This window comes from Choloepus didactylus, chromosome X, assembly GCF_015220235.1.
Source record: "Choloepus didactylus isolate mChoDid1 chromosome X, mChoDid1.pri, whole genome shotgun sequence".
Taxonomy (NCBI): domain Eukaryota; kingdom Metazoa; phylum Chordata; class Mammalia; order Pilosa; family Megalonychidae; genus Choloepus; species Choloepus didactylus.
In genome coordinates, this window is record NC_051334.1 from 73,348,902 (window position 1) to 73,420,990 (window position 72,089).

Below are 72,089 nucleotides of genomic sequence, written 5' to 3' on the forward strand. Positions count from 1 at the left end.
GGCAGTGGCACGATATATTTAAAATTCTGAGTGAGAAAAATTTCCAGCCAAGAATACTTTATCCAGCAAAGCTCTCCTTCAAATTTGAGGGAGAGCTTAAATTTTTCACAGACAAACAAATGCTGAGAGAATTTGCTAACAAGAGACCTGCCCTACTGGAGATACTCAAGGGAGCCCTACAGACAGAGAAACAAAGAAAGGACAGAGAGACTTTGAGAAAGGTTCAGTACTAAAGAGATTCGGTATGGGTACAATAAAGGATATTAATAGACAGAGGGGAAAAATATGACAAACATAAACCAAAGGATAAGATGGCTGATTCAAGAAATGCCTTCACGGTTATAACGTTGAATGTAAATGGATTAAACTCCCCAATTAAAAGATATAGATTCGCAGAATGGATCAAAAAAAAATGAACCATCAATATGTTGCATACAAGAGACTCATCTTAGACACAGGGACACAAAGAAACTGAAAGTGAAAGGATGGAAAAAAATATTTCATGCAAGCTACAGCCAAAAGAAAGCAGGTGTAGCAATATTAATCTCAGATAAAATAGACTTCAAATGCAGGGATGTTTTGAGAGACAAAGAAGGCCACTACGTACTAATAAAAGGGGCAATTCAGCAAGAAGAAATAACAATCGTAAATGTCTATGCACCCAACCAAGGTGCCACAAAATACATGAGAGAAACACTGGCAAAACTAAAGGAAGCAATTGATGTTTCCACAATAATTGTGGGAGACTTCAACACATCACTCTCTCCTATAGATAGATCAACCAGACAGAAGACCAATAAGGAAATTGAAAACCTAAACAATCTGATAAATGAATTAGATTTAACAGACATATACAGGACATTACATCCCAAATCACCAGGATACACATACTTTTCTAGTGCTCATGGAACTTTCTCCAGAATAGATCATATGCTGGGACATAAAACAAGCCTCAATAAATTTAAAAAGATTGAAATTATTCAAAGCACATTCTCTGACCACAATGGAATACAATTAGAAGTCAATAACCATCAGAGACTTAGAAAATTCACAAATACCTGGAGGTTAAACAACACACTCCTAAACAATCAGTGGGATAAAGAAGAAATAGCAAGAGAAATTGCTAAATATATAGAGACGAATGAAAATGAGAACACAACATACCAAAACCTATGGGATGCAGCAAAAGCAATGCTAAGGAGGAAATGTATAGCACTAAACGCATATATTAAAAAGGAAGAAAGAGCCAAAATCAAAGAACTAATGGATCAACTGAAGAAGCTAGAAAATGAACAGCAAACCAATCCTAAACCAAGTAGAAGAAAAGAAATAACAAGGATTAAAGCAGAAATAAATGACATAGAGAACAAAAAAACAATAGAGAGGATAAATATCACCAAAAGTTGGTTCTTTGAGAAGATCAACAAGATTGACAAGCCCCTAGCTAGACTGACAAAATCAAAAAGAGAGAAGACCCATATAAACAAAATAATGAATGAAAAAGGTGACATAACTGCAGATCCTGAAGAAATTTAAAAAATTATAAGAGGATACTATGAACAACTGTATGGCAACAAACTGGATAATGTAGAGGAAATGGACAATTTCCTGGAAACATATGAACAACCTAGACTGACCAGAGAAGAAATAGAAGACCTCAACCAACCCATCACAAGCAAAGAGATCCAATCAGTCATCAAAAATCTTCCCACAAATAAATGCCCAGGGCCAGATGGCTTCACAGGGGAATTCTACCAAACTTTCCAGAAAGAACTGACACCAATCTTACTCAAACTCTTTCAAAACATTGAAGAAAATGGAACACTACCTAACTCATTTTATGAAGCTAACATCAATCTAATACCAAAACCAGGCAAAGATGTTACAAAAAAGGAAAACTACCGGCCAATCTCCCTAATGAATATAGATGCAAAAATCCTCAACAAAATACTTGCAAATCGAATCCAAAGACACATTAAAAAAATCATACACCATGACCAAGTGGGGTTTATTCCAGGCATGCAAGGATGGTTCAACATAAGAAAATCAATCAATGTATTACAACACATTAACAAGTCAAAAGGGAAAAATCAATTGATCATCTCAATAGATGCTGAAAAAGCATTTGACAAAATCCAACATCCCTTTTTGATAAAAACACTTCAAAAGGTAAGAATTGAAGGAAACTTCCTCAACATGATAAAGAGCATATATGAAAAACCCACAGCCAGCATAGTACTCAATGGTGAGAGACTAAAAGCCTTCCCTCTAAGATCAGGAACAAGACAAGGATGCCCGCTATCACCACTGTTATTCAACATTGTGCTGGAAGTGCTAGCCAGGGCAATCCGGCAAGACAAAGAAATAAAAGGCATCCAAATTGGAAAAGAAGAAGTAAAACTGTCATTGTTTGCAGATGATATGATCTTATATCTAGAAAACCCTGAGAAATCGACGATACAGCTACTAGAGCTAATAAACAAATTTAGCAAAGTAGCGGGATACAAGGTTAATGCACATAAGTCAGTAATGTTTCTATATGCTAGAAATGAACAAACTGAAGAGACACTCAAGAAAAAGATACCATTTTCAATAGCAACTAAAAAAATCAAGTACCTAGGAATAAACTTAACCAAAGATGTAAAAGACCTATACAAAGAAAACTACATAACTCTACTAAAAGAAATAGAAGGGGACCTTAAAAGATGGAAAAATATTCCATGTTCATGGATAGGAAGGCTAAATGTCATTAAGATGTCAATTCTACCCAAACTCATCTACAGATTCAATGCAATCCCAATCAAAATTCCAACAACCTACTTGCAGACTTGGAAAAGCTAGTTATCAAATTTATTTGGAAAGGGAAGATGCCTCGAATTGCTAAAGACACTTTAAAAAAGAAAAACGAAGTGGGAGGACTTACACTCCCTGACTTTGAAGCTTATTATAAAGCCACAGTTGCCAAAACAGCATGGTACTGGCACAAAGATAGACATATAGATCAATGGAATCGAATTGAGAATTCGGAGATAGACCCTCAGATCTATGGCCGACTGATCTTTGATAAGGCCCCCAAAGTCACTGAACTGAGTCATAATGGTCTTTTCAACAAATGGGGCTGGGAGAGTTGGATATCCATATCCAAAAGAATGAAAGAGGACCCCTACCTCACCCCCTACACAAAAATTAACTCAAAATGGACCAAAGATCTCAATATAAAAGAAAGTACCATAAAACTCCTAGAAGATAATGTAGGAAAACATCTTCAAGACCTTGTATTAGGCGGCCACTTCCTAGACTTTACACCCAAAGCACAAGCAACAAAAGAGAAAATAGATAAATGGGAACTCCTCAAGCTTAGAAGTTTCTGCACCTCAAAGGAATTTCTCAAAAAGGTAAAGAGGCAGCCAACTCAATGGGAAAAAATTTTTGGAAACCATGTATCTGACAAAAGACTGATATCTTGCATATATAAAGAAATCCTACAACTCAATGACAATAGTACAGTCGGCCCAATTATAAAATGGGCAAAAGATATGAAAAGACAGTTCTCTGAAGAGGAAATACAAATGGCCAAGAAACACATGTAAAAATGTTCAGCTTCACTAGCTATTAGAGAGATGCAAATTAAGACCACAATGAGATACCATCTAACACCGATTAGAATGGCTGCCATTAAACAAACAGGAAACTACAAATGCTGGAGGGGATGTGGAGAAATTGGAACTCTTATTCACTGTTGGTGGGACTGTATAATGGTTCAGCCACTCTGGAAGTCAGTCTGGCAGTTCCTTAGAAAACTAGATATAGAGTTACCATTCGATCCAGCGATTGCACTTCTCGGTATATACCCGGAAGATCTGAAAGCAGTGACACGAACAGATATCTGCACGCCAATGTTCATAGCAGCATTATTCACAATTGCCAAGAGATGGAAACAACCCAAATGTCCTTCAACAGATGAGTGGATAAATAAAATGTGGTATATACACACGATGGAATACTACACGGCAGTAAGAAGGAACGATCTCGTGAAACATATGACAACATGGATGAACCTTGAAGACATAATGCTGAGCGAAATAAGCCAGGCACAAAAAGAGAAATATTATATGCTACCACTAATGTGAACTTTGAAAAATGTAAAACAAATGGTTTATAATGTAGAATGTAGGGGAACTAGCAATAGAGAGCAATTAAGGAAGGGGGAACAATAATCCAAGAAGAACAGATAAGCTATTTAACGTTCTGGGGATGCCCAGGAATGACTATGGTCTGTTAATTTCTGATGGATATAGTAGGAGCAAGTTCACAGAAATGTTGCTATATTAGGTAACTTTCTTGGGGTAAAGTAGGAACATGTTGGAAGTTAAGCAGTTATCTTAGGTTAGTTGTCTTTTTCTTACTCCCTTGTTATGGTCTCTTTGAAATGTTCTTTTATTGTATGTTTGTTTTCTTTTTAACTTTTTTTTCATACAGTGATTTAAAAAAGAAGGGAAAGTTAAAAAAAAAAAAAGAAAAAGAAAAACAAGGAAAAAAAAAAGATGTAGTGCTCCCTTGAGGAGCCTGTGGAGAATGCAGGGGTATTCGCCTACCCCACCTCCATGGTTGCTAACATGACCACAGACATAGGGGACTGGTGGTTTGATGGGTTGAGCCCTCTACCACAGGTTTTACCCTTGGGAAGACGGTTGCTGCAAAGGAGAGGCTAGGCCTCCCTATGGTTGTGCCTAAGAGCCTCCTCCCGAATGCCTCTTTGTTGCTCAGATGTGGCCCTCTCTCGCTAGCTAAGCCAACTTGAAAGGTGAAATCACTGCCCTCCCCCCTACGTGGGATCAGACACCCAGGGGAGTGAATCTCCCTGGCAACGTGGAATATGACTCCCGGGGAGGAATGTAGACCTGGCATCGTGGGACGGAGAACATCTTCTTGACCAAAAGGGGGATGTGAAAGGAAATGAAATAAGCTTCAGTGGCAGAGAGAATCCAAAAGGAGCCGAGAGGTCACTCTGGTGGGCACTCTTACGCACACTTTAGACAACCCTTTTTAGGTTCTAAAGAATTGGGGTAGCTGGTGGTGGATACCTGAAACTATCAAACTACAACCCAGAACCCATGAATCTCGAAGACAGTTGTATAAAAATGTAGCTTATGAGGGGTGACAAGGGGATTGGGAAAGCCATAAGGACCACACTCCACTTTGTCTAGTTTATGGATGGATGAGTAGAAAAATAGGGGAAGGAAACAAACAGACAAAGGTACCCAGTGTTCTTTTTTACTTCAATTGCTCTTTTTCACTCTAATTATTATTCTTGTTATTCTTGTGTGTGTGCTAATGAAGGTGTCAGGGATTGATTTGGGTGATGAATGTACAACTATGTAATGGTACTGTGAACAATCGAAAGTACGATTTGTTTTGTATGACTGCGTGGTATATGAATATATCTCAATAAAATGAAGATTAAAAAAAAAAAAAAAAAAAAGAGACATAATGCTGAGCAAAATAAGCCAGGCACAAAAAGAGAGATATTGTATGTTACCACTAATGTGAATTCTGTGAAAAATGTACAATGTTTTATACTGTAGAATGTAGGGGACCTAGAGATACCAATTAGTGGAGGGGGAATGATAATCTAATAAGAACAGATAAACTATGGAGGGTAATCTCAATGTTATGGGAATGCTCAGGAATGATTATGGTTTGTAAACTTTCTTGGATATAGTAAGATCATGTTGGAAGCAATAGAGTTATTTTAGGTTTTTTTTTTCTCTTATTCCTTTGTTTTCTTAGGGGTTGTTAATTTTCTTGGGGTATGGTAGGAACATGTTGGAAGCAATGTAGTTATTTTAGATTATTTGTTTTTCTTACTCCTCTGTTTGGACATGGTTTATTAATTTTCTTGGGGTATGGTAGGAACATATTGGAAGCAAAGTAGTTATTTTAGGTTATTTGTTTTCCTTAATCCATTGCTTTGTTTGAAATGTTGTGGGGTTTTTTTGGTTGTTGTTTGCCTGTTTGTTTTTAATTTTTTGATAAACAAAGTTAAAAAATTGAAAAAATCAGTAGAAAAATGGGAGTAAAAACTAAATGACAAATAGGGTGGGATGGGGGGATGGTTTGGGTATTCTCTTTTCACTTTTATTTTTTATTCTTATTCTGATTCTTTCTGATGTAAGGAAAATGTTCAGAAATAGATTGTGGTGATGAACGCATAACTATATGATCATACTGTGAACAGTTGATTGTATACCATGGATGACTGTATGGTTTGTGAATATATTTCAATAAAACTGAATTAAAAAAAAAAATAATTTGAATTGGAAAAAAAAATAAAAATAAAAAAAATAAAAAATAAATAAATAATGAGGCAGTAAACAAAACACTCACACCTGTAATAGCTGCCAAAAGTGATTTAGAAACCATTCAACACAAAGTTCCTTAGACACAGTGAATAGGCACATGGCTGAAGAGGTAAATTGAGTTGTTTGCTTAATTTTCACCTTCTAACAGAGTTTTCCCCCTCGCATAGCACACATGCACACAACACACACTGTCTCTCTCCCTGTCTTCCTTCCTCCACATCCCTCCCCCTAAACACACACTCTTTCTCTCACTTTTAGTTTTTCTTTCAGTGATTTGGGATTAGCTGAAAAGCTGAGGAAATGCCCCTTTCATGAAGTTTAGCTTTGAAAGGAATGTGTGTTCTTTCATCTAAGACTATACAGGGTAACTTTCTAAGTACAAAAGTCTCTGGGCTTTAGTATGATGAAGCTTTATGTTAAAGTAAAGAAATCTGGAGAAATAATGCAGTCTTCTAAATTCATCCTCTTGGTTCAGGGGTCATTTTGTACATGTTCCTCTCAAGGTCCAACTTTCTGTAAGTATGTAAGTATGAGAAACACACTTTTCTCAACCTGGTTGCTGATAAGCACAGGGACCAGCTGCAGTACTGGATCACAGAAGGAGTTTTTTTCCCAAATGCCTTCTAACATTTTCATAAGTGAACATTCTCTGTTTGCACTGCAACCATTATTCTCTTTGACTGGAGGAGTTTCTGGCTATAATTCTCCCAAAATTACATTAGCAATCCCTGGAAACTCTCATTCTTGAAGCTGAAGTTCATGTTACCCACAGAGCACTGTCTAGCTTGGAAATCACTGATAGGCTTGGAAATGCTGGGACACCAGACGGCCTAATATGCCCCATCCTGTGTGTCTACCCCATCCAGAGACTAATGAGGGGAAAGTGGACCTGACTGCTGGGGGTAAATCAGTCCTCCTTATAGAACCTTAGCTTGGAAAGGAATTTAGATCATCGAAACCAAGCTCCTCATTTCACAGATGAAGAAACTAAGGCTCAGGAAGAAGGGATTTTCCCAAAGTGTGTTCATGGCAGAGCTGGGGCTTACATCCTTATCTCTTGACTACAGATTCCCTGTTCTTTCCACTACACTAGCTGAAATTGAAATGTGGGTGCTGAATAAGCCTGGTTTGGAAGCTTCCCAAAACTGAAGGGAGGTGGTTTTCCTGTTTAGCATCTTGAAATTGGCTAGATCTAGAAACTGGGCAGATTCAATATTTTGCTAAGTGCAGGGAGAACAACTAAAGTCATGCCTCTAGGTCTTTAAGGCTACAGGGACTCTTCCTGGGAAAGATGCTTTCTGGACCTTCCTTCCTTCTTCCCTGGGGAAGGGGTCCTGCAATGACCCTATTGTTTCATTCCAAAGGCAGATGTGCTTAGACATGGTCACATGTCTTCATGAGTGGCATTGCCATGAGGATTTGGTTTCTTGGACATGAGGCATTATTCCTAAAGGAGGACCTGATTAATCAGGACAGGATTCTCCTGCCAAAGAAAAGCAAGTCTGAAGAGCAGGGAAACTGAGTCAGAAAGAAGGTTTTTGAGTGAGACTTGAAAGGGCTGTATTTAAAACCAGTTATCACAGATGAAGTCACTGTAATGGAGTCTGGTAAAAGGCTTCCATTCCTGGGACTTCCACAAAATTGTGCGAAGGTGGTGAGGTGAAAGAAGACATCCACCCATGACCACCTGCAGTGTTTCAGTGGAGCTGCACAAAGCAGAGGAAGTAAACAGGAGGAGTTGGAGGTTTGGGTTCAAGACCACAGTTATGACTCATTTAACATAACCAAATCCTGATAGGAAGGTTGGATGACCTGGAATATAGGAATAGGAAGACAGACTCTTCTAGAAGGATCATGAGGAGGAAAGGGAGAGGACTTGGTGGGCTTGATTAATAATGCATTGGAGAATAGGACCTCTGAGGAAAGACTGGGAAACTGGATTATTTAGCCTATAAAAAAGGTTAATAGGTGACTTAGTATCTTCAGGTATATGAGGGTTATTGTGAGTATGATGCTAACTATTCTCTATCTCCACAAAGAATAGAATAAGAGCTTAAGCTCCATAGGAGGTGTTTCAGTTAAATATACAGAAGAACTTCCCAACAGTGAGGGGTGATACACATTGGAACATGTTATGCAGGGAGTTTGCAGAATTTCCATTCCCAGAGATCTTTAAAAATAGGGTTTAGAGGGTCACCTGAGAAAGCAAAACCTGATGCCTTCTCCTCAGCTCTTTCTTCTCTCCGTCTCCCCTTCTCCCCCCGCCCCTGCCCCCATGCCTGTCCTCTCCAAAAAGCCTTCTCATTCCTCATTCCCAAACAGCACAACCCCCATCCCAACCCCCACTTCCTGTATATTCTGAGGCGATAGGAAACCTTCCTGGAGCTGGCTGATGGGGAGAGCACAGCAGAGCTTGCAGGCATATTTTTCCTCAGGTCAGGCTGCCCTCCTAGCTTCCTGTTGTTATCCACATCAAGTCCACCAAACTGGGCAGTAAACATGAAAGCCACACTCTTCAGCAGTAGCTCAATTCCAAAAAGAACTGCAAAGTGACCCACAGGTCTAGCCCCTCAGTAGTTATCCTTTGGACTCAGCTGAAACGTAACCTCCTTTTTGAAGCCTTCCCTGACCTCTTAAGTGTTTTGAATGTACAACTAATGTAGCACTTCTAAATTGTGACTGTGTCTGTTTCTCCACTAGACTGTGGGCTCCTTGAGGGCTCTTTATTTCTATATCCTCAAAGCTAGCTCAGAAAATGTTTATTGAATGAAATGGGGTAGAGAGACTGTAAGTGTGGGTGTGTGTGTATCATATGTGATAAAAGTATGTAACTCTTTAACAGCAGGTATTCCCAGAGGGCAGACTTTGCATCACTAGGAATCTGTATACTCCTGACAGTAAATAACTATAAATGTAACATTGAATCTTGTTTTTCAGGAAAGAAGGCAGGGCCTCCTGGGCCCAATGGCCCTCCAGGACCTCCAGGACCTCCAGGGCCCCAGGGACCCCCAGGGATTCCAGGAATTCCTGGAATTCCAGGAACAACTGTTATGGGACCACCTGGCCCTCCAGGTCCTCCAGGTCCTCAAGGACCCCCTGGCCTCCAGGGACCTTCTGGTGAGTTCCTCTGTCTCCCTAACCCCCTAGGCTCCTTATAAGTACTTTAGTACAGCAGGAGTGTGTGATCCTGAGAGAGGTTTCAAATGGTAGTGATGGGATTGGTCTGCAATAAGAAATGCAGATTTACTAGCCCAGTGTAGAACTAGGAAGTGAACAAGCCAGTATGGCCTGGCCACTTCTAACTTTTTGTTTGCACCAACCTGTCAAGGACAAGTCACCTGTCCTTGCCCCATCTCAACTTTTGCATCACAAACCTTCCCTGACTCTAAGCCTCCCTGTAATGGGCCTGTACATGCCAGTAAATTCATATGAGCTAAATACAGAGGCACAGTGGGTTCACTAGAGTTCCTGTGGGGGAAGAATTTGGTCTGCTCTGATTCCCAGCATCTAGCTCCACGTGCTGATGTTTGCATGGAACTTGACTATAAGGAGGAACATTGAGGACTGGTTTCAGCCCATGAACTCTGAAGGGCCTTCCCATAAAGATAGACAAGTTGTCACTGATAGTCAAGGAGCTGGAAACTTATGAGTCCTTCAGGCTGTGGCACCAAGACCGTTCTGTCCAGCAACCAAGTGCTTCTTGCACTAGATCTTTATCCCCACCACACTGCCCATTCAAATGCCACCTACAATCACTTTGCATCTTTCCCCTTGGGCCCAGAAGGGCATCCAAAGGTATGAATGCAGATCCAAACCTGCCTAATTGACATTGATAAGAGTCAGGCTGCCTGGGCTTATGACAATTGTTATTTCTTTCCCCTGCTCCCGTCCTGTTTCTTGGGGCTTTACAGAAATGGACTGGTTATAGCTGATTTCTCCAAGTCCAAGAATTCTGCAGCAGGACTCAGCTTCTTTGACTTGTAGTTCAAACAGGGCTAATAATGTTTCATCATGGCTGTTGGCACAAGAGTTAGCTAAGGATTGTTTTCATCCAATCATAGGACAAATATTAATTGAGTGCTTTCTATATTCAGGAGATATATTGATGAGTGGTCCCTGTCCTCCTGGAGTTTATGTCCTAGAGAAAGAGAGACAATTAAAGAAACAAGATAATTACAAATGGTAATGAGCTCCATGAATAAAATAAATAGAAAGGGAGCAAAAGACTAGAGCAGGGTGGTAGAGAAGCACAAACCAATGTCTCAGGGGCTCAGGGTGACAGGAATGTCCTCTCATCTCTGCCACGGGTGTTCAGTGGGGCTTGCTTTGGGCCAGCCTTTGCAAGAGGGCAGTTGCCCATCTGGGTGCTCGGTCCACTAAAGATGCAGATCATGGACAGGAAAGACAAGGAAGGAGTGTACTCTCCCATCCCAGGGTCCTTCATTTGCTCTCTGATTCTCCCTCCAACTCTGAGCCATGAAGAATAAAGCACAGTTACAACTGACCACAGGGAGCAAGGCTTTCTGCTACTGGTTGCCTAGGTGAGGAGAAAGGGAAGTAGAAAGAGTATGCCCTCTGACTGTTCTGTCCTGTTTTGCAGGTGCTGCTGATAAAGCCGGAACTCGAGAAAATCAGGTTGGCTGAGGATTGCTCTCTTCCTGGGGAGGAGGGAAGTCCATAGGCTAGAGTTACCTTTGACTTTGCTCCCCATTAAATTTGCCAAGGCTTTATTTTATAAGGATACCCTAGACTTTCTGATGCTTTTTAACTCACAGAATCCTCCCATCTGTATGAATAGTAAAGCTTTGCCCCAGGGTTTGCCTTCAGCTAAGGGAACTGAGTCTTGCCAGACCACGGAGTGTCACCATATCCAAGCTCAGTAAGCAACTGAAATGAACTGCCAGTCATACGTTTTCACCGGGGCCTCCAACTCCCCAGCCACCTCTGACACTTTGTCAGCACTCAGACCACCTGGGATCAGGAGCTTAGAAGCTTAAGAGTATGTCCTTGAAAAATAGCCAACTAGGTCCAGGCCAAATCCAGCCTGAGCTGCTGGCCTAATGACTTGATGGGCTCCTCCCTAATCTCTGAGCTTCCTAATCTCTCTATTGGCAAGTTTCTGCTGCCTTGCCTGGTCTCATCTCAGCAGCCTTCACTACAGCTGTTTGGCCAGTGATAAATCTACACAGCTGCACAGCACTTGATAGATTTTTTGCAGGGCAATTTTATATCCATCACCTCATTTGATCTTCAAACATCCCTGTGAAGGAGGCCAGGCAGAGATTCTTATAATCCCCATTTTACAGGTAGGGAAATAAGGCTCGGAGGCATTACATTTGACTAAGGTCACATAGCAAGGAGGTGGCAGAGCTACAAAATCATACCACCCTCTAGTAGAAATGTGGTCACTAGCAACCCAAGACAGGGGGGAGGGAGCAGAATCGGGAATCAGGATTCGAGAGGAGACTGGAAATTTGAGGTAGAAACGTAGGAACCTGTAGCTGAGCAAGCAGCCATTACTCACAGTGACCACTCTATCCTTATCCTCCCAGCCAGCTGTGGTGCATCTACAGGGCCAAGGGTCAGCAATTCAAGTCAAGAATGGTAAGAGTCAAAGTAGGCTCTCTTCCTAAGAGGAGCTCCTCCCCTCCCTCCCCCGCACCCCCCACCCCTGTCCTCCCCACCCCCCATCCCCACCGCCTCCAAATTATCACCTAGGCCAGCAAAGTACCCTTGGCTGGTTTAGAGGGCCATTCTCTACTCCATCTCGCCCTCTGGTGGCTGTCCTGCATAATTGCTTGTGCCAAGACCAGTTGCTACATTCAAATTGCATTCAGAATCACTAATGATGAAACTGAAAAGGACTTAAGACATTTAACCTGGGGGTTCTTGGGGAATAGCAGTTAGATAAGAGTCACCCTAGGGATAGGTGTAGCTTGATAAGCATTTTCACAATATGGATTAGAGAAGGTAAAACTACACAAAACCAAATTCTCCTTGTGTGATGGATCCACACAGAAAATGGGTGCAGGGGTGTTTCTCTCTGGGGTGGGGAGCATGTTAGAATTTCCAGGGGGCATGAGATACTAGTGTCTATCAAAAGAGGGAACGGATTAATAAGGTTGAGAAACTGATTTAATGTAATCCCTGCCTTTAAAAGATGAGACAGCAGAGTCCCAGAGAGATTGGATCATACCAAAATAAATCATACTGCCTTATATTTGTACGGTACTTTAGGGTTTTCAACATACTTTCTTTGTCTTTTATTTCATTTGATCCTCACGACAACCCTGTGGGGGAGGTATTAGCTCCTTTTTACAGAGACAGAAACTGAAGGTCAGAGAGGTTAATTAACTTGTCCAAGACTTCATAGTTTAAGTGTAGGAACTGGGGTTCAACACTACATCTGTCAGCTCTTTCCACTACACAGTGCTGCTTCAGTGATGTGTATATACACTCCACTAAATGACTAGGTTCATTTTCTTCCCCCAAAGAGACATGAACATTCATTAAAGAACAAACCTTTGAAATAATGTCCAATCTCTGAGGTGAACAAAGCCTAAAATTCATGAACCCCTGGGAGCCTTGGGAAGCAGCAAGCCTGCCAAGATGCAAGATGCTTACAGAGCTTGGAAGTGAAAGGAGGGGCTGTAAGAGTGGAAAAAATAAATGAAGGTTGAGAAACCTGCCCCATGAGGACAGCCTCTAAGAGCCCATTAGGTTGAAAACTGACTGGTCTGAGCTTCCTTAATGATTGGGCTTAGCTACTCCCCTGACTGCCACCTGGATGCCTGACTAATAGCTTCAGAAATGTAACAAGAAACAGAATGGCACTAAAACCAAGCAGTCCTGCTGGGATCAGGTGCCATGGGCCCCAGGGCACTGGGTGGGCCATGATCATCTGTCCAGGGAGGACTGAGACGGTTCAGGAAATAGATTTGTTTGGGTATCTGGAAGGGTGGCCACAGGGTTTATTCTGTGCCAGCAGTTGCTGATTTTGCTACCATTCCCACTCCTCTGAGCCAATCCCTAGTACTAGTGTGTGCTGAACTTTGGTTCTACCAGAAGCACAAGTGAAGGAGACAGGGATGTGAGGACATCAAGCAGAGCATCCCATAGAAGAGCCCTAATTCTACCTATCACCTCTAGGAAAGAGGCCAACTTTTCCAGAAGGCCTGATTCCTCACACCTCAGAGAGGCAGGCCTCCTGAGACTGGCCCGGGATGGATGTTCAAAATGTAATTTCTTGAATAAAGAAACATAATTTCTTGGGTGATGGTTTAGAGGGGGAAAGACCCCAATGGGCTTGGTCTCTTTCCTCTCATAGTGGGAAAGCACATCCTTCTTTCTGCAGAGTGGAAAGGGAAGCTTTTCCCTCTCCCCTCACATGCTGGCTCCCCCTGTCCAGTCAAGGCAGATGATTGCCCTTCCACCCTTGACTGGTGTGGGGCTAACAGACAGATGCTTTGCCAAGGGTGCCACAGCTCCCAGACACCCTCTCCTATTCCTCTGGATGGTTCTAGTGCAGCTGTGCAGTCTATCCCATACTCTCATGAAGATCCTTCTCACCTATGGAGCTTTGTTACTGATGGTCCCTAGCTCTGGCTGCCATGGAACGTGAATCACTCCTGCTTCCGAAGGTTCTCCAGATAGACAGTTCATTGTACTGAGTGGTTTCCTGAGGATCCATGGAGGCTTTCCAGAAAGGAGTAGGGGTAGAGGAGCTTTGAAAAGAAATATCTTGAGAGGAAAGGAGAAACCCCATGAACTTATGAGACAGGAGAGGGATTCAGGAGCTACAATTGGGAAAGTAAAATTGAATAATAAGACCTAGCCTGCCACTCAGTGTCTGAGTTTTGCCTATACAGGCCCCAAAACAACAAAGATAGAGCAGTGTGCCCATTCTTCTCTCACCACTCCCCCCACCCCAAATTCCAGCTAGAAGGTGTTCAGTAAAGACTCTTCCCAATGAAGTGGTCGGGAAAGGAGAGAAGACAGGCATAGCGAAGGGGGCCTGAGGCAAGCCTGGTAGCCATCTTACAAAAGAAGACACCTTCACTGCTTCCAAATGCAGTTCTTAAATCTTAGCCTTCTGGGCTGTCCCGGTTGTGGTGGGATAGGGGTGGGGGTGTGTACTGTTTGCTATTTCTTGTTTCTATTGCTCATATCATTCTGACATGTACTGAGTGTCTACCCTTCTCTCATACTGAGATCTTTCAGGTGGAGTACTCAATGACTGGTCTCGCATCACTATGAACCCCAAAGTGTTTAAACTACATCCCCGCAGCGGGGAGCTGGAGGTACTGGTGGACGGCACCTACTTCATCTATAGTCAGGTAGAAGTGAGTACGGTCTTAGGCCTAACTCTTCTTATATCCAGACTGCAGATCCAGTGCAGGCCACAGAGGGGCACTGTGGGGCCAGTCAAAACCAACCAATGGCTAACTTCCTGCTTTAGCAGGTGGTGAGGCAGGGGACGACGCACTTGGAGGGAGTTGAAAGGAAGAAAGGGAGGAGGGGTGCTTTGGGGCTTTATTTCCTTGCCAGATATCATTGAAAAAACTGAAAAGAGGCCCTTCCCACTGCTATCTCATTCCCTCCTGCAGGGCCCCAGGCCCATGGTGGATGCTACGGTGTTTCCATTCTGAGCTGTTTGGTTCTATTGCCAAACTTGAACGGGGTCTCAGTATATTCTTTGAAAGTCAATTCCAGGACAGCTGGGAACCCCTCTCCCCTCTCCACACTGCTAGCTTGGGTGTTATAATGCATAGTGCTTCTGCAGACTTTCCACCTCAAAAAGATTTCTGACTATCTTTCATTCCTCTTTCTCCCATTTTTTCCTCCATTCCTCTGTTTCTCTAATGATCTTGCCTCTTTCCTGCCATCATTCTCCCAGCCCTTTGCTCCCTTTGCTTTAGTCCTTTTCCTACCCCAGGCCCACTCCCCAGGTCTGCCAGCACTCCTTCACTTCCACCCCCAGTTGTTTGTCCTCACTGGGGTGGTTCCTCAGAGCTAGAGATAAATGAGCCTTAACGTTGGGGCTCCTGTGGGGCAGGCAGCAAGCACGTGGATGGGCAGAAAGACCACGGAGCCAGCAGCTGGGTCTCACAGAGAAGGTGGGTTCACAAGCATTTGCTAAGCCCACTGAGCATCCTGGCATAGCTTGGGTCCTGGCCCAGGAGATTACATGGCACTTCAATACTCTGCTCCTTCATGAAGAGCCAGTGGAGGGAGCTTCCTTTCATAAAGTAATTTGAGGTGAGGAATAACGGTCCAAACCCCAGGGGGCAGGTGGGTGTATCCCCAATGTCTGTGGGCTAAGCTCTATTTGGGGTTGGATGGGGAATGAAAGCTTGGGGTGAGGTTTGATGGATAAGAGTAGTGAAGGATGGAAAAATTAATTTTCCAAGCAAGTGGGTGTGGCCTCAAGCCTTGGGCACCATGCAGGCTGGGAAAATCCCCATAGGTTAGCATAGGTTAGCACTTCCTTCCGGCAAAAAGTAATGAAGTTAGGGGCCTGGGTTTTACCCTTCCAGATCCTTTATCTCATTTGGGGTGATTGCACTCCATCTTTCTGGATCGGTTTCCTCAAATATCAAAAGAGGGCCAAGGGGCGTTGTGAGAATCTGTGAGAGAAGTTCAGTTGCTGGGAGGGTGGGGGTGGGGGCAAGGGTGTGTGACTCCAAGCTGAGTGAGCTTCTGGTTAAAGAGCCAAAGAAACAGCAAGTTGTTATTGGGTACTCTCTGAGGAATCAGTGACTTCTAAGTTTGGACACAGACTCCTTGGGGCTTGAACTGGGAAGTTAGTCTGGGTGCATTTATTTCTGTAGCACTGATTGAGCACCTAATAAGTGCAGAGAGCACTGTGCTTCATGCCAGGGCTGAGGGGCATGGAGGGTGTAAAATAGCAAATAAGGCATGGTTCTTGCTCAGCCACCTGTGCCCCATGGAATGGGGTGGGGGGATGGAGAAGGAGCAGTACATAAGCCTCTTATCCTGCCCTTCCTGTTGGCCAACTATCACACCTTCAGGTGGCACCCACCCTTCACACCTGGGATACTGGGCAGCTCCTCTGAGAAGCTCCTGTATGTTCTTATCACAGGGGAGGGCCTCCACCCTCTCTTTCCTCTCTCCCCCAATCCCTTCTTGTTGCCTCTCACCCAGGTGTACTACATCAACTTCACTGACTTTGCCAGCTACGAGGTGGTGGTGGACGAGAAGCCCTTCCTGCAGTGCACTCGTAGCATCGAGACAGGCAAGACGAACTACAACACTTGTTATACCGCTGGTGTCTGCCTTCTCAAAGCCCGGCAGAAGATTGCAGTGAAGATGGTGCACGCCGACATCTCTATCAATATGAGCAAGCACACCACTTTCTTTGGGGCCATCAGGCTGGGTGAGGCCCCGGCATCCTAGATTCCCCCTGTTCTGCCCCCATCAATGCCTCTGCCCCAGGTTTGGGAGCTGAGACTCCCAGAGCCTCTAAGTGCTGCTGTTGAGTGAGGTATAATGATGTTGCAGCCTCAGAGAGAAATGCCCCAGTGCTATTTATTCCCCAGTGACTTCAGGATAACAAGCTTGACTTTCCAGAATGACCTTGAGTTAGCAGGACAGTTGATGGAGCCCCAGGGTTTGCATGAAACAGAACCACTTTCTTTGGTTCCATGTGGACTGGCTTATCACATGACTCTTCAACCCCAAGGTCCCTGTTGTCCAATTTATAGCTTATTGCACTAAAATAGAGGGTTCAGGGCAGCAGGCAAGAGAAAACCAAGGTGCACTCCAGACTCTGGGGGTGACCATCTGACCTGAAGGGGGCTGCTGCGTCAGGGGCACACCTGTAGCAAGCAGAAGTATGAGCATCTCTGGCTCCTATCTTGGGGGGCAGGGGCCATGAGGGGAGTGTTGTGGCCTGAGGAGGACTGGGAGGAAAAATGCAAGTGCTTGTGGCAGATACCAGGGGAGAAACTGCCAAGCGGTGCATCCTCAGCAGTGGAAGCATTCCTGCTGCTCCGAGTTACAGCCTGCAAGAAAGTCAGATGGCCCTTCCCACTCAGGCTGAGAGCCACATTTACAGGCAGCTTTCTGGGCTTTGGAGACAGGGGGTTTGGTCTTCCTCTTAATGATTGCAGGGAACAGCCACAAACATGCCTGCATCAGAACCGGAATCCATACTTGGACCCACGTGCCTTTCACTTTGTTTACAGCTGTGCTCCATGCTCAGAAAAGTACCTAGGGCCCCTCCCATTTGTCTCACTTCCCAGCTTGTCTAGAAATTTTGTCTTCTTTCCCTCAGAGTCTACCTCTGTCTGAGACAGGTGCCCAACCTGGGACCTGTGCTTCTGTGAGTCTGGGATACTCTTTAGCTTACCTGGGCACAAAGAGAGTGTCCCATTTATTAAGCAACATGAATATTATTCATTTAGTTGGGTTGTATCTGGGGCAAAGGGTTAGGTTGGATGACCTCCAAAAGTCCCTTTAAGTTCTAGTATTTGAGACTCTTAATAGGCAGTTACCATAATAACCTAATAAAATTCCCAAACCCTACACTGTTCCTTGGTATCAGCAAGGCAGAGCTTTTCTACCTGTCCTAGAAAGGGCAAGAGATGTGAGATAGGTCCAGAGGTTCTCTTGTCAAGTTTGTTGCAACCCAAGTGGTCATTAGCTCAGGCCTTATCTGAAAGGACAGCAGCCGATACCCTTTCTTTCCCCTGGCTACAGAAAGTCACCACAGAGCATAGCCCCCATAGATTCCAGGGCTGCTCACCTGGAATCCATGCTCAGATGAAACCAGCATCTAGGCATTGGGCAGGGCTTTGCCCCCTCGTTCAGGTCCAAAGGCACCTTCCCCCCTACTCCAAGCTTTCCACCAGATGATAAGGTGGGACCACTCAAGGACCTTGTTTTTTAATTGGGTCCTTAAGGCTATTCTTCTGCCTGGGTCCAGCCTGGCTTCCAGGTTCTAGGTCCAGTCCAAAGCCGGGGGGACCAACCTTGGACCTTCTGCTGCTCTTGCCCTAAAGCATATTTCCTTTTGAGGAGATGGGGGATAAGTTCCTTCAGGCAGCTGAAATCCTCCAAGAACTACAGGTACTTTTTTCTCAGCTGTGCCTTCCCTTTCTAAGCAACTGCACTGCTTGGCCCTTCAAGGGTCAGGGCAAGAGGTGTTGAGATATGCCTCTGTTGACTGGTTGCTAATGACAGCCTTACAACCCAAGGTGAGGCAACCTTTAGGCATATATCTGGCCCCAACTCCTAGAAAGCACCTTGAGCAGTCCTCAGTTGTATCAGGAATTGATGAGAACTTCTCCTTAAAGTTTATAAAGTACTTTCTCTTTTATTATATCAGTTGAGGAAAGGAGGGCAGATAATATCCCAAATCCCATTGTTTTAGATGAGGCTCAGAGGGATTAAATGATTTGACCAAGATCTCACCCAGTTTAAGTCAAGACCTGGGTCTTCGACCAGGTCTGACTCCAAAATTAGTGCTACTCCACAACACCGCAGCATTGTATTGAATTTGGGGTCTAGATAGAACCAATGAAAGTAGTAATGCAGAGCCAAAATCTCTTAGGATCCTATGGAGAAACCCAGAGATGCCCATTTTTATTTTATCCTTGATGGTCATGCCTGTGCTCTTGGTTGCCAAGGACCTCTGTGGCAGAAAAGCCAGACACTTATTAGGGAAATGGCCATCAGCCTTTGAGCTTTATGTTAAGGAACTTCCTGGCCTCACTTCCAAGCAGAGGTTTCCAGTACCCACAAAAGAGATGACCCACATGTTCTTTCATCCATCAAGTGAACCAACCATCCCTTATGTATGGAGTCCCTACTGTGGCTAAGGTCCTCCTTTGGTTACCCTTCAGACAGGTTACAAGAGCTGGTCCACTTCACACAGCTACTAGTTGCCTCCTTATCTCTTTCTGCCATACCACAGAGACCTTGTCCTACTGGCAGCTCAGAGATGGAGGGAAGACCTGAGAGAAGGCCAGTTCTAAAGCCAAAAGAGTGAGAGAAGGGAGAAGGAAAGGCCTTCCAAATTGTGCCTGTAAAGGACATAGTGACACCCCATCCTATTCTCCAGAAGTGGAGGGGAATTGGGGGGAATAGGATCCCCACACCATCCTTTATTCATTATGAACTCACAAAAGGAACCCCAGAGGGAAGGGGGTGATGATAGAAGCAGTAGGTAGCCAGGGAGCCCTGTTGCTGCAGTTATTGGCAAAGTGGTGAAGCAATTTACTGATAAGAGAATGGGAAATAGCTTTACAGTTTGGAATAATGCCAATGTGAGTTTACCAGAGGGCCAAGGCTAGCACAGAGAATGGGATGATGACGTTTGTGAGCAAACAAATGATAGAAGTTTCAAGGAGAATTGCATGGCAGAGACCTTTGCCAGCTTCTGGACTTCAACTGCCAGATGTTGGGGGCTGCTCAGCTCCATGGTTCCCTGGAAAATGTAGTATTTGCCTCATTTCCCCCTTTTCATCCATCCTGAGCCAAATTTATTTTCCTGAACAGGAAAGGGCTAGAAACCCCGAAGGTGAACAAAGACTGATCCACCAGTGAGTATGTGTGTTTTATGTAACTTCTGGTGGATGCAAATAGATTCAGAGAAATTTAGAGCTAGAATGGCCCTTAGAGAGAATCTAGCCAAACCTACATTCTACCCTATGTTACTCATGTGGAAACTGAGGCCCAGGGAGGGAAAGTGACCTGCCCAAGGTGGTAAACATGCTGAGACTAGAGCCCCCACCTCCTGAATCAGCAGAGTGAAGGGTAAGACAGTCGCTGCCCCACACAGGCCCCCTTCTTTCTGCTACCCACAGACTCGAGCTGGAAGGGCTTGGCCCCCTTCAGGAGCCTGGTGGGGCAGACAAGAGAGTAGCCACAGCCTTCATCAGAATTCTTCCTGAAGGCTTTTGGTTGGCCCTGTACCAGGAAGTCCTCAGACCACCCTGGTGCTGCCTCAGGTGCCATTCCTGCCTAGAGGCTCGCCTAAGCCATGTAAGCACAAAGAAAGAAGCTTTGAATCCATTTCACAGCTCTCTCCAGGAAGGGTTGGGGTGTGCCATTTCTTGATTCAAGAAGCTTCCTGCTGGGATGGAGAAATGGCTTTGTTGTGAGAATTGCCTGGAGCAGGCCCAATGCTGCTTTGGGGGTCAGTATCCAGTGTGAGATACTGTGTATATAAACTATACATAATGTATATAAACTGGGATGTAAGTTTGTGTAAATTAATCATTTGTTCTTTGCAAATAAAGCTCTTTTTTTCCCTCTCTCGAAACCACTTTGAGCACTTCCTATATGTTAGGTGTTTCTTTGCAAGTGACTCCACACGTGAGCTAGGGGAAAGACCAAAAGTCACTCATTTCAGAGGGGAACAGAAGTAAGGTAGTCTGGATTTCCTGTCAGAACATCCCACATCTTCTCTGCCCCAGGCCACACACATGCACACACCCCCATCCCTGTCACCTTGTAACTGCATGGTAGAGAGGCTAGATATCCTGCCAAAAGGAACATTGTTCTAGGGCAAAGACACACAGCTTAGAGCAGTCTCAGCTTGAGGCTGTGGCATATATAACAGATATTTCAGGCCTGAGCCCAAAGTAGCTTGGGTAGATCCAGCCTCCAGCTCCTCCCTGAGGTATCATCCCGTTTTGCAGATGAGGAAACCAATGCTCCAAGAGTTTAAGTAGCTCACCCAAAGTTACACAACCAGTACATGTGTCAGCCTGGTCTGATTCCTAGTCCAATGCAATTTCCACTCTACCATGCTGCCTCTACCACTTGGTCCCAAGGTCTTTGCATGGAGAAACCGTGTCAAGATTGTAATAAGGAAGAGGCTCAAAGGAAGGAGAGAGGACCAGACAGCAGCTCAGGAACACCTAGCCGCAAGAGGGTTCTGGGCAACTTTCACAACCACAGCTGCCTTTGCCCCCACTGTATCGGTGGAGAATTTGGCCCTTATACAACGATAAGCACACAGTAGCCTGTGAAAAATCTGAAATGGCCAGGTGTGCATGGGCTGGGTGTTGGCGCACAGGCAACCAGCTGAATTAGGTTAGAAATAGATTGATTTTTAAAAGGCATCCTGGAGACTGTTTAAAAGCACCTTATGGGAGCTCAGGAAAAATGCAGTCTCTGGCACGAGGAGGTCACAGAGACAGCAGAAAAGTGGAAGAATTTCTTTGCCCCACTGTGTACAAATCATCACATGAGGCAGGCACCCGGGGCAGAGGCAGCCGATCATTAAGGTAAATGCAAAGGCTGTTCCAAATCAAAGGGACAAACACAATGCAGGCAAATCACAGGGATCAGATGGCATCCACCAAGAGGGAGACAACAAATGGGTTGTGAGCCAAATTGTGTAATCTGCCATTGCCAACAACCATTGGGCCATGAGGCTGTGGGACTTGCCATTCATAGATTCATAGGAAGAGCTCTTTATGGCTGCCTGAAGCTGGGGACCTCACTTCCATCCTGAATGAGCTGGCTCAATCTCTAATAAAGGACAGATTTATAGAGCCAGGCAAGTACAGACAAGTTGCAGAGGAAAAGACAGCCACTCTCCTGGAGGGGAAATTAGGCCTGAGCCCGATCCATTCTATTGGAGCTTTATAAGACGGAAACTAAATGTGGATGATGGGATAGTAGTGGGTATTGCTTATTTAAACTTTCAAAGGACTGTTGACAAGATCCTGCATTGTAAACCTTTTAAAAACTGGGTTGCCATGAAATGTAGGGCATTGTTTTCTCAGGGACAGGAAATGGGCAAAACGAATAGAGGAGGATAATTTTGCATAGCTCTCTAGTTTACAAAGTTCAGTCACATCCAGTGTCATTTGATCTACCCAACAGCCTTTGAAGTAAGCAAGGAAGGATTAATAGGCCTGTTTTACAGATGGGGAAACGGAGGCTCAGAAATGACTGACCACCCACAGTCATATGGCTTTGAAGGTGGTAGAACCTGAACTCGAAGCCCCTTGGATCCCAAGGAACACAGTCCTGCAGGAATCTCTATGCCAGGAGATGGGACTGTTAGAGCCAGAGAGGGAAAGATATGTGCAGGGATTCTAAAGCCCTCAACACAGACTAGTTGGGGCACGAGCAATATCAGAAAATGGACTTTTTATTCTGTCCATTGCATTCCTCAGTGCTGGTGCTGAGTGAGCCTGTGTAAGGGAGCCCTCAGGGCACATCTCTCTTAGGACCTTCCCTGCTTCTTGAGGCTATCTCCTTTGTAGACCCATGGAAAAGGCAGAGAAGAGCTAGAAGAGAGACAAAGGGGGAAGGAGCCGGAACAGGACAGAAAACAACCAAGTGGACATCCCCTCCTCACATTGAGGGCTGGCCAAATCAGGAGTGTGAGCACCATAGGTGAATTTTATCTTCTGGTTTCACCAGCTCCAGGCTGAAAGGCTGCTGGGGTTGAATATCAAACTAGCACTAGCTCCTGGGTCTCTGAGATGCCAAATTAGGTCTTATGCTGGTCAAACAGTTTACATAGGGCATCGATATGTATGCCCTATGTGCATGGTATTTAGCCACAATCTCTTGGCTTGGATTCTCAATCTTTGGCAGTTGTAGAGGTTTCCCGACTGCCAGGGGAGACAGAAGGAAAAGGGAAAAGCATCAGAATACCTCACTCCTCAGAAGGCACCTCAACCCTCAAGCCCAGGTTCTCTCCACTCTCACTCCCATGCTGCACCTCATCTTAGCCAGGCTCCCCACATCTGGGCACAGTCAGAGCGAGATTCAGCCTTAGAACTTGTTCCTGTATCCTAATCCAAGGTTGCCAGCAGAAGGGACCACTCACCAATGGTGGTTACAGGCCGAGCAGAAGACAAAGGCCCCAGGAGTTCACGGTGAAGCCACGCCCTTAGAAAGCACAAGAATAGATATGTACCACACTCTGGAACCACTTCTGGAAGCGGTTGGCCAAACTCCTAGGAGTGAAAATGTACTGATCATAGAGGTCCATTTTCCAAAAAACATAGGCAGGTATCAGAGCCACCCTGCAGAAGAAAGGCATGTTCTTTGATGTCCAAAAAGGGTAAGTGCTGAAAGCCAGACATGCTAATCCGCAGTGGTCCCTGGGTCTGCTTACCAGCTCCTCAGGCCTCAACCTAGCTTTGCCTAGGGCCAGGCTGAGTGTGAGGCCACACAGCCTACCCCAGGCTGTCTGTGGGGACAAAGTAGCAGCAGGTTAGAGGATGCATGCCCCAGATCCTCCTGTGAACTCACAGGCCTGGAACATTACAAGATAAGACCCGACAGCCATTTCATTCTGCTTTCTTGCCTTTAACGCATATGCTAAGTTGGACTTTCTCTAAAATGTGGTTGTAGCCAGTCTCCTTTTATGGAGGGACTGGCCTAGATGAGAGGCTAGTTTGAGGGAGAACAGGCTCAGGAGCCAGCCCTCTAGGCTTTCTTCATAAACAGAAATCCCTCTGGGCCCTGGCCCTGGCTCTACTCCAATCCGGAAGTAGCTTTCCTCCTCCCTCTTTAGATGCCATTTCCTTAAAACCCCTTCCTCCTTCCTTGCTGTGCTTTTGGAGCTCCTCCTCCCCTCCCTAAGTCTGGACTAGAGCTGTCCTCACCCATGCCAAAGGGCCATGCGCACAAAACCAGTCCAATTCTTCAAGACCAGGGTGGTAGAGCCTGGTTTGCTGATTGGCACTCAGCCAGGCCATCAACCACCACAATGAGCATATTACCCGTACCTTTATGGGTAGGCAGAAAATCCATCAAGGACTGGCTTACAGAGCAGGCCCCTGCTGAGCAGAAAAGGCCAAGGTCATTGGCCGCTTCCTAAGCCCCATAACTTACCTTCCTACCTTCCTACCTCTTCAAAGGAAGGAAAGAAAGCTTTCAAGACTAGAGGGGATCACAGAGTTGGCCTTGTTCTCACCCATCCCCCACACTTCTCTCCTAGAGAGCCATTTTTTCCTTTGGCTTTATGTCCTAGGAGCCGACTCACCTGTAGACATTATGTACTCTCTGAGGAAAGGTGCCCAGTGTGAGCATATAAGGAGTAATGCCCAGAAAGATCTTGGAGAAGCCAGAGATCTCTGTGGAAAAGTGGCCAAAGTAGGAATGGGACATAAGCCCAGGAGGTGGCATCATTCACACAGGCTTCGATGTGAATGGCACCCCCCACCCCTACCCTGGCACATCTACTAGCCCTGAGTGGGACCCGAATGGGGATCTGGGATGACTCACCTTGAGAGGGAAGTAATCGCAGTATTGTTTCCACAGGCACCAATTCCTCACACAGGCAAACCAGCAGTCACCTGAAAACAGAGCCAGCGTAGCCAAGTTTTGCCCTACTTCCATTGTCCTCTTCTTTTGGGCCTGCTACAGGGTACTTTCAACCCTTGCTGTGTCCCAACCTCTTAAGTGACAACCAGGGTGGGACTATAGCAAATCAGGGCCAATTTAGAACAGGCTTAACTTTCTGCTTCCCTAGCTTCCCTTCCCTTATCACCTTGAAAAGACCCCTTGCCTCAGCTTCTCTAGCCCAGGGAGGGACAGGCTAGGAATTGGCTTCAGGGTCTCAGGACTTTAAGGAAAGAAGACGAAAAAGGTTAGCACAAGTGGTCACACAGCTCCAGCAAAGCCCTTACTTCGTTCAGGGGTCTTCCAATCAAAAGCCAGCCAGGTACACATGAGCACAGTGATTGGCCAGTATGACATGAACACCACCAGGTAGAGGTTGAGACAGATCATGGTGGTTACTGGAGGAAGCCCAGCCCAGAGTTAATGAATTGTGAAGAATCCCTTACATTTACCATCCCTCCAGAGTTCTGCCCACCCAAAGGTGATGAACACTGTCACTCATGCTCACTCAACACTCACTTCCTCAGCCTAGCAACATGCTTCCCCAACCCCCCTTCTCCTCCCTGGCCTTAGAACTTGACTTAGGTGTAGAAAGCAGGGTGTTTTCCCTCCCACCTTTGGCTAATACAGTGAGCCTTCTACTCTCCAGGGCCTGTGGTGCTCTGGGCTACCTCTGGGGTGTGTTTAATGGCAGGGAGCCAACGGTGGGTCACATTGATCTGAGATCAGAAGTCCTGGAAAAACAACCAAGAACAGTTGTCCTCTTGGCAACTTCTCTGCAAACTACAGTCGAGAAAACCAGAGTAAGAGAAGACCCACCTTCGATCAGGTTGGGAACACACAGGACTGGCAAACAAGAAACAAAGGAAAATACAAAATAGAATAAAATAAGGTCTGCAGCACTGAATTCCAAAAATATAGGAACACTGTAGGTTAGAATAGTTAGGAAAGATTTAATGAAGGAGACGAGTCCTAGGGAGTCATGCTCTCTCAGAATTATCATTGGACTCCATTCCTAAAACAGCTGTGAGTGGCCATGTGAGAGAAAGTGGGTCAAAATAAAGGTTAGAAAATACAGAAAATGCTTCCAATGGAACATGGCAATTGAACAAAGTGCTTATCTTGCCTCCTTATTGGAGCCCCATGAAAATTACCATAAAATGTTTTAAACAATATAGAGAATTATAGAGAAAGAGATTAGAGAGGTACCAACAGTGGATGAGAGATTTTACAAAATTTTTGCTTTTTGAAATGTGGATGGAGGAGGAGGAGGTAACTGACTTAAGAACAAAGAAAGCTGAAGCCTATTTACCTGCAAGGGGACTGTCGACAAGTAGCCAGTCTGTTTGAACTGGAGAATCTAGCAAAGACTCACAATTCAGAAGGATTGATTGAAAGCCTGTCCAGGTCCTCTCTCCTCCCCAACACAACTGGTTGATGGAAGACTACTCTCTGAAAAACTTGAACTAAAGAGACTCTAGAATCAGCTAGTGTTCCGGTTTGCTACCGCTGCCATTATGCAAAATTCCAGAAATGGATTGGCTTTTATAAAGGGGCTTTATTAGGTTACAAATTTACAGTTCTATGGCCATAAAAGTGTCTAAACTAAGGCATCAACAAGAGGATACCTCCACTGAACAAAGGCCGATGGTGTCCGGAACACCTCTGTCAGCTGGGAAGGCACATGACTGGCGTCTGCTGGTCCTTTCCTCCCAGGTTGTGTTTCAAAATGGCTTTCTCCAAAATGTCTCTGGGCTTCTGTCTTCGCTCCTCTCTCTCAGATCCTGTGCGTCCTTGCTTCTTTCTCCCAGGGCATTTCTCCCTAAGCATCTGGGGGTCCTCTCTTAGCTTCTCTGGGGCAAACTCTAGGCTTCATCTCTTAGCTTAGCATCTCCAAACATCCTTATGTCTGCATCTCCAAGCATCTCCAAGCATCTCCAAGCACTGGCATCAGCACCTGTATTGGCTCCTGAGCTCTCTTAAGTACTTCAGTGAACCAAACAAGACCCACCCTGAATGGGTGGGGTCCACACCTCCATGACAATAACCCAATCAAAGGTTCCACCCTAATCAACAGACTAATAAGTCTGCCCCCACAAGATTGCATTAAAGAACATGGCTTTTGTTGGGGACACGATACATTCAAACTGGCACAGCTACCAAACTATTAATAAGTATCAGGGTAGAAAAAAGACATTTTCAGGTATACACAGTCTCAGATAATTTGTCTTCCATGTCTCTTTCTCAGGAAACTACTGGGGGGATGTGCTCCCAAAATGAGGGCGTAAACCAAAAAGAGGAAGGCATGGGATCCAGAAATAAAAGGATCCAACAAAGGCAGGTGACCAGGGCCAGTCTAGCGTGAAGCAAGCAAAGGTGCCAAAGCCACAAAATTTCCTGATCCTCCACTTCCACAACCATGAGAGTGACAACCTTCTTAGATTTTGCACCCTAAGTGCCTCAAAGTTCCTGGAAGTGACAACCATGCATGAGGCCAGATTGTAGCATGAAGATGCTGGGCTCCAGCAGTGAAGTCCTGGAAGGAAAAAGAGGGGGTAAGGGGGCAGACTTATAGAATTCCTGATATGTTTGCACATACTAAGAGATTAACACATCATGGAGAATTCGGGAATGAGTTAGTGATAGTTACACAGATAACTAAATAATAAGAGATGCAATTATTAACTCCAGGGAAAACAAGTTGCACAAGAAACAAAATGTAAGCCTAATATACTAAATAGCTCAATTGTGAACAATATTTTCCTAGTCACAGTCAAGCATTTAACCAAGAACTGCAATATAACAGTTTTGGGAAGATAGAGGGAAAGGAAGTTCTGATAACAGTGTATGTGAGAGCCAAATTCTCATCTTCCTACCTGACATCATCACTTACATTCCTATCCTCCTACAATCAGTTTGCTACACAGAGCTATAGCAGTCTCATAAAGAACACAAATTGAATGCTATCACCCTGCCCCAAATCCAGTCATGGCTCCTCATGGCCCTTGGGAAAAAGTCCAAACTCCTTTCCATGGTCTACAATGCCCTGCACAATCTGTCTCCTGCCTGCTTCTCCAGCCTCCTCTTTCTTCCCTCTCCCATTCATTCATTCATCCTTTCAATAGGTATTGAGCACCAATTCTGTGCCTCTCACCCCCTCATCCCACTTAATCACAGGCAGCTCTTTGAATGTACCATGCTCTCCCCCTCATCCTGGCCTTCTCACCTGTTGCCTATGCTTTGCCCTGAACACTTTTCTCTTCTTCACCCGTTTCCTACTTGTCCTTCAAGATTCAACTCAAATTCAGTAGAAAAATGGGCAATTAACAGAAAATGAAATACCTATTGCTGATAGACATACAAAATGGTGTTTCTCCTCACTCATAATAAAAGCAGTTCAAAATAAAGCTACAACTCATTGTTTTTCACCCATATCTTCTGGTTTGAGGTGGTAAGGAGTAGGTATGAATTCTTGTTCCCGTTTGCTAATGCCGCCATTATGCAAAATACCAGAAATGGATTGGCTTTTATAAAGGGGGTTTATTTGGTTACAAATTTACAGTCTGAAGGCCATGAAAACTTCCAAATTAAGGCATCAACATGAGTATACCTTCACCGAAGGAAGGTCAATGGGGTCCGGAAAACCTCTGTAAGCTGGGAAGGCATGTGGCTGGCATCTGCTGATCCCAGGTTGTGTTCCAGCTCCTCTCTCAGCTCCTGTGCATTCTTCAAAATGTTGCTCTTGGGGCATTTGTCCTCTCTTATCTTCTCCAGAACAAACTCTGGGCTAGCAAAAGTCTGCTTTCAACAGCCATCTCCAAAATGTCACTCTCAGCTGCTCTGAGGTCCTTCTGTTTGTGAGCTCTTTCTTTTATAGGACTCCAGTGATAAAATCAAGACCTATCCTGAATGGGCAGGGTCCATATCTCCATGGAAATTATCCAATCAAATGTTTCACTCACAGCTGATTGAGTCACATCTCCATCTCCATGGAAACAATCAAAGGATTCCAACCTAATCAACACTAATACATCTGCCCCCACAAGATTGCATCAAAGAACATGTCATTTTGGGGAACACAACATCCAAACTGGCACAATTCTCCATTCTCTTTCCTTCCTGTGCTGCAGGAATCTCTGAAGCCATATTTTGCAGCATCAAAATTTGGTGGCACCTCCATCAGCCTGAATATCAGTGTCCACAATGAGCAGAACCTCCCACCAACCTGTACATGATGTTTAGCATTAACAAGAAATATGCATTTGTTGGGTCAAGCCACTGAGATTTCAGTGACCTCAGCATACCTAGGCTATCCTGACTAATTAATAAACCCTGAAACATGCATTTCACAAATGAGGAAAACAAGACTCAGAGAGGTTAAATAACTTGCTAAAGGTTGCACAGATAGTAAGTAGTGGACCTGGGATTTGAATGCAGGCAGTCTGGCTCCAAAGACTGTATTTTTAGCACCCATATTATACTGCCTCTTGGCTATATGTGTGGGTGTATGTGTGTGTGGATGCATGCAGACACACACACACACACACATATATGTTTGCACAGCCATAGAAAAGTATTTCTGGATATATACACAAGAAACTGTTAACAGTGGTTTCCTTCTAGGAGGCAAAAGTAGGATTAAATTGAAGAAGGAGAAATACCAGCCTGGAGGGTCCAGTCACCTCCATTAGGCCTGGCCTAGGGTGGCCTTCAATAAGTGGTCATTCTTCTCCCCTAAGGCCGTGTCAGCTTCTAGGCCTTTGGGACTCTGCTCTCTTGTGGGAACACAGTGGCAGTTGGGAGGAATAGGACAAGAACTCAAGAAAGACAATAGAAAAGAATCCGAGGTCCTAAAGCTTTTGGTCAGAGCAGGAGTTGGTTGCTGGTGCCCCAAAGCTGGCAACTCTGGTTTCTGAAAACCCTGGAGTCAAGGCTGAAGAAGAACACTGGTCCTGTTGACCGAACAAAAGAAGCCCCAGCCCAGGCAGGGGAACCACTCTTCCTGAAGAATAGTTGCACCAAACACCAAAGACACAGTCCACTTGATAAGGCAGGTGGCTGAGAATTCCTCTGAACAGGTAAGTTCTGGCAGACTAACCTCAGATATTTTTGAGATCCAGCAGCTAGAGGGATGAGAGGGGTGGTGGCCTGTCCCTCAAGCCAGATGGCAGACTCAGCCCTTACTGAAGAAAGCACCTCTGGCCCCAGGCCACATGCTGGTGAAAGGTACAGAAGTCCAGCTGGCATGGCCTTTGCCCTCGGTAAGAGGCCATCCTGTGTTGGCCTTTAGGACCTTTCAGTTTGGAATTTTTATGTATGCACAAAGCTTGGCTTCTTCCTTACTTCCTGGCCTAGCACATATGCCATGCCCAAACTCCCCAACCAGTGGTGAGTGAGATGCAAGAGGCAGAGAGAGGATCTCTTTTGCTGGAATCAGGCCCTTGTGGGTTCCATTTCAGTGGTTCCCAGATGATGGATCTTGGACAGACTACCTGTACTACATGTACCTCAGTTTCCCCATCAGTACAAGGGAGATTAGTATCCACGTAAGGTGCTGAGAACAGTACCTGGCATGAAGAAAGTGCTCAGTAAATAGCTCTCGTTACATGTGCATTAGCTATTATTATGTGTGTGTAGCAATTAGTATGTATCATTATGCGTAATAATACTCTCTACCTCGCGAAGTTGGCATAAGGCTGAAATGAAATAATGGATGTGAAAATACCTGGTACAAAGTAACTGCCTAATGCATACAAATTCCCTTCTCCTTCAAGGTCCCTTCCAGCTCTGACTGCCCATCATTCCTGGGTTAACACTGCCCTTTCAGCATTGAGGGGGCCTGATACCCACCCAGGCAGGGCTCTGAGCTCCCTATTCCCTGTCCTTTAGGATGGGGATAAGTTGAGGCAAGGGATGCCCACCCTCCCTACTCACTGACATGTCTCCGTGCCAGCCCCAGGCCTCCAGGGCCTGCCTGCATTCCCCACTCATCATGCCTCTGACTCCATTCAGTTCTCAATGAAACTACCTGACAGACAAGAATTTTCTCCGAAGTGTTCCCTCCCACCACACCTAGAACACAGTGGCCAGCACATAAGTCACATTCACCAAGTGTTTGTGGCCTAGAAGTTGAAAACAATGCATGGACAGATGACTGAATTCCTCCTGACCAAAGGTTTTGAGAGCCTCCCTCTGTCACTGGGCCAACTCTCTCCCACTGATGGATTGCTTGAGTCCCTGTGGTTGCAGCTAAACTCTTTTCCTTGGCTAGCCTTAGTGGAACTGCTCCCCATCTGAGAACATGCCCTCCATGCCCCACCATAGATCCAGGAGGGCTCACCACACACATCTGCTCACAAAGCACATGCACACACACACATACCTGCATAGGCACATACCCATATACATACATACATGCCCACTTGTACATACACAGATCCCATGAAAACCAGGCTCATCCTGGTTTGCCTGGGAGTACCCAGGTTTAAGCACTGAAAGCCCCACAACCTGGAAAACCACCTCAGTCCCAGACAATACCAGAAGCTGAAGAATCAACAATCAGAAGAGCACTGAGGGCCCACTGGAAGAAGGCAAAGACCTCCAGAGTGGTCTGTCTTGAGGTCCTTCTTGGAGGGCAAAAGCATTATGCCCAGAGTCCCAGTGGCTCCAGATAAGTGTCCATTTGGTTGTTTGGCCTTGATTGCTCCAGGGCTGGTGATGTTTCCTCTCTTCATGCTTTCCTCACTATCTCTTCTGAGCCTCCACTCCATCTCCCCACACCCCCCATCTTCCCACCCCTCCACAGGATCACAGGACTGCATACTGCCTCTGCTTGTCCAGCTCCTTCCAACTAGCTACCTGCATTTTTACCTACTTGGGTATGGACTAGGCTGAGATTGTGACATCCCTTTGCACACAAACATAAGAAAATGTGGATGAGTTCCTGGTATGGAAAGTGAATGGGAGTGGGGATAGGACTGGGACCCAGGGCCTGCATTTCAGTTTCTGGGGCCAAGCTGTCTATGGTTTCCCACTGACAATGTGATTGGAGAAAAGGAAAGAGTAGGTCACAGGCCGGGCCTAGAAATACCTTTTGCCTTTTTGTCAATGTAGGAGAACCCATTAGTCCTTGTAAATGAGAATCATATGTACACATGTGAGCATATAGTAGGAGCTGAATAAAATTTTTGTTGAATGAGTAAACAAATCTGAGCACATATCATATTATTCTATGTATATGAAATTCTAGAACAGGGAAAACTAACTTATAGTGAAAAGAATAGAGCAGTGGTTGCCTCTGAGGAACTGACTCGGAAGGGGTATGATGGAACTTTCCTGGGTGATGGTAATATTCTCTATCTTGTTAGAGCTTTGACTTATAAAGATCAAAAACTCATTTGTCGCTCTTCCCATAAACAGCCTGAGGTGATCTTTGAAAATGTTTCATGACTCATTTGACCCAGAAAACCCCCAAAAAATATTCAAATCAAGAGCCTCAAATCTTCATGTTCACTTTAAGAACACCCATGAAACTGTCCAAGCCATGAAAGATATGCATAGTCAAAAAAAAAATGTCACTTTACCGAAGAAATATGTGCCATTCTGTTTTTACAATGGCAGTGTTAGTAGGTGTTTAGTTTTCTTGTTCTAAAGCAAATACTATGCAATGGATTGGCGTAAAAAGTGGGAATTTATTGGCTCACAATTTCAAGGCTAGGAGAAGTCCAAATCAAGGAGTCATCAAGATGGTGCTTTCTTCCCAAAGACTGACATTCTGGGGCTGGCTGCTGGCAATCCTTGGTCCTTGGCTTTTCTGCCACATGGCAATGCTTGTGTCAGCATCTTCTCCTTTCTCTTCTAGGTCTCGTTGACCTTAATCTTCTTGCTTCCCATGGCTTTCTCTCTGTCTGAATTTCATTCTGCTTATAAAGAACTCTGGTGATAGAATAAGACCCATCCTGTTGGAATTGGACCACACCTTAACTGCAGCAACCTCATCAAAAGGTCCTACTTACAATGGGTTCACACACACACAGGAATGGATTACATTTAAGAACATGTTTTTCTGAGGTACACACAGCTCCAAACCACCACAGTAAGTGTGCCCAGGCCATACAGTGGGGTTGGGCACAGGTTCGGTGGCCCAAAAAAATTGCTGAATTGTTGCACATGCTTAAAAATGCAGAAAATAATGCTGAATTTAAGGGATTAGATGTAGATTCTCTGGACATTGAGCACATCCAGGTGAACAAATTCTCTAAGATGTGCCCTCATGCTTATAGATCTCATGGTGGGATTAACTCATTCCTGAGTTCCACCTGCCACAATGAGATGATCCTAACTGAAAGAGAACAATTGTTCCTAAATTAGAAGAGGAGGTTGCACAGAATAAAAAGATATCCCAGAAGAAAGAAAAACTTACATTTGGCACATGGCAATTCAGCATAAAATAAATGCAAAGAAAAGTCAAAAAAAAAAAAAAAACACACACACACACACCTCATTTGTCAACTCAAGAGCAAAAAGACAAGCAACTCAATTTTTTCTCTGAGGAAGATATACAAAAAGCTAGTAAGCACATGAAAACATGCTCAGCATCATTAGCCATTAGGGAAATGCAAATCAAAACCACAATGAAATATCACTTCACACACACTAGGGTGGCTATAATAATAATAATAAAAAGAAAATAAGTGTTGGCAAGGATGGGGAGAAGTTGGAACTCTCATGCCTTGCTGATGGGAATGTAAAAGACCCTGTGGAAAACAGTTGTCAGTTCCTCAAAAAGTAAATTGCAGGCATCAATACACTTCACCCCCAAATTTTTCAGCATTAACTAGAGTTCATTATTTGTTTACTTTATTTTAGATAAAATTTATACCCAGTGAAATGCACAAATCTTAAATGTACATTTGCTGAGTTTTGATAAAGGAGGTTTTCAACTGTCATTATATATATATATATATATATATATATATATATATATAATAAAAATTGTCATTTTAACCATTTTAAGTGCTATTAGTTTTATTCACAGTGTTCTGCAACCATGACCACTATGTACTTCAAAAAATTTTCATCACTCCAAACAGAAATCCTATAACCATTAAGCAATAACTCTTTCTCCCTCCCACCAGCCCCTGGAAACCTCTAATCTACTTTCTGTCTCTTTGAATTTGTGTATTCTAGATATTTCACAAAATTTTTGTCCTTTTGTGTCCATCTTCTTTCACTTAGCATAATGATTTCATGGATCATTCCTGTTGCTGCATGTATCAGAACTTCATTCCTTCTTTTCTGTTTGTTTTTTATAAATTTCATTTTATTGAGATACAGTCACATACAATACAATCACCCAAAGTGTACAAGCAACTGTTCACAGTACCATCACATAGATGTGCATTCATCACCACAATTTTTGAACATTTTCATTACTCCAAAAAAATAAAATAAGGATAAAAATAAAAGTAAAATAGAACACCGAAAACATTCACACACACCCCCAAATTATTCATTTAATTTTTGTCCTCATTTTTCTACTCATCTGTCCATACACTGGATAAAGGGAGTGTGAGCCACAAGGTTTTCACAATCACACTGTCACACCATATAAGCTATATAGTTACACAATCGTCTTCAAGCATCAGGGATACTGGATTGCAGTTCAACAGTTTCAGGCATTTCCTTCTAGCAATTCTAATACACTAAAAACTAGGAAGGGATATCTATATAATGCATAGGAATAACCTCCAGAATGGCCTCTCGACTCCATTTGAAATCTCTCAGCCACTGCAACTTTAATTTGTTTCATTTCTCTTCCCCCTTTTGGTCAAGAAAACTTTCTCAATACCATGATGCCAGGTCCAGACTCATCCCCAGGAGTCATGTCCCATGTTTCCAGGGAAACTCACATCCCTGAGAGTCACGCCCCATGTAGGGAGAAGGGCATTAAGTTTACCTGCAGTATTGGCTTAGAGAAAGAGGCCACATCTGAGCAACGAAAGAGGTTCTCTGGGGGTGACTAAAGCACAACTGTAAGTAAGCTTCGCCTCTCCTTTGCAGTAACAAGCTTCATAAGGGCAAGCCCCAAGATCAAGGACTTGGCCTACTACAGTGGTAGTTCCCAATGCTTACAAGAATATTAGGAATTTCCCTAACTTTAATGTTTCTGTTTTCCCCCAGGTCCTCAAGGGGGCTATGCAAATACCTTTTATTCTTTGTCCAAATTACTCTGAGATGTATTAGGGTTTTACACTAACCTGAAAAACCAAGACCCTACCCCCTATTCAAAATTCCACGCAATTATGGTGTTGAATAAACTGCCCATACAAATTAAATTATATAGCGTGCTACAGAAAAGACAGACTTTGCACCAAGTAAACATTTCTTCCTTTGGTGTCACACAGAAGTTGAAGTTTTAAAATACTGTCAATATCATCCTTTACCCTTCAGTCTGATTTGTCTTAGTCCTAACAAGATCAGCTTCATTCATATGTCTATTGCAGTCTGAACACTTTTTCAGAACCAAGTCCATTTCATTCATGCCTCTAATTGAAGTCTTATCTCTTTTTTTAATATTCATTTTATTGAGATATATTCACAGACCATGCAGTCATACAAAACAAATCGTACATTCGATTATTCACAGTACCATTACATAGTTGTACATTCATCACCAAAATCAATCCCTGACACCTTCATTACCACACACACAAAAATAACAAGAATAATAACTAAAGTGAAAAAGAGCAATTAAAGTAAAAAAGAACACTGGGTGCCTTTGTCTGTTTGTTTGTTTGTTTGTTTCCTTCCCCTATTTTTCTACTCATCCATCCATAAACTAGACAAAGGGGAGTGTGGTCCTTATTGGCTTTCCCAATCCCATTGTCACCCCTCATAAAAGTCTTATCTCTTCTACAGCTTCTTTAATATTTGCTGTATGGGGTAATACTGACATTAATAGCTGCTTAACTCTGGCTATGAGTCTCAGGTTTCACACAGATACCCAAAGTTCCAGGGACCAATGAAGTTATACACAGAAAGCTTGGCATCTAAGAATTTAGAAATAACCATTACAACTCAGGAATAGATGTAACTGCTGTAAGGGCTTACAATCTAGGAACCTTTACCATAAGCTTTACCCTGATAACCTATGCTCTAAGAATCAATTCTCAGAGTTTGCACATCACAGTTAGTCCATATTAGTGAGGCGTTACAATGTTTGTCTTTTAATTTCTGGTTTATTTCACTCAACATACTGTCCTCAAGGTCCATTCACCTAATTGCATAACTCACCACTTCATTCCTTCTTGCAGCTGCTTAACATTCCATTGTATGCATACACCACAGTTCACCCTTCATTTCATCAGTCAATGTACCCTTAGGCCACCTCCATCCATTGCAAATCATGAATACTGTCTCAATAAATACCAATGTACAAATGTCCATTCGTGCCCCTGCTCTCAGTCCTTCCAAGTATATACCCAATAACGGGGTTGTAGGACCATATGGCAACCCCATACTTAGTTTCCTGTGGAACCACCACACTGCCCTCCAGATGGGCTGCACCATTTTACTTCCCTACCAACAGTGAATAGGTACATCCCTCTCTCCACATTTTCTCCAGCTCTTGTTTCCCTCTGTTTATTCTTTAAACAGTTTTATTCACACAACATACTATCCATTCTAAGTAAACAATCAATGATTCCTGGTATAATCATATAGCTGTGAATTCACTTCCACAACCTATATGAGGACATTTCCATTTCTTCCACAAAGAAAGAGGAAAAGGAGAAAAAAAAAAGAAGAAGAAAAATATAAAAGATAGAAGAAAAATAAAAATAAAGTAAAATATAATGCAAAGGTCAGACAGCAATACCACCACAAAGAATCCCATATCCCTCCCTTGTAACCCCCTCTTATAGACATTTAGCTTTGGTATACTGCCTTTTTCTGCAATTAATGGAAGCATCTTACAATGCATCTTACAATGCTACCATTAACTATAAACTAGTTTGCATTGACTGTATATTTCCCTTGTACCATTCAGTATTCAACACCTTGCAATGTGGACATTCATTTATTCTCCCTCTTTTAAAAACAGTCCTATATTTATACATTTCATCACCATCATTGACCACTCTAGGTTTCACTAAGTTACACAATCCCAGTCTTTAGCTTCTATCTTTCCCTCTGGTGTCATACATGCCCCAGCCTTCCTCTTTCAACTGTACTCATACTCACCTTTGTTCAGCATACTTACAATATTGTGTTACCATCTCAAAGTATTATGCTATCCATTTCTGGATCTATATAATCAATCCTGTTGGACATTCTATACTCCTTCAGCATCAAATGCCCAAACTCTACCCTGTTTATATCTCCTGATAACCTGCGTTCTCAGCTTTAACACTCAAAGTTTGCTCGATAATGTTCCTTCATGTTAGTCAGACCATAAAGTATATGTCATTTTGTTTCTGGCTAACTTCACTCAACATAACGTCCCCAAGTTTCATCCACATTTTTACATTTTCCATGACTTTGTTCTGTCTTACAGCTGCGTAATATTCCATCTTGTTTATATGCCACAGTTTGTTTATCCACTCATCCACTGATGGACATTTGGGCTGTTTCATCTCTTGGCAATCGTGAATAATGCTGCTATAAATATCAGTTTACAAATGTCCATTCATGTCCTAGTTTTCAGTTCCTTCAAGTATATACCTAGTGTGCCAGTTCAATGAATTATATCCCCCAGAATGCCATTATCTTTGATGCACTCTTGTGTGGGCAGACATATTAGTGTTCATTAGATTTTGGAATCCTTTGGGTGTTTCCATGGAGATGTGATTCAGTCAACTGTGGACAAGACCTTTGGTTGGATAATTTCCATGGAGGTGTTGCCCCACCCATTCAGGGTGGGTTTGAATTAAATTACTGGAGCACTATATAAGCTCAGACAGAAGGAGCAAGCTCGCTACAGCCAAGAGGGAAACTTTGAAGAATGCACAGAAACTGAGAGAGTAGCGGCAGATGAAAGACAGTTTAAAGATGGCCATTGAAAGCAGACTCTTGCTCCAGAGAAGCTAAGAGAGGAAAAACACCCCAAGAGCAACTGAGAGTGACATTTTTGAGGAACTGCAGCCTAGAGAGGAACATCCTGAGAGAAAGCTGTTTTGAAACCAGAACTCCAGAGCAGATGCTGGCCACGTGCCTTCCCAGCTAACAGAGGTTTTCTGGATGCCATCAGCCATCCTCCAGTGAAGGTACCCAATTGTTGGTAACTTACCTTGGTCACTTTATGGCCTTAAAACTATAACTTTGTAACCAAATAAACCCGCTTTATAAACGCCAATCCATTTCTGGTGTTTTGCATTAGAGCAACATTAGCAAACTAGAACACCTAGTAATGGAATATCTGGGTCATATGGCAATTCTATACTTAGCTTCCTGGGGAACCACCACACTGCCTTCCAGAGTGGTTACACTATTCTACATTCCTACCAACACTGAATAACTGTGCCTCTTTTTCCACATCCTCTCCAGCACTTGTAACTTTCTGTTTTTTGGATAATGGCCATTCTAGTAGGTGTGAGATGATATCTCGTTGTTTTGATTAGCATTTCCCTAGTAGCCAGTGAAGTTGAGCATATTTTCATATGTTTTTGAGCTGTTTCTATTTCCTATTCAGAAAAGTGTCTGTCAGTCTCTTTAGCCTATTTTTAAATTGGGTTGTCTTTTTGTTGTTGAGTTGTAGGATCCTTTATATATATTCTAGATATTAATCACTTATCTGATATGTGGTTTCCCAAATATTGTATCCCATTGTGTAGGCTGCCATTTTACTTTTCTGACAAAGTCCTTTGATGCACTAAAGTGTTCAATTCTGAGGAGATCCCATTTATCTATTTCTTCTTTCATTGCTTGTGCTTTGGGTGTAAGGTCTAGGAACCAGCTCCTATCACAAGATCTTTAAGATGTTTCCTGATATTTTCTTCTAAAAGTTTTATGGTCTTGATTCAAATGTCTATCTTTGATCCACTTTGAGTTAATTTTTGTATAAGGTGTGAGATAGGAGTCCTCTTTCATTCTTTTTTGATATGGATATCCTGTTCTCCAAACACCATTTTTTAAAGAGGCTGCTCTGTCTCAGTTGTGTTGGCTTGACCACATTATCAAAGATCAATGGTCCAGGAGGTGAAGCAAGATGGTGGCTATTCTGGTTTTCTAATGCTGCCAGAATGCAAAACACCAGAAATGGAATGGCTTTTATAAAGGGGTTTTATTTGGTTACAAAGTTACAGTCTTAAGGCATAAAGTGTCCAAGGCAATAGAGTACCTTCATTGAAGGATAGCCGAGGGCATCCATAAACCTCTGTTAGCTGGGAAGGCATGTGGCTGGTGTCTGCTGGCTCCCAGGTTGCATTTCAAAAGGGCATTCTCCAAAATGTCAGTGTCAGCTTCCAATAGCCATCTTCAAAATGTGTCTCTCAGCTGCAGCTCCTCTTCAAAATGGCACTCTCAGTTGCTCTCCAAGATGTCACTCACAGCTGCTCTGAGCTCCTTCTGTTTGTCAGTTCATTTATATGGCTCCAGTGATTTAATTCAGACCCGCCCTGAATGGGCAGGGTAACACCTCCATGGAAATTATCCAATCAAATGTTTCACTCACAGTTGATTGAGTCACATCTCCATGGAGACACTCAATTGAAGAATTCCAATATAATCAACATGTGTACATCTGCCTCCACAAGATTGCATCAAAGATAATGGTGTTTTGGGGAACATAATACATCCAAGCCAGCACAGTGGCCTACGGAGGTATGGAATTTAATTAGTCCCCTAGAGAAGCTAGTAAATAGCCAGGAATAACTAGAAAATAGTCTGACACAACTGATGGCAAGACATCCATGACCAAACACATATGGTACACCAGTCTGGAATGGGTGGAATGGCTGAGAATACAGCATAGAACTGTAAGTAAAGCTCCCAAACTGCAGAGCTTGCACCCCTCCCCCAACGGCATGACAGGCTGTGTTGGAAAACTTCACTGTTGGAAAACAAGCAGTCCCTTCCAGGAGCAAGGAATGTAGCTCAAACAAACTCCAAGTGCAGTTTTAATTAATAAATTTGGATACTGAATACATGATATAAGCACAGATAAACCCAGAGCAAGCAGGAAAGAAACCCAGAACTTTCTCCTGGCAGAGAGGAGTTGGGGCTGATGGAAAAAAATTACATAAATAAATAAAAATAAAGGCTTTTAGAGATGGCTGAGCTTAGAATACTGGAAAAGGGTTGTGTCCCAAGAAAAGGGGCACACAGAACCAGGTACCAACTCCAGTTCTTGCCTGGGAAACTGGAGGTCTGGGGACTGGCTCTATAAAGGGGACTTCTATTTCCCCATTTTTTTTTCTTTTATTCTAAGTAGTTCATTACAGAAAGCCTCAGGCATTTTCAATTGTCAGTACTGCCCAGGCAAGGGTGGAGTTAAGATAGAGAGTCAAAGGGAAAACTCAAGCATGGAAGATAATTCACTAAAGGGCCTATCTTCCCTAAGAAAAGGAGGGAGTGGGGCCCTCCTCAAATGGCAACTCTTGCTCAGAGAAGTAAGACTCCAGCACCTGGGGGAAAAAACAGGAACAGCTTAAGATTGGCTTGGGACACCCTCCATCCCTGCTCATGACAGGGTCCACTGAGAATTAAATACATTGAACCTCTTTATGCTAGTGGGGAACTACAGACTGGCAAATGCCACCTGTTAGGCAGGATAGGAGCAGCCCAGACTCTAGAGGCCTCACAGGAAAGTCTGACAATCTGCTGTCTCATCCTTGGGGAAACCTGATACTGAATACAGCCTCCTCCTGGGACCTGTGTCTGTCTGGTCTGGGAAAATATGATTGTGTAATCAAAGGAACCAGATACCTAGACAATAAAAAATCATGAATCATACTAGGAAAAATGAAGATATGACCCAGTCAAAGTAACAAATTTACACTTCAAATGAGATACAGGAGTTGAAACAACTGATTAAAGATCTTCAAACAAATATGCTAAATAAATTCAAAAACAAAATCAATTAGTTGAGGGAAGATATGGCAAAAGAGATGAAGGATATAAAGAAGACAGTAGTAAATATAAGGAAGACTCAAAAGTTTGATAAAACAATTGGCAGAACTTATGCGAATGAAAGGCACAATAGAAGAGATGAAAAACACAATGGAGACATGCAACAGCAGATTTGAAGAGACAGAAGAAAGGATTCAGGAACTAGAGGACAGAACCTGAAATTCTACACAAAAAAGAACAGATAGGGAAAAGAATGGAAAAATATGAGCAGGGTCTCAGGGAATTGAATGACAACATGAAGTGCATGAATATACATGTCATGGGTGTCCCAAAAGGATAAGAGAAGGGAAAGGGGGCAGAAAGAATAATGGAGGAATAATCACTGAAAATTTTCCATCTCTTATGAAAGGCGTAAAGTTACAGATCCAAGAAGTGCAAAGTATCCCAAACAGAATAGATCTGAGTAGACTGACTCCAAGACACTTAATAATCATATTATCAAATGTCAAAGACAAAGAGAATTCTGAAAGCAGCAAGAGAAAAGGAATCCATCACATACAAGGGAAGCTGGATAAGACTATGTGCATATTTCTCAGTAGAAACCATGAAGGTGAGAAGGCAGTGGTATGATATATTTAAGATACCAAAAGAGAAAAACCACCAACCAAGAGTTCTATATCTAGCAAAAGTGTCCTTCAAAAATGAGGGAGTTTTTAAAATAGTCTCTTACAAACAGACACTGAGAGAGTTTATGAACAAGATGCCTGGTCTACAAGAAATACTATAGAGAGCACTACAGGCAGATAAGAAAAGGCAGCAGAGAGAGGTTTGAGGGAGAGTGTTAGAAATGAAGACTATCAGTAAGGGTACTGCATGGTCTCACTAATATGGACCAAGATTAATGAGTGAAATTTGAGAGTTGAGAACACAGGTTATCAGCAGATAGAAAGAAATTAGAGATCAGGCATTTGATGCTGAAGGATTACAGAAGGTCCAACAGGATTGATGGTATAGATCCATTTACAAAGTGGATAGCATAATAGTGTTTGATGGTAACACAATATTGTAAATACTCTGATCAAGGATGACTGTGGGTGTGGTTGAAAAAGAAGGGCAAGGGCATGTATGACACCAGAAGAAAAGATAGAAGAGAAAGACTGTGATTGTATAACTTAGTGAAACCTAGAGTGGTCAATGATGGTGATGAAATGTATTAATAGAAGAATATTTTAAAATGAGGTAGAACAAAGGAATGTCAACATTGCAAGGTGTTGAAAATTGAATGGTACAAGTGAAAAAATACAATCAATGCAAACTAGAGTCTATAGTTAATAGTAACATTGTAATATGCACCCATGAAATGTAACAAAGGCAATATACTAAAGCTAAATGTCTACAAGAGGAGGCTATAAGCAAGTGATAGGGGATTCTCAATGGTGGTGGTGTCTGATCTTTCCATTGTATTTTATTTTTACTTTTCTTCTATCTTTTGTATTTTTATTCTTTTTGTTTTCTCCTTTTCTTCTTTCTTTGAGGAAGAGATGGAAATGTCCTCATATAGATTGTGGTGATGAATGCATAATTGTGTGATTATACAGGCAATCATTAATTGTTTATTCAGGGTGGATTGTATGGTGTGTGAATAAAACTGTTTAAAAATTAAACAGAGGGATACAAGTTCTGGAGAAAATGTGGACAGAGGAATGTACCTATTCCCTGTTGGTAAGGAGATAGAAAGGAACAGCCCAGTTGGAGGGCAGTGTGGTGGTTCCACAGGGAGCTAACTATGGGGTTGTCATATGGTCCTGCAACCCCATTATTGGTTATATACTTGGAAGAACTGAGAGCAGGGACATGAGGGGACATTGCACACTGGTGTTTATGGTGGCAGAATTTGCAATGGGTGGAGGTGGCCTAAGGGTACATCCAATGATAAACAAAATGGTGAACTGTGGTGTATATGTACAATGGAATACTGAGCAGCAGCATGAAGAAATGAAGTTGTGAGGTGTGCAACTAGGTGAGTGGACCCTGAGGACAGTATGTTGAGTTAAATAAGCCAGAATCAAAAAGACAAATATTTTAATGCCTCACTAATATGGACTAGCTATAATGTGAAAACTCTGAGAATTGAATCTGAGAGCATAGGTTATCAGAGGAAGGCTTATTGTAAAGGTTCCTAGATTGTAAGCTCTTAACAACAGTCACATCTATTCATGAGTTTCAATGGTTGTCTCTAAATTTTGAGATGCTGTGTATAACCCTGTTGGTCTCTGGAACTTTGGGTATCTGTGTGACACTGAGACTGGGAGTCAGAGTTCAGCAACTATGAATGTCAGCATTACCCCATACAGCAAATATTTAAAAAGCTGAAAAGAGATTATAGACATGAACAAAACAGACTTGGTTCTGAAAGAGTTCAGACTTCAATTAGAGATATGATTGAAACTGATCTTGTTAGGACTAAGAAAAATCAGACTGAAGGGTAAAGGATGATACTGACTGTGTTTTAAAACCTCAACTTCTATGTGAGACCAAAGGAAGAGAAGTTTAGTTGGTGCTGAATCTATATTTTCTGTAGCATGCTATATAAGTTATCTTGAATGGTTAGTTTATTAAAACATCATAATTACATGGAACCTTGAATTGGGGGTGAGATCTGGTTGGTTTGTACAGGTTAGCATGAAACCCCAACACATCCCAGAGTAACTTGGGCAGAGAATAAAAAGTATTTGCAAAGCCTCTTTGAGGGCTGGGTGAAAAATGTGGAGACATTAAACTTCCCCACCTGGAGAATTCCTGATATTCTCACAGGCATTGGAAACTACCGTTGTAGGAGGCCAAGTCCTCTATCTTGAGGCTTGCCCTTATGAAGCTTGTTACTGCAAAGGAGAGGTGAAGCTTACTTATAATTGTGCCTAATAGTCACCCACAGAGAACCTCTTTTGTTGCTCAGATGTGGCCTCTTTCTCTAATCCAACACTGCAGGTAAACCCACTGCCCTCCCCCCATGTGGGACATAACTCCCAGGGGTGTAAATCTCCCTGGCAACACAGGACATGATTCCCAGGGATGAGCCTGGACTTGGCATCATGGGATTGAGAAAGTCTTCCTGACCAAAAGTGGTAAGAGAAATTAAGCAAAATAAAGTTTCAGTGGCTGAGGGATTTCAAATGGAGTTGAAAGGTCATTCTGGAGGTTATTCTTCTGCATTATATAGATATCCATTTTTAGTTCTTAGCATATTAGAATAGCCAAAAGGAAATATCTGAAACTGTTGAACTGTGATCTAGTATTCTTGATTCTTGAAGATGATTGTATAACTACATACATAGCTTTTATCCTTGGACCATGTGATTGTGAAAACCTTGTGGGTCACACTCCCTTTATCCAGTGTATGGACAGATGAGTAGAAAAAAAGGGGATAAAAAGCAGATGAATAATTGGAGGGAAAAGGATTATGAGTCATTTTTTACTTTTACTTTTATTTTTATTCTTATTTTTAGTTTTTTTGGAGTAAGGAAAATGTTCAAAAGTTGATGGTGGTGATGAATGCAAAACTATATGATGATATTGTAGAAGAACTGATTGGATGATTTTATGGTGTGTGAATATATCTCAATAAAATTGCATTAAAAAAGATCAATGGTCTGTAAATGAGAGGGTCTATTTCTGAACAATCAATCTGATTCCATTGGTAAATATATCTATCTTTATGCCAGTACTATGCTCTTTTGACAACTGTAGCTTTGTAATATGCTTTAAAGTTCACTAGTGTGAGACCTCCCAATTCATTCCTCTTTCTCAAGATAGTTTTGGCTATTCAAGTCACCCTGCCCTTCCAAATAAACTTGGTCATTGGTTTTTCTATTTCTGTAAAGTAAGTTGTTAGGATTTTAATTGCTATTTTATTGAATTGATAAATCAGTTTAGGTAGAATTGACATCTTAACTGTATTTACTCTTCCAATCCATGAACATGATATGTTCTTCCATTTATTTAGGTCCTCTGTGATTTCTTTTAGCAATTTCTTGTAGTTTTCTGTGTATAGGTCTTTTGCGACCTTGGTTAAGTTTATTCCTAAATATTTGATTCATTTGGTTGCTATTGTAAATGGAATGTTTTTCTTGATTTCCTCCTTGAGTTGTTCATTACTCATGTACAGGAACACTACAGATTTTTGCGTGTAGAGCTTGTACACTACCACTTGCTTTAGTTTTGCCAGATTTTCTACACATAGGGTCATGTTACCTGCAAACAGTGAAAGTTTTACATCTTCCTCACCAATTTGGATGCCTTTTATTTCTTTTTCTTACCTAATTGCTCTAGCTAGAATTTCCAACATGATGATGAGTAACAATAGTGACAGTGGACATCATGGCTTGTTCCTGATCTTAGAGAGAAAGACTTCAGTCTTTCCCCATTGAGTATGATGTCAGCTGTGGGTTTTTCATATACTGCCTTTATCATATTGAGGAAGGTCTCTTCTATTCCTATCCCTTTGACTGTTTTCATCAAAAACGGATGATGAATTTTGTGAAATACCTTTTATTCATCAATGTGATGCTCATTTGGTTTCTCTACTTTGATTTACTGATGTGGTATATTGCATTAATTGATTTTCTTGTGTTGAAACAGCCTTGCATATCTTCAATAAATCCCACTTGGTCATGTTGTATAATTCTTTTAATGTGCTGCTGGATTCAATTTGCAAGTATTTTGTTGAGGAGTTTTGCATCTATACTCATTAAAGGGATTAGTCTATAATTTTCTTTTCTTGTAGTATCTTTCTCTGGCTTTGGTATTAGGGTGATGTTGGCTTCATAGAATGAGTTAGGTAGCTTTCCCTCATCTTCAATTTTTTTGAAGAGTTTGAGCAGGATTAGTACTAATTCTTTCATGAATGCTTGGTAAAATTCACATGCGAAGACTTCTTGTCCTGGAATTTTCTTTTTTGGGACCTTTCTGGATGATTGATTCAGGTTCTACTTGTGATTGGTTTGTTGAGGTCATCTATTTCTTCTTGAGTCAATGTTGGTTGTTCCTGCTTTTCTAGGAAGTTGTCCATTTCATCTAAGTTTTCTAGTTTATTAGTATGTAACTGCTCATAAAAAAATCCTCTAATTATCCCCTTAATTTCTGGGGGGTCAGTAATTATGTCCCCTTTCCCATTTCTGATTTTATTTATTTGCATTCTCTCTCTCTCTCTCTCTCTCTCTCTCTCTCTCTCTCTCTCTCTCTCTCTCTCTCTCTCTCTCTCTCTCTCTCTCTCTCTCTCTCTCTCTCTCTGTCTTAGCCTAGCTAAGGATCAATCAATTTTATTGATTTTCTCAATGAACCAACTTCTGCTTATGTTTATTTTCTCTATTGTTTTCATGTTCTCAATTTCATTTATTTCTGCTCTAGTCTTTGTTATTTATTTCCCTCTGTTTTCTTTGGGTTTAGTTTGAGGTTGAATAGTTAATTCCTTGATTTTTGCTCTTTCTTCTTTTTTTAATATAGCCATTTGGGGAAATAAATTTGCCTCTCAGCACTGCCTTTGCTGAATCCCATAAATATTTTTTAGTTCAGTTTTATTGAGATATATTCATCCATGGTGTACAATCAATTGTTCACATGTCACCATAGAGTTGTGCATTCATCACCACAATCAATTTTTGAACATTTTCTTTACTCCAAAAAGAATGAAAATAGGAATAAAAAATCAAATTCTAAAAGAAAACCCAAATCATACATTCCCCCATCTGACCCTATTTTTTATTTAGTTCTTGTACTCATTTTTCTACTCATCTATCTGTACCCTGGATAAAGGGAGTGTGAGCCACCAGGTTTTAACAATCACACCATCACACCATGTAAGCTACAGAGTGATACAATTATCTTCAAGAATCAAGGCTACTGGGTTGCCATTAAACAGTTTCAGGTATTTCCTTCTACCTATTCCAGGACACCAAAACCTAAAAAGGGATATCTATATAGTGCATAAGAATGTCCTCCAGAGTGACCTCTTAACTCCATTTGAGATCTCTCAGCCACTGAAATGTTATTTTGTTTCATTTTGCTTCCCCCTTTTTGTCAGGAAGGTTTTCTCAATCCCACCATGCTGGGTCCAGGCTCATCCCTGGGAGTCATATCCTGCATTGCAAGGGAGACTTACACCCTTGAAAGTCATGTCCCACATAGTGGGGAGGGCAGTGAGTTCACCTGCCGAGTGGGTTAGAGAGAGATGGGGCCACATCTGAGCAACAAAGAGGTTCTCTGGGGGAGACTCTTAGGTACAATTATAAGTAGGCTCAGCCTCTCCTCTGCAGTCACAAGCTGCATAAAGGTAAGCCCCAAGATCAAGGGCTCAGCCTACTAAATTGTTAGTCCTCAAAGTTTGTGAGAATATCAGTAACAACCCAGGTGGGGAGGTCCAACATTTCCACATTTTTCTCCAGTTCCTCAGGGAGGCCCTGCAAATATATTTTTATTCTCTGCCCAAATTACTTTGGGATGTATCAGTATTTTACACTAAACTGTACAAACCTGCCAGATTTCGCATCCTATTCAAAGTTCCACGTAATTACAGTGTTTAAATAAACTGACAGAACAAGTGAAATTATTTAGTGTGCTGCAGAAAATACATATCCTGCATGAAATAAACATCTCTTCCCTTGGTCTCACACAGAAGTTGAAGTTTTAAAACACAGTCAATATTGTCCTTTACCATTTTGTCTGATTGGCCTTAGTCATAACCAGATCTGCTTCATTCATATCTCTAACTGAAGTCTGGACTCTTTTTCAACTTTTTTTTTAACAGTTCCTGTATGCAGTAATACTGACTTTCATAGCTGCTGAGCTCTAGCTATGTTTCAGGTGTCACACAGATACTCAAAATTCCAGAGACCAACTAGGTTATACACAAAGAGCCCAGCATCTCAGAATTTGGAAATAGCCATTACAATCAGGTATAGATGTGACAGCTGTAAGAGCTTACAATCAAGGGACCATTACAATAAGCATTCCCCTGATAAGCTGTGCTCTATGATTCAATTCTCAGGGTTTACACAGTGTAGTTAGTCCATATTGATGAAGCATTATACTGTTTGTTGTTTCATTTCTGGCATGCTTCACTCAAAATGCTGTCCACAAGATCCATTCACATCATTGTGAGTCTCACAACTTCACCTCTTCTCACAGTTGCTCAATATTCCATTGTATGTGTACACCACAATTCACCATTCTTTTCATCAGTCAATGTACCCGTAGGCCACCTCCATCCATTGCAAATCGTGAATACTGCCTCCATAAACACTAGTGTGCAAATGTCCATTTGTGTCCCTGCTCTCAGATCTTCGAAGTATATACCCCATAATGAAGTTGCAGGGCCTTATGGCACCCACATACTTAGCATCTTGTGGAACCATTACACTGTCCTCCAGATAGTCTTCACCATTCTACTTCCCCATCAACAGTAAATAGGTACATCTCTTTCTCCATGTTTTCTCCAGCACTTTGTATCCCTGTTTATATTTTCCCTGCAATTTTATAGAGATATATTCACATACTGTACAATCATCAATTGTTCACAGTATCATCATATAGTTGTGCAGTCATCACCCCAATCAGAATTTGAACATATTCATTACTAGGAAAAAAATTTAAAAAAAGAATAAAAAAAAGATAATTTAAAAAAAAACCCATGCAATACAATATAATAATAAGGTCAGATAACAATATCACAACCAAGAACGCCATACCTCTCCCTTATATCCCCCTCTCATAGACATTTAGCTTTGGTATATTGCCTTTGTTACGTTTAATGGAAGCATATTACAGTATTACTATTAACCATAGACTCTAGTTTGTTTTGATTATATTTTTCCCCGATACCATCCCTTTTTCAACACGATGCAAGGCTGACATTCATTTGTTCTCCCACATGTAAAAACATTTTTATATTTGTACATTTAGTTACAATCATTGACCACTCTAGGTTTCACTAAGTTATACAGTCCCAGTCTTTATCATCTTTCATTCCTTCTGGTGTCATACATTCCCCCAGCCCTCCTCTTTCAGCTTTACTCACAGACATCTTTGTTCAGTGTACTTACAATATTGTGCTATCATCACACAGTATTATGCTATCAATTTCTGGATTATGCAATCCATCTTGTTGACCATTCTATACTCCTTCAGCATCAAAGGCCTGATCTCTAGGCTATTTCTATCTCCTGATAGCCTGTGTTCTCAACTTTAACTCTCAAAGTTTGCTCATTAATATTAGTTCATATTAGTGAGGCCACACAGTATTTGTCCTTTTGTTTCTGGTTAATGTTGCTCAACATAACATTGTCAAGGTTCATCCACATTAATATATGCTCCATGACTTTGTTCTGTCTTACAAATGCATAATATTCCATCATGGGCATATACCACAGTTTGTTTATCCACTCATCTGTTGATGGACATTTGGGCTGTTTTCATCTCTGGGCAATTATGAATAATGCCATTATAAACACCAGGTTACAAATGTCCGTTCATGTCTTAGTTTTCAGTTCCTCCAAGTAGATACCTAGTAATGGAATTGCAGGATCATATGGCAAATCTATACTTCCTGAGGAAAATTCCAGAGTGGCAGCACTAATCTACATTCTCACCAACAGTGAATAAGTGTGCCTCTTTCTCCACATCTTCTCCAGCACTTGTATTTTTCGTTTTTTTTTTTTTTTTTTTTTTTTTTGTATAATGGCCATTCTAGTAGGTATGAGATGATATCTCACTGTGGTATTGATTTGCATTTTCCTAATAGCCAGTGAAGTTGAGCATCTTTTCATGTTTTAGAGCCATTCATATTTCCTCTTCAGTAAAGTGTCTATCCATGGTTTTGCCCATTTTTTAGTAGGCTTGTTTGTCTTTCTGTTGTTGAGTTATAGGATCCCTTTATATATTCTGGATATTAAACACTTCTCTGATACGTGGTTTCCAAATATTGTATCCCATTGCATAGGCTGCCTTTTTAATTTTATGAAAAATTCCTTTGATGTACAAAAGTGTGTAATTTTGAGAAGATCCCATTTAGGTATTTCTTCTTTGGTTTCATGCACTTAAAGATCACAAGATCTTTAACATATTGCCCTATATTTTCTTCTAAGAGTCTTAGGTATTGGTGCTAATATTTAGATCTTTGATCTATTTTGAGTTAATTTTTGTATAAGGTATGAGATAGGAGTCCTCTTTCATTCTTTTGGATATGGATATACAGTTTTGCAAACACCATTTATTGAAGAAGATGCTCTGTCCCAGTTGCTTTGGCTTGACTACCTTATCAAAGATCAATTGTCTGTAGATATGAGGGTCTATTTCTGAACACTCAGTTGGATTCCATTGGTCAGTATGTATATCCTTATGCCAGTACCAGGCTGTTTTGATCACTGTAGCTTTGTAATATGTTTCAAAGTCAGGTAGTGAGACCACCCATTTTGTTCCTGTTTCTCAAGATGTTGTTGGCTATTTGGGGCATCTTGCCCTTCCAAATAAATTTGGTTATTGGTTTTTCCATTTCTGCAAAATAAAATGTTGGGATTTTAATTGGTATTGAATTGAATCTATAAATCAGTTTAGGTATACTTGACATCTTAACTATATTTACTCTTCCAAACCATGAACATGATATGTTCTTCCATTTTTTTTAGGTCCTGTTTGATTTCTTTTAGCAGTTTCTTCTAGTTTTCTCTGTATAGGTCTTTTGTGGCCTTGGTTAAGTTTATTTCTAAATACTTGATTCTTTTGGTTGCTATTGCAAATGGAATTTTTTTCTTAATTTCCTCCTCGAGTTGCTCATTACTTGTGTATAAGAACACTACTGATTTTTGCATGTAGATCTTGTAGCCTGCCACCTTGCTGTATTCACTGATTAGCTCTAGTAGCTCTGCTGTAGATTTTTCTGGATTTTCTACATATAGGATCATGTCATCTGCATACAGTGAAATTTTTACTTCTTCCTCTCCAATTTGAATGCCTTTTATTTCTTTTTCTTGCCTAATTGCTCTAACTAGAACTTCCAGCACTATGTTGAATAACAGTTGTGACAGTGAGTATCCCTGTCTTATTCCTGATCTTAAAGGGAAAGCTTTCAGCCTCTCCCCATTGAGTATGATGTTAGCTGTGAGTTTTTCATATTTTGCCTTTACCATATTGAGAAAGTTCCCTTCTAGTCCTATCCTTTGAAGTGTTTTCATCAAAAAAGGATGCTGAATTTTGTCAAATGCCTTTTCTGCATCAATTGAGATGATCATGTGGTTCCTCTACTTTGATTTATTGATGTGATGTATTACATTAATTGATTTTCCTGTGTTGGAACAGCCTTGTGTACCTGGAATAAATCCCACTAGATTGTGGTGTATAATTCTTTTAATGTGCTGCTGAATTCAGTTTGCAGATATTTTGTTGAGAATTTTTGCATCTATATTCATTAAAGAGTGGTCTATAATTTTCTTTTGTTGTACTATCTTTGTCTGACTTTGGTATTAGGGTGGTGTTGGCTTCATAGAATGAGTTAGGTAGCTTTCTCTCCTCTTCAATTTTTTTGAAGAGTTTGAGCAAGATTGTTACAAATTCTTTCCTGAATGCTTGGTAAAATTCACATGTGAAGCCATCTGGTCCTGGCTTTTCTTTTTGGGAGCTTTATTTTGGCTGACTAAATCTCTTTTCTTGTGATTGGTTTGTTGATGTTGTCTATTTCTTCTTAAGTCAGTGTTTGTTGTTCATGCTTTTCTAGGAAGTTGTCCATTTTGTCTAAGTTATCTAGTTTATTAGCATGTAGTTGCTCATATTATCTTCTCATTATCTCCATTATTTCTGTGGAGTCAGTAATTATGTCTCCTTTCCCAGTTCTGATTGTATTTATTTGCATCCACTCTCTTTCTTTTTTTTTTTTTTTTTTTTTTTTGGTTAGCCTAGCTAAGGGTCCATCAATTTTATTGATTTTCTCCAAGAACCAGCTTCTGGTTTTGTTGGTTCTCCCTATTATTTTTCTGCTCTCAATTTCATTTATTTTTGCTCTAATCTTTGTTATTTTTTTCCTTCTGTTTGCTTTGGGGTTAGTTTGCTTTTCTTTCTCTAGTTCTTCCAGGTGAACAGTAAATTCCTCAATTTTTACTCTGTCTTCTCTTTTAATATAGGCATTTAGGGCACTACATTTCACTCTCAGCACTGCCTTTGCTGCATCCCATTAGTTTTGATGTGTTGTGTTTTCATTGTCATTTGCCTCGAGGTATTTAATAATTTCTCTTGTAATTTCTTCCTTTACCCACTGGTTATTTAAGGGTATGTTGCTTAGCCTCCATTTATTTGTGAATTTTTAGCCTTCCGTCTGTTATTGATTTCCAACTGCATTCCACTATGTTTTGAGAAAGTGTTTTGTATAATATCAATATTTTAAAATTTATCCAGAATTGCTTTGGGTCTCAGTATGTGGTCTATGCTGGAGAACGATCAATGAGCACTTGAGAAAAATGTGTATCCTGCTGTTGTGGAGTGTAGTGATCTATTAATGTTAAGACTTATTTATTTATCATACTATTCAACACTTCTATTTCCTTTTTGTTCCTCTGTTTTTATGTTCTATCCATTGATGAGACCAGTGTATTGAAGTCTCCAACTATTTTTGTAGATGTGTCTACTTCTCCCTTCAGTGTTGTCAGTGTGTGCCTCATGTATTTTGGGGCATTCTAGCTTGGTGATTAATTATTTATGATTTATATGTCCTCTTTATGAATTGTCCCTTTTATCAATATATATTGTTCTTTGTCTCTTTTAATTGTTTTACAATTGAAGTCTAATTTGTGATATTAGTATAGCTACCCCTACTCTTTTCTGTTTGTTGTTTTGCATGAAATGTCTTTTACTAACTTTTCACTTTCAACCTATTTTTGTCCTTGTATTTAAAGTGAGTCCATTGTAGACAGCATATAGATGGATTCTGTTTTTTAATCTATTCTGCCTTTCTATGTCTTTTTATTGGCAAGTTTAATCCATTACCATTTAATGTTATTACTGTAAGGGCAGTATTTTTTTCCTACCATTTTGTCTTTTGCATTTTATATGTCATATCTTATTTTTTTCTCTTTCTCCTTTAACCCTTCCTGATAGTCTTCATTTTGACCCTCTTCTCCATACCTCTCTTTCACCTGTCTTTTCCTATCTGCCTGTAGCACTCCCTTTAGAATTTCTTATAGAGCAGTTCTCTTGTTCACAAACTCAGTCAGTGTCTGTTTGTCTGAATATACTTTAAACTCTCCTTCATTTTTGAAGGACAGTTTTGCCAGATATAATATTATTGGTTGGCAGTTTTTCTCTTTCAGTATCTTACATATATCATCCCATTGCCTTCTGGCCTCCATGGTTTCTGCAGAGAAATCTGTACATAGTTATATTGAGCTTCCCTTGTGTGTGATGTAACACTTCTCTTGCTGCTTTCAGAATTCTTTCTTTGTCTTTAACATTGGACAGTGTGATCAATAAGTGTCTTGGAGCAAGTCTATTGGGATTTATTCTGTTTGGAGTATGCTGTACTTCTTGAATCTGTAATTTTGTGTCTTTCATAAGAGTTTGGAAATTTTCAGTGATTATTTCTTCTATTATTCTTCCTGCTCATTTTCCCTTCTTTTCTCCTTCTGGGACATCCATAACACATATATTCATGTGTTTCACGATGTCATTCAATTCCCTGAGACCCTGCTCATATTTTTCCATTCTTCTCTCTATCTCTTTTTTTGTGTGTATGATTTCAGGTATCCATCTTCTAGTCCACCAGTTCTTTCTTCTGCCTCTTCAAATATACTGTTATGTGTCTCCATTGTGTTTTTCATCTCTTCTATTTTACCATTTATTCCCCTAAGTTCTGCTATTTGTTTTTTCAAGCTTATGAATTCTTTATGGTCACCCAGTGTCTTCTGTATATACTTCATCTCTTTTGCCACATTTTCCTTCAGCTCATTGATTTGATTTAGAAGATTTGTTTGAACATCTTTAATTCAGTTCATCAACTTCTGTATCTCAGTTGAAGTGTTGTTCCTTTGGCTGTTCCATATCTTCTTGCTTCCTAGCATGACTAGTGATATTTTTGCCATTAAGCATCTAATTTTCTTGATTAGTTTATTCTGGAGCTGGTTTTAACTCTCTTACCTAGGGTTTTCTTGTTGGTTGGCTTTGTTTCTATCTGTTTCTTTGTTGTTCAGTTCAACTTATTCTAGACCTCTAGCATAGCTTCTGTTTATCTGTCAGCTCTCAGGTCCCATCAGCTTAAAGAGATGCAGTGCTTTAATTCTCAGCAGACCCTATCCCTGCCAGGAGTGTGGTTGTTCAAGCTTTTTCCATTTTCCAGCCCCTGGGGTTTGGTTTCTCTGAAGGAGGGCTGCCACTTGAACTGGGCCCCAACCTCCTTTTTCTTGGGAAAGATATGCCCTTTAGGGAAAAATTTCCCTCACTTGACTCATTGCTTTGTGACTCAGAGCTATCTAAGTTCTGCCCTTGGTTAGATCCAGCTGCCAATTTCAAATATCTGAGACTTTCTCTAATGAGCTAATTAGAATAGTTTTTAAAAAGAAGAGAAGCTAAAAAAAGAAAAGCAGTAAAGAAAAAAAAAGGGAAAAAAAGAAAAGAAATCCCTTTTCAGTGCCTTTCCTCAGCCTCCAAGGTTTGCCAGTCAAGAGCCCAAGTTGGTACCTGGTTCTGGGCAACCCCCTTCTTGGGGCACAGCCCCTTTCCAGTACTCTGAGCTTGGCCAATTCCAAAAGCTTCCATCTTTATTCTTGTTTGTTGAATTCATTTTTTTCCATCAATCCCTCCTCCTCTTTGCTGGGATTAAAGCCACAGTTGTAGCTTGGCTGAGCTACATTCCCTTGCTCCTAGTAGAGACTACATAAAGATATTTCCTTTAGGGAATTATGTCCTTCACCTGACTAATTAATCTCAGACATACTTTAATTCTGCCCTTGCCTGGGGCAGTGCTGAAACCTGAGAATTCCCTTAGCTCTAATGGACTATTGAAAAGTAACAAGAAAATAATAATAAAGAAATGGAAAGAAAGAAAAGAAAAAAACCCTTTTCAGAGCTGCCCCCCCCCCCGCATCCTGGGTTTGCTAATCAAGAGCCAGAGTTGGTATCCATTTCTATGTGCCCCCTTTTCTTGAGGTTCAGCCCTTTTCCAGTATTCTGAGCTCCTCCAGCTCCAAAAGTCTCTGCTTTTTTTCTTGTTTTGTTAGCCCCACTTCTTTTCTGCTGGGGCAAAACCTCCTGGCTCCTTTCATGCCCACTCCTGGTTTATCTATGCTTGGAGCTTTTACTCGGCACTTCAAATTTGTTAATTAATTCTGCAATTTGGGCTTGGTTGAGTTCCCCTCCTTGCTCTCAGCACAGATTGTTTCTTTTTTCCTCAGGGAAAGACAGTCTGCTGTGCCTGTGGGGGAGGGGCACCAGCCCCCTGGCTGGGAAAACTTACTGTTCTTCACTGTGATCTCAGCCATTCAACCCATTCCAGACTGGTGTATGATGTGTTTCCAGTCACAGAAGTCCCCCAAATAGTTGTTCCAAACAGTTTCTGGCTATTTATCAGCTGCCACAGAGGAGTAACTAAATTCCACACCTCACTACACCGCCATCTTACCCCACCCTCTCTTCATTCTTTCTTAAGGCTCAATAATATTCCATTCTATGGATATACCACATTTTGCTTATCCATTCATCTGTTGATGGACCCTTGCATTGTTTCCACCTTTTGGCTATTGTGAATAATACTGCTATTAATATTGGTGTACAGATATCTATTCAAGTCCCTGATTTCAATTCTTTTGGGTATATACCTAGAAGCAAGATTGCCAGGTCATATGGTAATTCTGTTTAAATTTTTGAGGACCTGCCAAACCATCTTCCACAGCAACTATACCATTTTACATTCCCACCAGCAGTGTATGAGGGTTCCTATTTCTCCACATCTCCCCAAACACTTCTTATGTTCCTCTTTTTTAAAATAATAGCCATCCTAGTGGGTGCAAAGTAGTATTTCATTTCCTTCCTGAATAATGATGTTGAGCATGTCTTTATTGGCCATTTGTATATTTTCTTTAAAGAAATGTCTGTTGAAGTCCTTACCATTGTTTAATTGGGTAATTTGTCTTTTTGTTGTTGAGTTGACAAGTAAGTTTTTTTTTTGACAAGTGAGTTTTTAACCTTTGTAACTTAAGCCGTATCAAGATAGAGTATATCACCATCACCACAGAAAGTTGCATCATGCCCCTTCCTAATGAATTCCATGGAGGCAACCGGTGCCTTGAATTTTTTTTTTGCTATAAGTCAGTCTTGTCTGTTCTAGAATTTCATATACATACAATAATGCAATATGTAGTCAACAAAAATTTTATTCAACACCTACTATTCATTCAAGTTCATGATAAAAAATAAAGTAATAAACAAAAGTGACTTCTCCATGCATGAATACATGTGTATGTGGTCTTTGGTTGTTTCTATATATGTACAAAGTTCAAGTGTCTACACATGCTTATATACATGAGCAGGGTTATGGGATGGCATCTCCAAGTGTCTGTATGCTAGGTGATATATAAGTGTGAAAGCATCTAATTCCAGCCAGGTGTGTGCTGCAGGCCAAGTATATGGACATGTAAAAGTCTGGAAGTTTTTGTTAGTGTAACATAATATAACATATATTGTAACATATACAATATGTTACATAATGTAACATACATAATGTAACAAATATTGAGGGCATAGTATAGGCCAGGCTCTGTTCTAGGTAGCCAAGCTATATCAGTGAGCAAAATAAGCAAACCAAAGAAGTTAATGCCTTTGTGACACTTACATTCTGGTAGAGGAAGACAGGCTAAATTAATTAATTAATTAATTAGAGGCATGTGGGCCTTCTCCCCCTCTGAGGCTCAGATACCTCCACAGTGACATCCTGTTGGTGTGCACCTACCATGTGCCCTGCCCTGGGCTGGACACCTTCCCTACATCTGGTCCTGTCCCATCCATTTTGACAGGAAATATGTGGAGGGTGTGGGGAGCTGCTCACCTGCTTACATGGAATGGTGTTAGGGGGAAGCAGGGCTGAAAAGGCTGGCAGGGCCAATCTCCAAAAAAGCCTAGACACCAGGATGAGGAGTTTTTATTTAATCCTGTGGGCACTGAGGAGTCAGAGTTGACTTCCTAACAGGGAAGGTGGCTTGGGCCAGATGCCACATGAGGACAACTGTCAGGCACATGATGGCTGTCAGAACGCAGGGGCCCAGCTGCCTCCTGTGATGAACACATAGGCTCAGCCTTTTCTCCTCTGCAATACATACTTGCAGGACCCATGCCACCCCTAGGCAGAGGAAGTGGATGGGCTCCTGGGGGGCTTTCCCAGGCACAGAAAGTCCCACCACCACAGATTTCTCTCCCCATTAGAAGGACTTTATTGTGTGGGATAGAGGGATTCCCCCCCCCCCATTAAGATCCAGGTGCCTATTAAAGAAACTTTCTCACTGTCCCCTATTGAGGAGCAAAGCTCCCTAAACACTGAACACAGGCAGGAGATGAGGAGCAGAAAACACTCTGGGAGAAAAGAGATGGCCGGCCTGAGGATCTGGTGCAGAGATGAGATGGAAAAGAGGAGCCACAGGTAATGAACAGAATTCTGACTCAGGCTCCAGATGGATAATGGGGATGAGGAACACGAAAGGAGGAGCACTTCTTACAGGGTTGGTGGGACAAATTAAGAGCTTATATTGGGCCACTATTTGTGAGAAGACTCTGGGACAAGCAGACACTGTGATGCCTCAGAAAGTCAGGTACTGGTTTCTAAAGTGTGTTCTGCTGACCCTGAGTTTCCAGAGACTTGCCACAGGGGTGATCGCATGGAAGAGGGGTGCTGGTGCAATGACCGGAGGCTGGGGGCTGAGCAGAGGATTCTGGACTCCCTAGCCCCCACTTAAAGCACAGCACCAGCTCTCTTTTTTTTAAATTCAGTTTTATTGAGATATATTCACATACCATACAATCATCCATGGTATACTATCAGCTGTTCACAGTACCATCATATAGTTGTGCATTCATCACCCAATCTATTTTTGAATACTTTCCTTACACATGAAAGAATCAGAAGAATAAGAAATAAAAGTAAAAAAGAACAACCAAATCATCCCCCCATCCCACCCTATTTGTCATTTAGTTTTTGTCCCCATTTTTCTACTCATCCATCCTACACTGGGTAAAGGGAGTGCAATCCACAAGGTTTTCACAATCACACTGTCACCCCTTGTAATCTACATTATTATATAATTGTCTTCAGGAGTCCAGACTACTGGGTTGGAGTTTGGTAGTTTCAGGTATTTACTTCTAGCTATTTCAACACAATAAAACCTAAAATGTGTTATCTATATAGTGCATAAGAATGTCCACCAGAGTGACCTCTTGACTCCACTTGAAATCTCAGCCACTGAATGTATTTCGTCTCATTTTGCATTCCCCTCTTGGTCAAGAAGATATTCTCAATCCCACGATGCTGGGTCCAGATTAATCCCCTGGAGTAATATCCTGCGTTGCCAGGGAGAGTTACACTCCTGGGAGTCAGGTCCCACGTAGGGGGGAGGGCAGTGAGTTCACCTGCCAAGGTGGCTTAGTTAGAGACAGAGGGTCACATCTGAGCAACTCAAGGGGAGACTCTTAGGCACAATTATAAGTAGGTTTAGCCTCTCCTTTGAAGTAATGACCAGCTCTCTTTTAATCTTTTGCATTCCGATTGGACTTTCATGCAAGATTTTATTTGGAAAAGGGGGGGGGAGCAGACAGTGGGAGGAGGAAGAAGAGGAGGAGGAACATTCTGCCAGGCCCTGGGGTAGCCTAGTACAGAAGGGATCATCATGTCCCTGCCAGGAGAAGCTGCCTCCACCCTGCATGGGCTGTACTTTGAGCCAAGTGTCTAGGGTCCTTGAGACACTGCTAGGCAGCAAGCAGAGACTAGGGCAGGTCTGAAATGAGAGGACAAGCTGCCTGTTGGAGAAAAGGAACATCTGGGATTTGAAAGACACCCCCTCTGCTGCGCCACCCCCCATGAAGTCCTTGTGTCAAATAGACCCCGAAGACTTGTGTTGTTGCTACATCTTCATGAGTCTGTATATTCCCTCACCTCCACTCCTCATCTCCCCCACCCTGGTCTGGGAACTCTCAAAAGCAGTACCTGCATCTTACTCTTCTCATAATCCCAGCCCCTAAGGCAGTTCACACAGTAGACTCTCACTGATATTTTTTGAGAAAAATGCCTGTGTGAGTAGAGATTCATCCTGTATGGCACTGGGTGAATTTCTGAGGCTTGATTTCCTCATGTGTAAACAGGATATAATGAGTACACCCTCTCAGACTTGCAAGAATCCAGAGAAGTAACATATGGCTACTCACTTTATGAACTATGAAATGGTGTCCACATGCAGGTTGCTGTTGTCATTATCTAGATGGAAATTAAGAGGAGAGGTGGGGAGGGTGGGAAGGTGCACTGAAAAGAGAAGGCCTAGAGATAGTTCCTGTCCTGCAGCGGACTCTCCTCTGAGTAGTGTTACCTTGGAGGAAAGGTGCCAGAGATTCTAGAGTAGAATCAATGACAGTGTGAGCATTTAGAATAATCTAGAAACCCTGTCTCCCTACCCACACAGAGAAGGCTATGTGCCAAGCCAATGCATTTGCTTGCATCCCATCATCCTGAAGTAAAGATCAAGGCTGTTAGCAGGCTTCCAGTCCTCAGTCATGTTCCACCCCCTCAATCATCTCCCCAGCCCATTCACACAAAATTTCTGGAGAGTCTGAGGTTCAGAGACTGCCAGAGCTGGAAGAAACCTAAGAGGTTTTTAATTCCAAGCCATCCAGTGGAGGACTCCCCTTGGTCTTCATTGAGCCACCTGCCAATGAAATCTTTCTTCCTGCTCTCAGACCCAAGCCCACCCCCACCCATTTTTCCTACTCTAAGCCCATAGAAACAGACAGAAAAATAAAACCTCTTATATAGCAGTTTTCACCCTGCTCAGGTAGGGTTGCCAGAAAAAATACAAGATACCAGTTAAATTTGAATTTCAGATGAACAACAAATAATGTTTTAGTATAAGTATACCCCAAATATTGCATAGGACATATGTATACCAAACCATTATTCATTGTTCATCTGAAATTCAAATTTAACTGAACCCTGTATCTTTTATTTGCTAAATTTGGCAACCCTATGACCCAGGATAAAGTGGTCAGCCATTGGCACTCTGTGACAGCCACAGCCAGACTTGACCTTGTCCATCACATCCAGATCAGATAGAAGACCTCATTCAGAGGTTCAGGAGGTCTGTATGTCAACCCCAATTTCTCAGCTGCCCCAGAGATCAGGCTGGCCCTTATCTCCTGAATTTAATGGTTTAGTCAAATTCTTCCAACAAACTCCTCACTTGCTGGCAGATTTTTCCAGCAAGACTGGCACCTACCCATTCCATCTATCTCGGGGCTTTTATATATTCTGGCTCAAGTGCCAGCTTTCTCTTTCTCTCATTTGGCAAATCAGAATGACCACGGATGGAAGTATGACTAAGAAGCCAAAACAGGAGGTTAGGAATGGGGAGCAGGGAAGGCTGAGCCTGACCCAGCTTGAGTGTGCCAGAGCAGGTCCTTAATGACTCAGTGTGTAACTTTCTTGTTTCCAAAGGACATCCAGAATTTAGGGCCCTCACTTTGCCATTTCTCCCAAAAGACTCACCCCCTGCCAACACACTTCCAACCTCATGTCACTAGCGACGGTAACGAATCCCAACTTCTCCCCATACATGCTCATGTGGTCCCAAAGTGGATGTGGAGGGGGCACGGCAGGAGAAGCTGCTCTGGGTACATAGACCACCCATGAGGAGGAACAGAGGGAGAAAAGGAGGGTAGGACTCCATCCGAAGCAGGATTATGAACCTCTATTCCAAAGCACAGTTCCCATTTTGCACATAGTTCTCTAGTTATTTGCTTTTGTCCATCTTTTCCTTCTTGGATGTAATATCCTTGAGGTTAAGGATGTCTATTTTGTTCACTGTTATATCCACAGTGCTTAGAACAGGGTCTTGACAAATGGTGGCTGAATGACTGAATGAACAAATGCACAAATAGGTCAAGGGTAGAAACGAGGTCAGGAACAAGGTCAGAGTCAGTACAGAAACTAGTCCTAAGAAGAGCAGGAAAATCTTGTGGCCTTAGAGCACTATGGGACAGGTGGGATGATGAGGAAAGTGTGATCTGCTCAAAAATCTGTCTTTCCCAACCCCCCTCCTCCCTTTACTCACATTCCAACACCTGCAGTTCCATGAGGTAAGCCTTCAGCAAATGCTGGGGAGAGAGTGATTTTCTAGATGACTAGCCTCTTGGAGCTGTGATACCAAGATATGACAGAATGAAATCCTAACTGCTCCCCTCTTTAGACCCAAATAATGCTGTCTACTACCGTGTATAATTAGGACAACTTGAATATAATGGCTGTATTTGACAATTTCTCAACAGGCTTTGAACACACTAGAAACTTCCTTCTAATGTGGGCTAGGAACCCAGTCCAGACAGACACTTAGGGACCATTAAACTCAGAACTAATGAAGAGACTGATTACATTGGAAACTGTGGTCTCTGGTGGCCTCTGAAGGGTAGGAGGAATGGGGGTGATGAAGTGGAAAAGGGCCAATATGGGGCTAGGGAATGGGAAGCAGGAGCTGGGAGGTAGGCACTGGTGTATGGTAGAGGAGAGGAACTACCATTTATTACTGGCTTTCTTGATGTCAGACACTGTGCTGGGCACTTGATCATCACAGCCTCCTGCAAGATAGGAATTAATAATTTTGCCCCTTCCACTTCACTAACTGGCTAGGCAGATGCCATTAATCAATAAGATGGTCTATCTCTGTTTGAAGTGTTTCTTACTGGAGAAGTTAACCTTGAACTTCCTGTCATCCTTATCAAAACCTCAGTTGTGAGAAATGATGTTCATAGAGAGCTGCCTGAAGAGCAGGCAGCCCATCCATTTCTGGAGATGGGAGGTTCTACAAGGCAGGGTCCTGTGCCCTGCAGGCTGGAAAATCTCCATATGGTAGAGTGTGTGTGTGGGATGGGGGTCTGAGGGTGGAGATAGGGATGCAGGTAGGCTTCAGGGCAGAGCTGGAAAAGCACAATCAATATTACAATAACTACGGTTTCTTAACACAAACTACAGATGGTAAAGTTCAACATTTGTAAATCTGGTTTCTCTGCACTTTAGGCCACAAAAACAAACCCACACGATGGGACTTAATGTTCAAAGTGACCTGTCATTCCTGCTGCAGAACCTGAAAAAAGAATCTTGACTGCAGCAAATAAGCAGACTCTATGTGGTCATTGCTATCATGCTATCAAATTCCAAAAGATTTCTCTTTCAGGATCAAATAATGGTTTTCTAAAATTACCATTGCTTTGATTCATTTTAAGTCAGTATTTAATTTCTTTGAAAAATAAAAATAACAGTAAATGGGGGTGGGAGGTATTTCTGTTTATTTAAAATAAGATGGAGGAAGATGAAGTAGACATATTTTTCTCTATTCCTCCCATTAAGTAGAACTAAAAACCCCAGACATTAAATAGAAACAAACATAAAAAGACATTGAAAGGTGGAGAAAACAAGACAGACCAGCCAGGGTCCCTGAGACTGGAGGAATGAGATGATGGTGCATCTCCTGGGTTTTCCTTTTGCTTCATAAACCACAGACTTGAAGCTGAAAAAGTCCGCAACCCAGAAACTCCAACAGATACAGACAAAAAAGGTCTCAAGAAAAACCTTCTCTCTTTTGCCAAAGAGCCAGGAAAATATCAACCTAGCAAGACAAAAAATTTTAGACAATGACTTCTCTACTCCAACCAAAACCAGAGAAAGATGTGTGGTCCAACCCAGTCTATAACCTAGACTTCTGGATTTCTGGACTGTAATAACATACCCCAATCCCCTCAACCGCTCCTCAAAGATACGCCCCCAGTCTGTGGGTGTGGTGTCAGAAAAAGTTCCCCGTATTGAAAGTATGGAGCTGAACTAACTTTTATCCCCACTTGCAAATAAGAACACCCCCCCCCAACACACACACACACACATTGCCTCAGTGGAGACAACGTGTAAAGACTAGAATTCAACCCCTGTGTGGCAGTCAAAAACTGTTCCTCTCTTTCCATTATGAAGTGCTGTCAGAGAAGGCCTAATGGAGAATTAGGACTTTCATCACTGTCCAGCAATAATGAGTCCAATTCCCTACCTACCATATGTCAGCAGAGGCAGTAATGGAGGGAGAAGTAACTAGACACTCCTCCCCCTCTCAAGCATAAAGGTATTGCTGGAGGCCAATGTGGAGCAGTAACTCTCACCTTTGCCCAGCAGTAATAAGGAACCCCCTTGGGTGTCATCAGATGCCAAATGAGGAACCTTGACTCCTACCCTCACCTGGTAGTAACAAAGCAACACACATACACACCCTTGCCCTGTAATAGCAGTATCAAAAGAGGTCAGCTGAAAGAGAAGCTTTAAATGAGAACCAGAGTCTCATGATATAATGCCCCAAATGCCTGGGTTTCAATCAAATATCACTCATTACACCAAGAACCAGGAAGATCTCAAACTGAATGAAAAAAGACAACTGATAGATGCCAACACTGAGAATACAGAAGTGTTAGAATTATCTGGCAAAGACTTTTAAAGTAGCCATCATAAAAATTCTTCAGTGAGCAATTACAAACATGCTTGGAACAAATGAAAAAGAAATAGAGCCTCAGCACAGAAATAAAAGATAAAAAGAAGAGCCAATGGAAATTTAAGAATGGAGAAATACAACAGTGAAAATATAGAACAATGGATAGGCTCAACAGCAGAATGGAGGGTTCAAAGGAAAAGGCTGAACAAAGGAAAATACAATAATAAATATTAACCAATCTGAACAGCAGAAAGAAAATACACTGAAAAAAAATGAACAGAGCCTCAGAAACCTGTGGAAAACAAAGGATCTAACATTCATTTCAAGGGAATCCTGGAAGAAAAGGAAAAATAGGGTGGGACTAAAGAGTACTCAAAGATGGCTGAATAATTTTTGAATTTGGAAAGAGACGCAAACATACAGATTCAGAAAGCTGAATGAACCCTAAATGGTTGTGCCAGTTTGGGTATATTATGTCCCCCAAAAAGCCATATTCTTTAATGCAATCTTGTGGGGGCAGATGTATTAGTGTTGATTAGGTTGGAATCTTTTGCTTGAGTGTTTCCATGGAGATGTGACTCAGTCAACTGTGGGTGAGACCTTTGATTAAATTATTTCCATGGTGATATGGAACCCACCCATTCAGGGTAGGTCTTGATTTAATCACTGGAGTCCTATAAAAGAGCTCACAAACAGAAGGGGCTCTGAGCAGCTGAGAGGGACATTTTGTAGAGAAGCTAAGAGCTGACACTGATGCTGACACTTGCAGATGCTTGGAGATGTTTGGAGATGCTAGCCCAGAGTTTGCACTGGAGAAGCTAAGAGAGGACCCTGATGCTTAGATGCATACGAGCTGAAGAAGCTAAGAGACACCCAGAGACATTTTGAAGAAGGCCATTTTGATATGCAACCTGGGGGCAAAGGAACAGCAGACACCTGCCACATGCCTTCCCAGCTTACAGGGGTGTTCCAGATGCCATCAGCCATTCTTCAGTGAAAGTATCATCTTGTTGATGCCTTAGTTTGGACACTTTTATGGCCTCAGAACTGTAAATTTGTAATTAATAAATCCCCTTTATAAAATCCAATCAATTTCTGATATTTTGCATAATGGCAGCATTAGCAAACCAGAACAATGGGATAAACCTAAAGAGATCCATACTGAGACTTACCATAGTCAAATTTCTGAAAACTAGAGACAAAGAAAAAATCTTGGAAGCAGTGAGAAGGAAATTAGACCTTATGAAATCAGGAAAACAATTAGAAAGACAGATTTCTTATCAGAAACAATGGAAGACAAAAAGAAGTGGCAAAACACTTTTCAAATGCTGAAAGAAAAAATGTGAACCCAGAGTCCTATATCCAGCAAAAAGATACCTCAGGAATGAAGGGGAAACTAAGACATTCCCAGATGAGGGAAAATTAAGAGATTTTTGTCACCAGACCTACTCAGAAAAAAAAATGGCTAAAGGAATTTCTCTAAACAGAAAAGCAAGGATAAAAGAAATCTTGGTAAAGGGCCTATATGAAAAGCTCACAGCTAACATCGTACCCAATGGTGAAAGACTGAAAGCATTCCCTCTAAGATCTTGGACAAGACAAAGATGCCCACTGCCACCACTGTTATTCAACATTATGTTAGAAGTTTTAGGGCAATTAGGCAAAAAAAAAAAAAAAAAAAAGAGAGAGAGAGAGAGAGAGAAAGAAAGAAAAAAATAAAAGGCCTCCAAATTGGAAAGGAAGGAGTAAACCTTTCAATATCTGCAGATGACATGATCCTATGTATAGAAAGTCCCAAAAAATCTACAGTAAAGCTAATAGAGCTAATAAATGAGTTCAGTGAAGTGGCGGCATGCAAGATCAAGATGCAAAAATCAGTAGTGCTTCTACACACTAGTAATGAACAACTGGAAAAGGAAATCAAGAAAAAAAAATCTATTTGCAATAGCAACTAAAAGAATCAAATATCTAGGAATAAATTTAACCAAAGATGTAAGGAACTTTTACACAAAAACTACGAAACATTGCTAAAAGAAATTAAAAAAAGACCTAAATAAATGGAAGAACATTTCATGTGCATGGATTGGAAGACTATAGTTAAGATGTCAATTCTACCCAAATTGATTCACATATTCAATGCAATCCCAATCAAAACTCCAACAGCTTACTTTGCAGAAATAGAAAAGCCAATCATCAAAGTTATTTGGAAGGCAAGGGACCCTGGAAAGCCAAAAACATCTTGAGAAAGAAGAATGAAGTGGGAGGACATACATGTCCTGACTTTAAAGCATATTACAAAGCTATAGTGGGCAAAACAGCATTGTACTGGCATAAAAAGTATTAATCTATGGGATTGAAATGAGAGTTCGTAAAGACACTCCCACATTTATGGGCAATTGATTTTTGACAAGGCTGTAAAAGCCACTGAACTGGGATGGAACAGTCTCTTCAAGAAGTAGTGCTTGGAGAACTGGATATCCATAGCCAAAAGAATGAAAAAGGACCCTTATCTTATACCTTATACAAAAGTAACTCAAAATGGATCAATAAGAGCTAGGACCATAAAATTTTTAGAACAAATTAGAGAAGACTTGGTGGTAGGAGATGGTTTCTTAGACCTTACACTCAAAGCTCAAGCAGTGAAAGAAGAAATAGATAAATGGGACCTCCTCAAAACTAAATACTTTTACACTTCAAAGGACTTTGTCAAGGAAGTGAAAAGGCAGCCCACTGGGGAGGGGGGATATTTGGAAACCATATAAGAGTTTAATGTCCAGAATATTAAAGAAATCTTACAAGTCAACAATAAAAAGACAAACAACCCAATTAAAATGGTCAAAGGACCTGAATAGACACTTCCAAAGAGGAAATACAAATGGCTAAAAAGCACATGAAAAGATGCTCAACATGAGTAGCTATTAGGGAAATGCAAATCAAAACCACAATGCGATATCATTTCATACTTACTAGAATGGCCAGTAGCAAAAACAAACAAATCAGGAAACTACAGGAGTTGGAGAGGATGTGAAGAAATAGGAACACTTATTCACCGTGGTGGAAATGTAAAATAGTGCAGCTGCTGTGGAAGACAGTTTGGCAGTTCCTCAGGAAGCTAAGTACTGAATTGCCATATGATCTGGCAATCCTGCTACTAGGTATAAACTCAGAAGAACTGAAAGCAGGGATGCTAACAGAGATTTGCACACCAATGTTCATAGTGGCATTATTCACAATTGCCAAAAGACGGAAACAACCCAAGTGCCCATAAGTGGTGAATGGATAAACAAAATGTGGTATATGCATACAATGAAATATTAGTCAGCTGTAAGTATAAATGAAGTCCTGATGCATGTGACAACATGGAAGAACCTTGAGGACATTGAGTGAAATAAGCCAGACACAAAAAGATAAATATTGTATGGTTTCACTAATATGAACTAATTACAATAGACAAACTCTTGTAGCTAAAATCTAGAGTATAAGTTACCAGGAGATAGAAAGAGGGTAGAGAAGGGCGAGCTGATGCTTAATTTGTACAGAATTTTTAATAAGGTTGATTGTAAATGTTTGGAAATGGATAGAGGTGATGGTAGCACATTATTGTAAGGGTAACTAGCAGCACTGAATTGTGGATCTGATTATGGTTGACAAAAGAAGTTTAAGGATGTGTATGTCACTAGAAGGGGTGAGAATAAAAAGGTTTAAAAATCTTTTTTAAAAAGAGACGAAGATGTATAAGGAAGAGGTAGGATTAATAATAGAAAACAAAGTAAAGAGGAAATAAGACTGGATTGAGTCACACACTTGTGGCATTGGGTAATATTAATTTAAAAAAAGCACAGAATTTATCTACCTAAAAATTGATTGGTCCTAAAAGGAACAAGAACAAAAAGACTTCCATGCCCATAGGGAATGTCTAATCAGATAGTATATCCCCTGATAACAAACTCCTCTGCTCTGAAAGGTTTGTTTAGGATAGTGCAGAAGGGAATAAATAGACTGAGGAAATGGCTGATGGCTCTTAAGTTTATCTTTAGATATCCTTTAGATAATTTTTATATTTGAGATAAGAAAATTTTGTGTGACAGCTCTTCCTCTGAATAGGCAATTCCATAACCTCATGCCTTTCAAAATATGGAGAATAAGTAGTGCCTCAAACTTGTGTAAATTAGACTAAGAGTGGCCACAAGATCTAACCCTAACCCTAACATCACCACCCCCCCAAAAAAAGAAATCTTGGAACATCACAGGAAGAAGGACAGGGTAAGCAAAAATATGGGTAAATATTTTCCTTTTCCTTTTGTGTTGTCTAAATTATGTTTGACAGTCAAAGCAAAAAATTATAAAACAGTCTGATGTGGTTCTGAATGTATGTAGAGAATATTTAAGACGATTGCATTATAAATGGGTGAGGGTTAAGGGATGCAAAAAGAGATGAAGTTTCTACACGTCACTCAAATTGGTAAAATGATGACACTTGTAGTCTGTGATAAAGTCCATATGTATAATGGAACACCTAGAACAACTACTAAAAAGCTATAAAAGACATACACTCAAAAACACTATAGATAAATATAAATTTAATTCCAAAAAATTCAATTAACCCACAGAAAGTCAGGAAAAGGAAAACAAAGAATTGAAAAAAGAGAATAAATAGAAACTAAAAAAATTAAATAAGAGATTAAGCCCTAATATATCCATAATTACCTTAGATGAAAGTAGTCTAAATACACCAATTAAAGGACAGAAATTGGTCTTCATCAAAATTTGAAACTTTTGTGCATCAAAGGATGATATCAAGAAAATTAAGATACAGCCAACAGAATGGGGGAAAATATTTGGAGGCCATATATCTGATAAGGGTTTAATATCCAGAGTATATAAAGAACTGTAACTCAACAACACAAAATCAATTTTAAAATGAACAAAGGACTAGAATAGATATTTCTCCACAGAAGATATACAAATGACCAATAAGCACATTAAATAATGCTAAACATCTTTAGCCACTAGGGAAATTAAAATCAAAACAGTGAGATACCGCCTCACACCCACTAGAATGGCTATTATTTAAAACAACAACAATTTTTTTTCTGTTGAATCTTTTTAATGCTGTTAACAGCAAGTCTATAAAAGGTTTAGGACAAAGTTCATTTTTCTTTCTTTTGTACTTACAAAACTAATAGCTGTTAGAATCTTTTTTTTTTTTCCTTTTTTCTTTTCTCAGCTACAAAATGTTCTGGGGAGCTGCATTATAATTTAAAATATCTGATATTGCACAAACAACCAAAAGGTTAATTAAACCAAAGAAATAATTACAAAGAGAAAAACCCCATCCCGTCAAAAAAAGATTCAGCATTCTTTCCATCCCACCCCCTCATTGAAGGTTTGAAGCTGAAGTGACCACCACTCCCTCAGCAGCCCTGATCTTGATCCCTTTAAATCAGTGGTGAACACACAAGATTGTGTACAAGAATCACCTGAGCAGCATCATGAAGCACCAGGGTCTCCAGGGATTCCTGCAGCCCCTTATTCTCCCAAGAGAGGTACAGCTGTACCAGAGTGGAAGGTGAGAGCCACAAAGGCTGCGTTTGTCTTCAGGAAGAAGAGCTTTTGCAGAAGTCTGATATAGACCCAAGAAGTTCACCCCCAACATATCCCTTCACGAAGTAGAAGGGTTGAGGCGGAAGTGCTGGGCTTACCAGATTTGTAAGTACTTGGCTTTGATCACTACTCTGTATTGCTGAGAGCTCGCTTATGTCCTAAGCTACAGGGGAGTTGAGGTGGGTAGTTGGTTGGACAAGATATCCTGGCATTCAATGCACAGAAGGGCCTGAAGTAGACCCCTCCCTTTCTGGGGAGGAGAAGAAATGCAAGAGCAGACTCCTGCAGGTGGCATGGCTGGGCTAAGGACTCGAGTGCATCTGACATGAAGAAGCCCTCGGAGGTGTGGGGACATACCAGAGTTGGGCTGGATGAAAGGAAGGAGGTGGGAACTTGGGGTAAGGTCTCCAAATTCTGAACCACAAGGAATGTTTTCAGGAATGGAAAAGGACTAGGAGGGGAAAGAGATTCCTGATGGAGGAAAATTTCCCCAAGATTAATATCTCTTACCCACTGGGAAAGGAACCAAAATGTGCTCTCTTGTCACAAGCTCTATGTCCTTGTCTAGCCATAGCAGGTGGCATGACCTTCCTTGCCTGTTAGTGGGTGGACAGAGTGTGCTGTCTCAGCTTACTGCAAGAGGCTGGTAGTTTGGCTTCTCACTACACAGGCAGAGGGGCTTGAGCTATCCCTTGGGACTACGCAGCAGAAGTCCCCAGGAATGGTGGGTGCTCAGCAGAGAAATGTAGGCACTTCTGGTCACGTGGGTAAGTATCCTCCCTCTTAGGTCAGTAATCCTATGATTCACACAAGCCAGAATTACTGGCTTGGATTTAGAGAGCCCCTTCCCAGGGAAGTGGGCAGAGGTGCCATTTTAGGTGTCAAAGGACCAGCAGGGAGCAACCCAGAATCTGTACACAGAGCTCTCTGGTTGGCAGAGGCCATTTGGGGACATTCTCAGTCTACATCTTCCAGGGCTGGGGTGAGGCAAGCAAGGGAGGTGGGAGTGCTGTGGGTGGTGGAGCTGCTTGTTCTGGCTCCCCTCATTTCCAGTCCTTCCACTTCACATCTTCCAACTCCCCAGATGCATCCACTTTGCAAAGTGCGATCTGCACTTCTTCAGTCATGTCCAAGTCAAAGTCCTTCTTCCAGTCCTCGCTGAAGTCTGTGCTTGAGCTTTTCTTTCTGTTGTTGGAGGGTGTGGACTTCCCACTGTCTGAATTCAGCTCAAACACTCTTAAGTCTGTGGCACTTCCTCCCCCAATAAAGGAATACTAACAACAATTCTACACAAATAAATATGACTTAAATGAAATGGGTCAATTTCTAAAAAAAAAAAAACAAAAAAACACAAACTATCAAATCTCATCCCCTATGAAATAGATAAATTGATTAGATCTACAATTATTAAGAAAATTTAATTTGTAGCTTAAAACTGCCAAAAAAAGCTACTGAAGTTGGGTTGGTATCAAGCCAGTTGAGACTGTAAAAGGTATTTAGGATGCTAAATTTAAGCCTCATGGTAGCTACAAAAATAATATCTAAGAATATTCAAACTTGTGGAGACAAAGTAGAGTACAGGTTGTCAGGGGCAGGGGGCAGTGGCAGTGGGGAGTTAATGCATAATGAGAGTAAGATTTCTTTTTGGGGAGATGGGAAAGTTCTAGTAATGGATGGTGGTGAGGCTTTTCCAGTACTGTGAATATGATTTATCCCACTGAATGGTATAGTTAGGAGTGGTCTAGATGTTGCATATCTATTCCCACAAGTAAAAAAAAGAAAAGGAAAGAAAAAGCAACAAAAGAGAGACATAACAACTCCATGAAATATATGATCCTGGACAGGATCTAATAATGGAGGAAAAAAGGCTCAAAAGGACATTATTGGGGTGTCCAGTCAGCCAAGAGACCAGAGAAAGAAGCTCCAGGGTGCTATTCCTCTGCAGAATCTTTGAGCAATTAACAAAAATGGGCAGAGCCATCTTCCTCAAAACTCCAGAAAACAGTTAAAGGGTTTCAGGACCTGGTAGAGTGCCAAATCAAGAAAACACACCTTTAAAAAAATGCTAGGAGAAGCTCATGGTGCCCTTGCTGGCCCCTCCCCTCCCTATCCCAGATTAAGTGTGATACCAGCCTGCACTCCCATTGTGTGCCCCTGACCCTATTCTGGAGGGAGCAGAGTAACCCTTATGTGCTTACTGCCAATCCACCAGGTGGTAACCAGAAAGACTGAACCAAGACACTTCTCTCTGACTTGCCCTCCCAGCACTTGCCATGTAGGCAGAAACATCTTGTGGACAGCTGAAGCATTGTAAGAAAAAATTAATTCAAAGCTGCCTTGGCCAAAGGATTATCTGCATTAAGTCATTAAATAGAGCATGCAGGAGTGGGAGAAAGTTGATTTCATAAGGTGTAGAGGGACTTTCAAATTCCTGTAAATGACAGAATTCCTAAGGCTACGAACAAGCACAAGCCTAAACCAGGACAAAGGCTCAGAAAAAATGGAGAGAATCCTCCCAGCACTTCACATTTGACTTGGGCTGATCTTCTTGATAGGAGGGCTAAGTACTGAAGGACAGCACCAGCCAACGCAGAGCCAACTTGCAAAGAAGGTGAGGGGTATTTTTGCTTCTTCTTTGTGTGTGTGTGTGTGTGTGTGTGTGTGTGTTTGTTGTTGTTGTTAGCTCCTATCATTCAAGGAAAACTTTTCCATATCACTAGCTGGATACAAATGTAAGGAAAGGATGGTTTAGAGATTATGTCCCAGAGTTAACACTTTAAAATACTAAAATGTACACTGTGCAACAAAAGATTACAAGACAAACAAACAAAAAAACATAAAACAATCACCAAAAGAAGAAGATAAAAATCTAGAAATCATCAATGAAGACCAGAATTTGGATATACTAGGCAAAAGCTTTAAAAAAAGATCTTCAGTATGCTCAAGGAGATAAAGGAAAACACAGAGAAAGAGC

The 72,089-nt window shown here is 41.7% G+C and overlaps 2 protein-coding genes across 2 annotated transcripts; one reads left to right on the plus strand and one right to left on the minus strand.

Moving 5' to 3' along the window:
- The first annotated feature begins 7,197 nt into the window (after positions 1–7,197).
- EDA (ectodysplasin A) lies at positions 7,198–20,708 on the plus strand. The gene is made up of 6 exons (XM_037820829.1): positions 7,198–7,264; positions 9,300–9,479; positions 10,963–10,997; positions 11,915–11,966; positions 14,574–14,704; positions 16,527–20,708. Exons 1-6 carry the CDS (start codon positions 7,198–7,200, stop codon positions 16,776–16,778), a joined length of 717 nt encoding a protein of 238 aa, XP_037676757.1. The 3' UTR covers positions 16,779–20,708.
- Positions 20,709–22,800: 2,092 nt separating this feature from the next.
- Positions 22,801–31,348, minus strand: AWAT2 (acyl-CoA wax alcohol acyltransferase 2). The gene is given in 12 exon segments (XM_037822596.1): positions 22,801–22,887; positions 22,890–22,963; positions 23,182–23,214; positions 23,217–23,380; positions 23,966–24,038; positions 24,041–24,139; positions 24,346–24,383; positions 24,385–24,658; positions 24,992–25,102; position 30,626; positions 31,261–31,314; positions 31,316–31,348. Coding segments are annotated over 12 exon segments (1,041 nt in total).
- Between the last annotated feature and the right edge of the window lie 40,741 nt (positions 31,349–72,089).

Coding starts and splice junctions, on each gene's coding strand:
- EDA (XM_037820829.1), top strand. CDS start 7,198: ATGCCCCATCCTGTGTGTCTACCCCATCCAGAGACTAATGAGGGGAAA. Junction 7,265..9,299: donor AGTGGACCTGACTGCTGGGG/GTAAATCAGTCC, acceptor CTTGTTTTTCAG/GAAAGAAGGCAGGGCCTCCT. Junction 9,480..10,962: donor TGGCCTCCAGGGACCTTCTG/GTGAGTTCCTCT, acceptor CCTGTTTTGCAG/GTGCTGCTGATAAAGCCGGA.